Source organism: Furipterus horrens, unplaced genomic scaffold (genome assembly GCF_987537825.1).
Source record: "Furipterus horrens unplaced genomic scaffold, mFurHor1.1.pri manual_scaffold_1, whole genome shotgun sequence".
In the NCBI taxonomy this organism is placed as follows: Eukaryota; Metazoa; Chordata; class Mammalia; order Chiroptera; family Furipteridae; genus Furipterus; species Furipterus horrens.
Window position 1 is genome coordinate 50,472,808 of NW_028327171.1, and position 60,948 is coordinate 50,533,755.

Consider the following 60,948-nt stretch of genomic DNA (forward strand, 5'->3'; position numbering starts at 1 on the left):
AGCTAGAACCTCCAGTGCTATATTGAGAGTGGACATCTTTATCTTGTGTTCAATCTTAGAGGAAAAACTTTCCGTTTTTCACCATTGAGTATGATATTACTTGAGGGTTTGTTACACATGACCTTTATTATGTTAAGGTACTTTCCTTCTATGCCCATTTTGAGTGTTTCAACTACAAATGAACATTGTATCTTGCCCAATAATTTTTCTGCATCTGTTGATATATTCACATAAATTTTATCTTTTATTTTGTTAATGTGGTGTATTACATTGATAGATTTGGGTATGTTGAATCATTATTGTGCCCCTGGAATGGACCCTACTTGGTCATGATCTATTATTATTTTTTTATGTGTTGTCACAATCACTTTGGGAAATTCTCTTCAATTATTTGTTTTAATGTGTTCTCTGTTCCCTTCTCCCTCTTTTCTTCTTCTGGTATAACTATTATTCTTATATTACAGTTTTTGATGGAGTCAGTTCCTATAGAGTTCTTTCACTTTTTTCCTTTTTATTATATTTTATTGATTATGCTATTAAAGTTTTCCCAATTTTTCCTCCTTTACCCCCCACCACCCTTTAACCCCCACCCCCCCAACACACACACATCCCCTCTGGCAATCTCTAAACCGTTGTTCATGTCCATGGGTCATGAGGATAAGTTCTTTGGCTACTCCATTTCCTATACTGTACTTAAAACCCCATGGCTATTCTGTAACTACCTATTTGTACCTCTTAATCCCCTCACCTCTTCCCCCATTCTCCTACATCCCCTTCATACCTGGCAGCCATCAAAATGCTCTCCGTATCCATGATTCTGTCTCTGTTCTTGTTTGCTTAGTTTGTTTGTTAGCTTCAATTGTTACAGGTATGCATTTATTGATCTTTTCTTAAATAAGTCCCTTTAACATTTCATATAATAATGGTTTGGTGATGATGAATTCCTTTAGTTTTTTATTGTCTTGGAAGCTCTTTATCTGCCCCTCAATTCTAAATGATATCTTTGCTGGGTAGAGCAATTTTGGTTGTAAGTCCCTCCTTCACATGACTGATTATTTCTTGCCACTCCTTTCTAGTCTAAAGTTTTTTTTGAGAAATAAGCTGGCAGTCTTATGGGAATTCCTTTTTAGGTAACTCTGTTTTTCTCTTGCTGATTTTAAGATTGTTTCTTTTTCTTTCATCTTTGGCATTTTAATTATAATGTGTCTTGGAGTGGGCCTCTTTGCATCCATCTTGTTTGGGACTCTTTGTGCTTCCTGGACTTGCATGTCTATTTTCTTCACCAAATTAAGGAAGATTTTTTTCATTATGTTTTCAAATAAGTTTCCAATTTCTTGCTCTTTCTCTTCTCCTTTTGGTACCCCTATCATGCAAATCTTGGACCACTTAAAGTTGTCCCAGAGGCTGCTTATATTATCCTTATTTTTTTGGAATCTTTTTTCTTCTTGTTGTTCTGATTGGTTGTTTTAGCTTCTTTATGTTCCAAATCGTTGATTTGGTTCTCAGCTTTATTCACTTTACTGTTGTTTCACTGTAAATTGTTCTTTATCTCAATTAGTGCCCATTGTATCTCTCTGCTCCTGCTGGCTTGAAGGGAGCTCCAACCAGCAGCAACCTGATGTATAACCTCTCTGGACTGAGACCTGCAGTGAGCTCTAGGCTGTGAGCTCTGGGCTGCATCCCTGGCACCACCTCAGTTTTTCTTTCTCCCCACCTCCCTGGTTCACTCCCACTTACCCACTTTCAAATGTTTCAATGGGCAGATCTCTCAGACATGTGTATGCATTTGTGTGTGTGTTGAGCAGGCAATTCTTTGTTGAATTATAGTTGTTCAAATTGTTGAAACTTGAAGGGTAGAGATCAAGGGAACATCTCCTGCTGCCATTCCTCAGTTTCCCTAGCCCCTTTTATAACAAAAGCTGTCTATGTATCCTACAAATTGAGTTCTTACTATTTATTAGATTTTTATATTTAAAAATATATCATGAACATAGTTTTATGCAGAGATAAATATGTTAATTTGTTTATTGAGCTCTATGTCAGAATAATTATTCTATCATTTATTTCTTCCTGTGTATCTTTAGGAAAAACAGTGACTCGGGCTCATTAGAATAAACAAATTTTACAAAAGAGTGACTTTAAAAATGACTAAACTAGCTTTGGCTTTGTTGAAATTTGTTTGTTAGAGGAAACAACTAAATGGTATTTTCCCTTGCTCAAATAAAAGTAAGTGTAGGTAGATGAAACCTGTGAAGATTCTGTGAACTGAGTCAGAATGAGCACGAAGTTTTAAGGCAGATTTTATATCTTGAGAAAAAGCTGAGGCATATAGAGAACATGTCCTTTCATGTTAAAGGACATGATAATATAGTAGCAGTGTGCAGCCCTACCCAGGTTCTCAGGAAATCTAGGTTCCAAATCTAAGACTGCCACTGCTCTTAAATAGCCCTGGGAGGATCTCTTTCCCTCAGAAATACCTTAGAGGTATTTTAACTCTGCTATTTTATGAGTCTTTAAGATCATATTGAAAGATGTATTTTTTTTAATTTTAATTTTTATTTTATTTTTTTAGTATATTTTATTGATTATATTGTTACAATAGTTCCAATTTTTCCCCTTTGCTCCTCTCTGCCCAGCACCCCCCTCCCCCAACAATCCCCGCCCCCCAAGTCCATGCCCATGGGTCGTACATACAAGCTCTCCTGCCTCACCCTTTCATATATTCTTCTTCTTTTTTCTAAATAATTAATTAATTATTTTAACAATAAAAAATAACAATCCCTCCCTCTCAGACTTAAGACCCTTTATAATCTTATAAAGGACAATGGGCGAAGCTCTTGAGCTCCTCTAACTGTTTCAAGCTGGACATGGACGTCGTCCTACCTACCCTTTGGTCCAGAAATCCCTAATAAGAATGGGGATGTAGCGGGGAGGGTGACCTTCCCACATGGGGAAGGATCGTGCAGACTCCAGGTTGCTTGGCTGTCCCTGGACAACGGCATGCTTGATTTAACAGGCTGGCATCCTTGTTGTATTCTGGAGGCAACAGATTTGGCAACAGGGTTAAAGGACATCATTCAATCCATAACCACTTGATGACAAAAGACAGGTATTAATTTTTCAATGTCCCACATTAGGAAAAAGAAGGGCTTCTTTGGAGGAAGATGTGCCAGGTACATCTCACCTGTCCAAAACGCTTTTGCCCATTATACTTAGTTTGGACTGAGGGAAATATTTCAGGTTTCCCCCTTCTCAGGCCTCTGGGCTCTTTCTGTCTAAGCCTTTAGGACTGAAAAGAGAAACCAGTTTTAAAGTGAAGCCCACAGACCACCCCATTCTTCACCAACCCAACCACTTAGTTCAGCCAAACCATTGAGTCTCAGGAGGCAGCAATGCAGACAGGATTAAGTGAGGCCTATACATACAGACAATCACTCAGGTAATGAGATCGTAGGCTTATGCTCTTTGAAAAAAGAAAACACATGTTAATTTATGTAACATAACCCACATACAAGTCTCTAAATCTGTAGGACTGTCTTATTGGAAAGACATCCAGTTGCAAGGCATTTGACATTCTTCTTGCCTTTAAATTAAACATCTTTAATAATGCCACAGACATAGTTTAACTTTCAAATGAAAACAAATTTTAAATGAAAAGAAACTTTAAAGACAGTTAGCTGCACTACTTTATAGTCTACCACTGAGCATTGTGATTTTCCTTGAATCACGATTTTTCTCCCTAAGATCACCCTCCTTGTCATTAAAGGGACTGCATTAAGTCCATTTTAAATTTATCCTGTTCACTTGCATAAACACAACAAGAGCAGCAAATGTTCACTTATGATCTTTAGTTCTGCTTTGCTGGAACTTACGCAAGGAACATTTAGGGTGACCTTCAGTCTGCCCTTCAAGGCACAGAAGCAGAACCACATACCTGGCATTCAGCCTTGCCTATAAACACCTGTCTTTTCCAAGTCCTTCTGGTTTTCCATTGTGCCTTAAGGTCCCTTCTAGCCATCTTTCAGGAAAACAACCTTTATTCTTTCCCTGGAAAGATTGCCATGGACCGTGCATCCATCCAAGGTACCAGGCCTTTTATCTCATGGACTTTTATTACCTTTGGAAGTCAATCCCAGTTCCTCAGGCCTTTTTGGTAACAACCAAAGTCCAAGCATGTCTCCTTTAGGCATGACATTCAAGTCAAAGTCTTAGTTAAAAAAAAACAAAAAAAACCTCTATTAACAACTGGTCTTATTAGTTTTATGCAAAGATACTTATGTCATTACTTACTTGTTTAGAATGCCAAACTCTGGAGGGATCAGATAGGGAGAAAAATATACAGTGTGAAGGAAAATACTTGTCCTTCCAATATTGAATGAATTTGCATTTCCATTCTTTATATTTTTATTTTTCCCCCACTAAAAATTTTTGTTTTTCCATTACAGTTGTCCCACTTTTTTCCCCTTCTTGCTCCCCTGCACCCTGCCCCCCCTTCTCCCACATTCAGTCCCCACCCAGTTGTCCATGTCCATGGGTCATTTATATATGTTCTTTGACTAGACCCTTCCCCTTCTTACCCCATTCTCTCTCTCCTATCTCCCCCTTTGTTACTGTTAGTTTATTCCTTATTTACATACCTCTGGTTCAATTTTGCTCATTTTTTTGTGTTGTTCATTAGTTTCTCATAATAGGTGTTAGCATAAGGCATTTTTCTTTTGTTGCCTGGCTTATTTCGCTAAGCATAATTCTCTCTAGTTCCAACCATGTTGTTGCAAATGGTAAAAGTTCCTTCTTTCTTTCAGTACTTATTCATTGTCATTTTTCCCCCTTTGTAGTCGTGTTCCTCTCTGTCTCTCTCTGTTTCTTCATCTTCTTAAAGCAGACCCTTTAGCATTTCTTGCAATGCCGGTTTGGTGGAGATGTATTCTTTTAGCCTTCTTTTGTCTTGGAAACTCCTTAGTTCACCTTCCATTTTGAATGAGAGTCTTGCTGGGTAGAGTATTCTTGGTTGTAGGCCTTTGTTTTTCATTGCTTGGAATATTTTTTGCCATTCCCTTCTGGCTTTTAGTGTTTCTGCTGAGAAATCTGATGAAAGCCTTATTGGAGTTCTCTTGTATATTATTAGTTGTTTCTCTCTTGCTGCCTTTAGGATTCTCTCTTTGTCTTTGAATGTTGGCATTTTAATTATGATGTGTCTTGAAGTGGGCCTGTTGGGGTTCATCTTCATTGGGACCCTCTGTGCTTTCTGGACTTGTGTGATTCTTTCTCTCCTCATGTTAGGGAAGTTTTCTGTCATTAGTTTTTCAAAGAGGTTTTCTATCCCTTGCTCTTCTTCTTCTCCTTCTGGAATTCCTATGATATAGATATTATTACATTTCATGTTGTCCTGCAGCTGTCTTAGAGCCTCTTCAGTCTTGTTCAGTCTTTTTTCATTTTGTTGCACTGTCTGGGAGTTTTTGTCTACATTGTCTTCCAGCTTGCTGATCCAATCTTCTGCTTCCTCTAGCCTGCTTTTAATTTCTTCTACTGTGTTCTTCAATTCAGAGATCGTATTCTTCATTTCCTCCTGGCTCTTATTGATAGCTTCTATGTCCTTTTTCATGCTGGTGTAATTCTCAGTAAGTTCCTTGTAGTTTTTCTGGAGTTCCTTGTAGTTTCTGCTGAGCTCATTCAGCTTCTCCATAATCCATGCTTTCAATTCCATATCTGATAGTTGGCTCCCCTCTATTTCATTTAGCACTCTTTCTGGGGACTCTACCTTTCCTTTCGATGGGGGGTTGTTTCTCTGTCTCCCCATTTTTGTGACTCCTATTGTTTGTTGGTGCTTCTTAGAATGATCTGCACTTCCTGGATCTGCCCCTTGTGGCGTCAGATCCTGTACCAGTCTGGGCCTAGGCAGCCTGTTGGGGACTTCCAGGGATCTACTGCCTTTGTCTGTCTTCTTTAGTTGTTAATCTATTCAATCTGTGATTAGCAACCAGGCTTAAGGACCGTGGGTGTGACAGGTTAATTCCTGTAGGCTGGTCTTTTGCTTCCCCTCATGCTGACGCCACTTGGAGGGGAATGGTCTGCCTGCAGTGTGGGAATGAGTCAGCATTGGGACCCAGTCGGCTGCTTCGCCAGTTCTCCCCTCAAAGCCACCACACCAAACTCTCCCCAAGCATTTCCAGTCCTCTCTGCCTTCCCTCTGCTTGAGCCCAGGGTAAGTGGGGGCAAAATATTTTTGTATGTGATCTGCTTAAGAGCTCTTTTTCTCCAGCTGTTTCTTTCCGGCTAGCAAGAAACCCTGTGGCTTTTCGCTTTTCTCAGCTGGATACTATTTTACTTTCCATTCTGTTGTTGTAGGCTGGGAAGCTCAGTTGGGGGTTTAGACCCTGCCCTTCTTAGGGGGAACCCTGGGCTGCTGAGCTGTTTCTCAGTCTCTTCAGCTGCCACCCATGTGAGCCCAGCCAGCCCTTCCGTGTCTCCACACTCCCTACCAGTCACGTTGTGATGTAGCGGCCTTTTCTGTCTCTCCTTGGTTATAAGACTTCTCTCCAGCTAGTGTTCAGCTGGTTATTCCAGATGCTTTCTCCAAAATTAAGTTGTAAATCCAGACTAGTTCTGGGAGGAGGTTAGTGTAGCTTCCACTTACTCCTCCGACATCTTGTTTCTCCGAAAGATATATTTTTTTAAGCACATGAAGAGTCAGTCATATGTCTCCCTTCTCAGATACTTTAATTTGAAATTTTTTTTGCTTTGGTCAGAAAAAAGACTAGAGAAATATAAAATTTCCTCAATTTATCCTGTATCTATAGCTACCTACTTTTGAATACATTAGTTAATTTAAATGGGTTTATTTAGCTTAGTATTTTGCAAACTAATTTTAGTGAATGATTTTAGTGTCAAACATCTTGGTCAGCACCACTGCCAAGTTAATGTCAATCATTACAGCTCTTGGTAAAAGTTTAGGGCTGTTGTGACATTGAATGTTCTCATGATGGCTAAACTTCTCATACAAGCAATCAGGAAGCTATGAATAAGTCATATGTATGTGAGGGTTACACTTATCCATGATCATTTTCGATTAATATCTCCTTCAATATCAGTAGGTGACATTCCTGCTGTCCTACCTCCAAGCTGGACACATTACAGCTTCATTGCCACTCTAGGCTTTGAGACTAAATGTATCCCTATTAAAAAGGAACTTTATAAGTTATAGACTGATACTTCAGGCAGAGAGAATTGAGTCAAACCCTCTGATGTTCTCAATTTGCCACTAATGTCGGCTTTTCAAATTATGCTCTTGCCTTGTCCCTTGGTGACTGAATTACTTGTTGGTTTCCTTCTTCTATGGGAAGTACATTCTGTGAAGGTAGGCATTTCTGGCTGACTTGTTCACTGATTTAACCCCAAGCTAGAACAAAGCCTTGAATTCAGTAAGTGCAAAATAAATCATTGTTGATTTGTTAATTAATGAATAGGGCACCACACTATTCTGTCACATTCAGCTGGGATTTCATCTACTCCTGAATGCTAATTTCAAGTCAGGCACCCAGACATCTGCCTGAAAACCTGCCATTCTCCTTGCTTTGGTGTGCTTCCAGTCCCTGGACTTTCTGACACTGGAGCCCCAATGCCTACTGCCTCAGGAGGTTGGACACCTGCCTGCCTAGGTTGCTGCCTGTGCCTGGCCACCATCATCTTTTATTTCTTTGTTCTATTGTCTGAGCTGTTTACCCTCATATCTCAGAGGGCTTACTCTGGCTCTGAGAACCTGTTCTAGTGTGAAATGTGTCTCATCTCTAGGTCCCAGACTTCACCTCTCAGCCCTCCTCAATCTCCACTTAACTCACATCCTGCCAAGTCTTACTATACTTGAAACCTGGTTAATGATAGGTGTTTCATCTGAACAGCATCCAACAATTTTTTTCAACCCTCCAAATTGAAAAGCTTTGTAAAAAGAGGCAGGGCACACTGTCAGCCAAAGGGCTCATTACCAGATACTTTTAATTCTGGACCTTGGGCGAGTTACTAACATTCTCTGAACCTTAGTTTCTTCAAAAGCAAAGTGGAATTAAAGAACTAGTATTTGTGGAAGTTCATAGCATGGCCCTTGGCACCTAACATTTATATGTAAATTAGGTTTCCATCATTATTTTTCTTAAAGAGAAACATAAAGGCTGGGATTTGGCCAAAGCCTGACTTAGATATTAAGGTCTTCCTAACACAGGTGGCTTGTGTCTGATCTGTTTGCCTGGGTCTACCTGTTCAGCTGTATCCTGTTTCCTGATCATTGGCATTAGCCTTTGACAACTCACTTCTGGCATTTCTGCCTGCACCCCAGTCCTTACTGTACATGCTGATATCTGCCTGAACCTCACAATGCAGCCCCTTTGTTTATTCTGCCTTTCAGTCCCTGTCATAACCAGCCCAACTCTTGCTCTCTTTCAGTGTCTTCTCTTTGATGCATGTAGGGTTTAGGAAACCCAATTTAAAATAAGACTTTAAAGAAGCAGAGAACTCTCTTCTCTTACTTACAGTGCTTTTAAAACGAGATTCAAAGGAGTGAAATACTTTTCCTAAGATATTGACTATACGTCTCTGTTGGAGCTAAAACCTCGGTCTTCCAGAGCTTTAGTCCATTGATTCATTCATCTTGCCCTTTGCTTCTCACCCATAATCTGCCTCCATCTCTGTGAGTTGACTGAAACTATTAGCTAGCAAATTCTTACTTCACACTTACAACAATAGAAACATTGTATGAGTCATTTCATAAAGGATACAGGCTAAGAACATGTTATATTTTTAGGAGTGACTCACTTATGAGAAAGAAGTATGTTCCCTGATTCCTAATCTGCTTGACAAGCTTAAGTAGAGAAATTTTGACTTAATTCTGTTCTCTTGATATAAAAGTTCTAAGAGCAATACTCCTTTTCTGAACTTCTTTAGTGTGTGGAGTGGATATGCCTGAAATATAATTATAATACAGGGTATTTAACTAATTTGCACTCGGGATAGATTGTGAACTAGAGAGGCTCTTAGTCATCTTTGATCATCTGATATCTAGTAGAGTAATCAGGCAACATTTTTCTTTATGAATAAATTCTTCAGAACCAATCTATGACATAGAAACAGCATAACTGGCTTTTCAGAACCACTTGATGACAAAGAAAATATAGGACAGTTCAAAATGCACCCATACTTTAAGAAAATATGAGACAGGCATAGTATTGCTTTGGTAGCAGATAAGAGATCTGAGACATCCCATACATTTCTCCTGCAATTAAAAAAAATTCACTTTCCTTATTAGGAAACTCCTGGCTCCAACCTTTTCTTTCCTTTTTTGTAAAAAGAAACTTCTCAAAGTTTCTTTTCAGCTGCTTCTCTTTCCTTAGTGGGGAGAAGGCCAGAGTAGGGATTTGGGGCATCAGATTTTGAGCTTGTTAGGTTATATCTCTTATGATTATAGCCCTCAGATATAGAAATGTTCTAGAGAGATCAAAAAGCAAGAGAAAACTTCAGATACCAAGGTAGACTCTTCTACCTTGTGAGAGGTGGGGCAACAAAGGGGGTCCTCTTTTTTCTCTCCGAAACAGAAAATAGCTCTTTTTTGTTTTTTTTCCATTGGTTTTCCCTGAAGCAGAGTCAGTGGTTCTTAATGTGTACAGGGCCAGATATGTAAGTTTTCAACAAGTTCTGTGAATTGCTTTAAGCCCAGAAAAAGTTCAAGGCTTATGAAGACTGTGATCTTAAGGAGTGGCAAGGTGACTGTTTACTTCCTTCTCCCCCTGCCCTTTCTACTACCATGAAACACTTCATTCTTTATCACCTTGCAGGCCTGGACTCATGAGTGGTTGTCTGTTCAGCAGACAATACTTACATACCCAATACCTGCAGCATATGCAATTCACCATGTACGATTCATGCATTCTCACCCACAACCAAACACCAACACATCTATGTAGATCCAGACACAGAATTTATTAGACTTAACTTTTTAGTTGTTACTCATATATTTAAAAAAGACATAGTGCCAGTTGTTAAAATAAATAGAAATTCTTTTTGGTTGTTGAAAAACTGAAGGTTTAAATTCCTAAAAAGTTTTAAAATTTAATTTTACATACACTGTAAGCTGAGTTTTAAGCAAAGAGTAATTAGGTCAGTTGTTGTTTTTGACATCTTAAAACTAAAGTTAGCAGAGTAGGGAACAGTGAAATAAGTATAAATAGCATTAGATTTACAGGTCTTTGGATTTGGATCTTTTGGAGTGTGAGGCTCCTCCTTGTACATAATTTCTTCTTTGAATTAATATTAACTCTTTGCTACTATTCACATTTTTGAGGGCTTGTTACATGCCATGGACTGAGCTGATTTTGTCCAAAATAGTATCTCTTTATTTGCCCAAGAATCATAAAAGGTAATTACTATTATAAATATACATTTTATGGATGCAGAAACAGATGATTAGGGTGATGTTTTAACTTATCCCAGATTTCACAACTAGCAAAAATGCAGCCAGAATTCCAGATGTGATTGACTCCAGAAAACATGGTCCTAATACTACTAGACCAGTGACTTTCAACCAATGTGCCACTGTTACAGAACCCCTGGGCTGCTCCAATTGAAAACAAAACCACGGGCTCTTTAGTTAGGGGCCCGATTGCCCGCCGCCAGAATTATAACTCTCAATACCGGAGTTTAGTGAAAAGAAAAAGAATTGTTTATTTAATGGTTATATAGATTTAGTTATTTGCGGATTTCTGTTGTTAAGTCTTATATTCTTTAAACACCCATAAACACATATCCTTGCCTCCCCACTACCAAACCACGCTAGTTTTAGAAAAGTTAGAGAAACCATTTTCCTACTTTCCAAAGACAGTTCAGCTTTACCAGCAGCTGCCAATCACTCTTCTGATTGGGGAGGTCCTTTCTGTGCTGTGGTGCCCTCCAGCTCTCAATGTCAGAACCGCCTGGATTCTGAGCCTCCTTGCAAACTGCATGGATCTCCTCTCCTCAAAACTGCATGGCGAGAGCCTGTTAAAGCAGACTGGAGACCCCTTCTACAAGCCACATGGAGAACTTAGCTTCTTTATTCTGCATGGAGAAGGCCCCTTCGCCAAGCCACATGGAGGGGGCGAGAGCCTGAGAGTGAGCGCACAAGAGAGAGGAAGCTAAAATGTCCGCAGCTGCTTATATATCCCTGACTGCATCCTCAGAGGCAGTGGGCATTGCAAACAGTTCTGACCCTCCACAGAACCTTATGTAGGCTCTGTGTGCTTTCTCCATACCATCCCCTGGCCCAAGACCCCTCCCATCTACCTGAGACTTTGGATGCATTAAAGCCATTTTGCATAAGAAAACACCAGCCACCAGCCTCAGGCATGTGGAGGCAACCTAAAAGCTGCTTCATTCTCCCCATCCCCCAGCCACAAACTCTGGGGATTTTTGGACTCCCCTGTTTCTGTAACACCACAATAATTTTTAAAACATGCAATACCTGACTATTTAGTCAGGGCCATTGACCTCTTTCCCTCAGATTGTGAAATAAATTAATGACAATAGCCAATACAACGATAGCTATCAAGTGTGAATAAATCAAAATTATACAATTTTTTTTTATCAGATCAGCAAAAAAACAATATATTCTTTGGTTTGTCACAGAATTTTAGTAGATAGTTTTTGTGTGCCACAAGATGAAAGAGGCTGAAAATTACTGCACTAGACAAGGTAGACTTCTTCCCGGCATTTGTACCACACCTTTCTCTAGAAACTGATGGCTCATGCTGGAAGGCTGCCTTGGAGATAGTGTTATCCAGCTCTCTCATTTTGCATATGAAGAAATGGAGGCTCCGGGAAAATAGCTTACCTAAGATAAAACTGTTACTGAGACAGATATGATCCAAACCTCCTTCACTTTCCACTTTCCTCTCTGCCTATGAGATTCATAAGGGTGTGGAGAGCACTTTCTCATCTTCTTGCCACCCAGAGCATTGCACATACATCTCATTTATAGCCAGTGCTTAAGAATTAAATGTTACTGGATTTTATTTTGTGATCAGAAATCACTAATTAGAACACATAAATATCAATGCATACTGTGATTGTTAATGACATACATAGAATACAAAGTACTAACTATAATTTAATTGCATACCCGAGGACACTTTATTATTTTTTTTTCAGATTTAATGTGTTTTATTGATTAAAATATTACATTTGTGCCAATTTCCCTTCCCTCTGCTCCCCTCCACCCGGTGGCCCCCCTCCCTCCAGTTGTCCCCCCCTTTTAGATTATGTCCATTAGTTGTGCATACAGTTCCTCCCAACCTCTCTCCGTCTATTTCATTCCCTCCTACCATGATCCCCAATTCCTATATCATCTCCCTCCCTCTCCCCACTCCCCCTCCCTGTTGACCTCCCCCCAATATGCTTCCCGTACCCACAGTTCCTTTTCCACTCTTGTTGCCTGTTTCGTTTGCCTTTGTTTCATCTCCCTAGCTTCTGTTTTTTAAACCAGTCCCTTTAACATCTCATATAACAGTGGTTTGGATCTAATGAACTCTTTCAGTTTTATTTTGTCCTGGAAACACTTTCTCTGTCCTTCTATTCTGAATGACAATTTTGCTGGATAGAGTATTCGTGGTTGTAGGTTTTGGATTTTCATTACTTTGAATATTTCTTGCCAGTCCCTTCTTGCCTGTAGGGTTTCCCTTGAGAAGTCTTCTGATAGTCTAATTGGGACCCCTTTGTACATAATTCTTTTCTTCTCTCTTGCTGCTTTTAAGATTCTCTCTTTATCTTTAATTTTTGACATTTTGATTATAATGTGTCTTGGAGTGGTTCTCCCTGGGTCCAGTCTCTTGGGAACTCTCCTTGCTTCCTGGACCTGCAAGTCTATTCCCTTCCCCAAGTCTGGGAAGTTCTCCTTTATTATATTTTCACTCAATTTTTCAAGTTCTAGTTCATCTTCCTCATTCTCTGGCAAACCAATGATTCTTATGTTGGGCCTTTTATAGCTGTCCCAGAGGTTTCTGATCCTTTCATTGTTGCTTCCCATTTCCTCTCGCTGCATTGGTTGACTGCTTGTTCCTTCTCCATATTCCAGTTTGTTGAAATGAACTCTGGATTTTTTTTCCTCACCATCTGTCTCGTATGCGGTTTTGTTCCTTTCATTATGAAAGTTTTTCGCTTCTTTCTTATCTTTTTCCTGCTCTTTTGTGAATTCTGTAAGCCACCTGATAACAATGGCCCAGAACTGAGTATCTGACAGGTTTCTTATCTGTTCATCTGTCAGGTTCTCTATCTGCTGCCTGGTGAGCTGTGTCACCGGGATTTCTATAGTTGTCTGCCACATTTTGACAGATGCGTTTTGTTTTCTTGGGCTGGCTGTCGGGGGCAGTGCCTGTGTACGCGTCACAAGTCAGCGACCGGCGCCTGTCTGCGACCTATTTCGCAGTCCTGTGGTGCTTTCTTTCTTTGGGGGCGGGGGTCCAAGATGGATTCACACAGTTATTCAGCTAGGAGACCGGGATCCGTCCTCCTGCCCCCCTGGGCCTCACTGTTCAAGGCGATGCGGTGGCCGCTCTCCCCAGCGCTGGGGTCGCGCACTGCCAGGGGCTTGACTGCCGCCGGGATTTTTCGCCGCCCCGCCGCTCCGCAAACAGCTTTGCCCTCTTTAACTCTTACCTGCCCAAATAGCACCGCTGGTTTATAACTTCATATGTTGGGCTTCCGTGTAGTTTTATTTTCTGGAATTTCTAGTTATCCTTTGTTTTGAAGTAGTTGTATTCCTCTCTAGTTGTAGAGGGAGACCTAGCGTGTCCGTCTAAGCCTCCATCTTGGCCGGAAGTCCCCCGAGGACACTTTAAACAGAGGATTGTAACACTGTTTTTGTTTTTGTTTCTTAACCAGGGATCAACTAAGTTCCACTAAGCTAAGCTGACCTACAGAGATCAAACTAACTAAAAGTGATAAAGTCCAAAATGAAGTCTGAGTGAAAACTTTTATGATAGAGGAAGACTAATCATGTGACCCCCTCCATTCCAGTGAAATGTTGCAACCACAAAACTTAAACATCTGTAAGAAAACATTCCTTGAGAATCAAATGTATTCGCAGCAACTCGCTTTCCATTTCCCTTTAAGTTATTCCCATTACTATCAGGATAAAATACAAAGTATTTAGTATGGCATGCAGCTATTTCTCAGTTTGACTCTGCATCTCTAGATTCATGTCTTATGACTCCTAACACGCATGCAGCTCCTTTGCACCAATAAACACTCTCTCTGACACCTGAAGAAAACTCTTCCCTCTGCCCGTAAGATTCCTGCCTGAGTCTTTTCCTCTTCACCTTCAAACTCAGGTTTCATTACCTCATAGCTGATTAATTCTATAATCAAACAGTTTGATCATCAGAATCACCTGGGGAACTCTTATGAAAAAGCAGTTACCCACAGAGATTGTGATTTCCAGGCATTGTAATTTCTTAAAATATGTCCAGGAGATTCTGGGAAATCACTGCCTTAGACACTAAGCCTCTAAGCCTTTCCTTCCCTGTTATGTTAGCTATCAACTTGTAATTGTCTGTGTCTCTCCTCCCTACCAGGTTGGATGCACCTTATTGGCAGAGACATGCATTTTCCATTTCTCTAATGCCAGCCAGCATTAGTTCAGTACTGAGGGTTGGTTGAATAAATGAATATATGAAGTTGGCAAATCATCAGCTTTGCTAAAATTGTTTCCTCTACCTATAATATGAGCACATATATCTATTGCTTTATTTCTGGATAACCTTTACAGATCCTCTTGGTTAAAATTAATCTCTCTTTGCTGTATGTTACTAGGATACATATTTTTGTTTATTTTTCTCTTGTAACTTATAGTCTGACTTATATTTATGTATTTGTGCATCTCTCCCACTGAACTCTAAGATCCTGCATTTAGAGACTAAGTCTTTTTTTCCCAATTTTGATATTCTTTCAGCAATCAGCAATATTCCCCCATCATATTTGTTGAATTAAAGCAAATTTTGTATTTCATTAATTTTTGTAATCTTTCATATCACTGAGATTCCCAGAATAAAATCCATATGACTGCACAAAACAAAATGCACCCAATAAAATATCCAATAATCTTGAGTTGATCTCATATGTAAAGGTTTTTGATTTCCAAGCAAATATTTCTCCAACAGAAAGAGAGATGAGATTTCAGAACTTTGGAGTAGGACATAGCACAGGAAACAAGATTCTTACTAAGTACTAAATCTGCAATTGATGGTTTCAGCAAAATTCATTCTAAAGGTAGTGATGTGGATAAGTTTGCAAATTGTGCCTTGGCCACCGAAACATAATGTTTCTTCAGTTTGAAAGTATCCCCATCAGACCTGTCAAAGCAGAGCATGTTGTAACACTTGATAAAATAAAGGTGGTCGTTACTACAATTATTGTTCCAGATGTGAAGATCTGAAGTCAAAATGCTGTACAACAGAGACATAAATTTGGAGCTAGGCTACTAATCGTGGATTTTAGAAGATTACAAATAAAAAAATAAAACAAAACATGATAAAATTGTCAAACAAGGGTGAAGAAATAGGCAAGGATTAGAGAAGGAAGGTGACCAGATGAAGGTCACAACTGAATTGTAGAAGCTGAGTCTACTGTAAACAAAAAACCTAGGGCACTTATTTTGAATTCATCCATAAGTACCTTGCTGTGTAGAGAGAAGACTCTTAAAGGGAATAAACTGGAATCAACTTTAAATGATGAATGGATAAATGCTTTAAAGAATATTTGGTTAAATTTATGTCTATAATTTCAAATAGTACTATCATACTTTGTTATTTAAACCCTCTGCCATTCTCTTTGGACAGAAATGTCTAAATCTCTCAGCTGTAACTGGGCTCCACCACAAAATAAACTGGTTTCTTGTTCGTGAGCCATGTTTATATCTGAAGCACTTCCTCTGACTTCTTTCATGTGGGTCTCCTTTCACCTGGTTTCCTACAAAGGCCAATGCCTTTCTCTGGTGTAACTAAACTCAGATCTATAATGAGGCTATACTCATAACCCACACATTCAACCAGGTCCAGAGGGTGAAGCAAAATTACATACCAAGTCTACAAAACAAAATAAAACAGCCTACATCCCCTTGGTAAGTTAACATTTGCAAAAGTGCTGCCAGTAAGTTATTATGCAAACACTATTTATTGACCTTTAGAAATTATATGTGAAAGAAAAAGATAGGGCTGTTTATCATTTATCCTAAAGTGCACCTCATTATCCTGAGTTTAAACATCTTTCTGAATAAATAAAAATGATAAGAGTTAGGAAGAAGAGAAATTGAAAGATAGTATTTCAAAATAATACAAGGTATCTTTAAAAGTTTTGGAAGAATATGTCCCCTTTTATAAAGAAATATGGTATAGATATAAACCCATTCATGAGAAGATAACATGCAAAAAGTTCCTTGGAGATGAAAGAGAATCTCAGCAGGTATGGTTGGGAGATGAGAGTAGAGGAAAGAGATGCAGGAGAGGGCTTTCTAGAGAAGGTTAGAACTGCACATAATTTCCTCATATGTATAAAACAGGATACAAAGTACAATAAAGCCTTTCACCTCTCATACATGATGTCACTCAATTTTACTGCCTCCCTGAGGGCAGATTGGTTAAAACTATCTCACTGATAAATTCAGACAAGTAACCGGCTTCATAATTTCAGCAGTTTTCCTAATATCGGAATGATAATACAAGGATCTTACATGCTAGGCCCTGATTCTATTCTAGTCAACGGGGGTAAATATCTTACATCTGAATACTGCATTGGAATCTTCAGAAGTCAAGATTTTGGACAGATAAAAGATAGAGCTGAGGCCCATCCCTGGATTTTTAGGTGGACATTTGCCAGGTTTAAGTGGGTTCTCTCTTCTCAAGAGGACCTCCATTTCCTGACTCATCTACATTGGCTTTCCTAACTTCATTGGAATGATATCTACAATGATCAATTTTACTAGACAATTCTTAGCTCTGTATTATATCATATAATATATGATAAGTAAATCTAAAGTGTACCTTGGACTGAAACCATGTATATAGAATTCCAGTTCAGTGTTTTTTATTATTAAAATATCTACCTTTTAAACGTAAAATATGATATATTCCAAATAAGCTATATTATTACTGGGCCACCTTAAAGGGACCTCTTTAGAATGCTCATAGTAAACATATCTTTATCTGACAGAGAGACAGGAAATATTTCTAAAGAGCCTAACTATTACTGAATATTCTTCCCCACTAGCATATTTTGTTCTTTAATGAATTTCTAGTGTCTAGCATGATGGCTGACACATAAAGTTCATTGATTCACTTGTTCATTCTCTCAACATATATTTATGGATACCTAGCATTCAATAAAGCTAGCCAACAGTCTCTATTTCCATGGGGTTTATATTCTTAAACAAATCTACAAACACCCCAGCATATGATCTCTACAATGATGCAATCACTGTGCTTCATGTTGTTGATCAGTTAAAGCACAAGAGGAAAAAAGAAAAAGGATTCATGCTCCCACGCTGTTTATAGGATGCTTGTCATGGACTTATTCCTTAATAATGTGATGTACTTATATATAACTGTGGCTGCCCTGGCGATTCTCCGGTTGACCTCCAAGTCGACTGACAGAGAGCTCGAGATGGTGAACCCGAGGTAAGTGAAGTCGTTGACAACCTCCAGGGTGTATCCGTCGATGGTGATGCATGGGGGAGTCCCCGTGCCTTGAGCCATAACATTCGTCTTCGTCAGGCTGATGGCTAGTCCGAACTCCTTGCATGCGTGGGAAAGGCAAGTGACTAGCTGCTGGAGTCCCTCTTCGGAGTGTGATGTCAAAGCTGCGTCGTCGGCGAAGAGCATCTCACGGATGAGCACCTCTTTGACTTTGGTCTTGGCTCGTAGACGGGCCAGGTTGTAGAGCTTGCCATCGGATCTGGTGTGAATGAAGACACCCTCGCTGCAGTCCTTAAAGGCGTATTGGAGGAGCATGGAGAAGAAGATTCCGAACAGCGTAGGCGCGAGGACGCAGCCCTGCTTTACTCCGCTGCTGACTGGGAAGGCCTCAGAGGTTGCGCCGTTGTAGGACACCGTGCTGTGCATGTTGTCGTGAAAGGACATGACCACAGCAAGCAGATGTGGTGGACAGCCAATCTTCCGTAGCAAGCTGAAGAGTCCGCTTCGACTGACCAGATCAAACGCCTTCGTGAGGTCAATAAAGGCGAGGTAGAGTGGTTTATGCTGCTCGTGACACTTCTCCTGCAGCTGGCGTAGGGAGAAGATCATGTCCACTGTTGATCGGCCAGCTCTGAAGCCACACTGGGACTCTGGGTAGACGCGGGAAGCAAGGGTCTGCAGGCGGGCAAGAGCGACCCGGGCGAATACTTTGCCGACGACGCTGAGGAGAGAGATGCCCCGGTAGTTGTTGCAGTCGCTGCGGTCTCCTTTGTTCTTGTACATGGTGATAATGTTGGCGTCTCTCATATCCTGGGGGATGTAACCCTCCTTCCAGCAGAGACAGAGTAGATGGTGGAGCGGCTGTAGCAGGACTGGTTTCCCGCTCTTTAGGATTTCTGGAGGGATTCCGTCGCTTCCTGGTGCTTTCCCGCAAGCGAGGCGGTCGATGGCTTTGCTGAGCTCTGCCGCAGTAGGTGGGGTGTCTAGCTCCTCCATGACTGGTAGGTCTGGGATGGCGTTAAGAGCAGCGTCTGTTACGGTGTTCTTCGTTGCGTACAGCTCGAGGTAGTGCTCGGTCCACCGCCGCATTTGCTGTTCCTGGTCAGTGATGACCTCACCTATCTTGGACTTAAGGGGGGCGATCTTGGAGGGGATTGGGCCTGTTGCCTTCTTGATACCCTCATACATTCCTCGTGCGTTGCCTATATCGGCGGCTTCCTGAATGCTTCTGCACAGGTTTAGCCAATAGGTGTTGGCACAGTGGCGGGCGGTCTTCTGGACTTTGTTCCTGGCAGCCCGTAGAGCTTGAAGTGTACTGGGAGTGGGCGTGACCTTGTAAGCCAGTAGGGCCTTCCTCTTAGCCTCGATCACGGGTTCCATTTCTTCCCAGTGAGCCTCGTACCAGTCAGCGTTCTTCCGCTCTTTCTTCCCGTAAGCAATAATGGCGGAGTTGTATATGGCGTCGCGGAGACGTGGCCAATTGGATTCGATAATGTCATCTGCCGCCACTCCCTCGCCGAGTGCATCTTCCATCTTGTTGATGAATTGCTGGGTCTTAACTGGGTTGCTGGCACAACTGGTGTTGATGCGTGGGCGACCCTTCATCTTGGAGTGGTGCAACCTCTTCGGCGTTATGCGCACCTTGCTTACCACGAGGGCATGGTCCGTGTCGCAGTCTGCACTGTGGTAGCTGCGGGTGAGGAGGGTGCTGCCAATATCCGTTCTTCTGGTGATGACGAGGTCAAGCTGGTGCCAATGGCGGGAGCGGGGGTGCCTCCATGACACCTGGTGGATCTCTTTGCACTTGAAGAATGTGTTTGTCACGCACAGGCCGTGGTGACACAAGAGCTCAAGCAGTCGCTGACCATTCTCATTGATCTTTCCTCTCCCAAAGTTTCCAAGGCAGGTGGGCCAGGCCATGTGGTCGGCTCCTACTCTTGCGTTGAAGTCTCCAAGGAGATAGAGAGCGTTACTTCTGGGAATCTTGGATAACGCTTCGTCCAGTGCATGGTAGAACTGTTCTTTCTCTTCGGTGGTGGCGCAGAGGGTTGGGGCATACGCGCTAAGAATGCTGACTGGGCCAAAAGTTGTTGACAATCGGAGGGTAAGTAATCTCTCTGTGCCTCCTGTGGGTGGCTCTATGGAGTTAACAAGCGTGTTCTTCACAGCGAACCCAACACCGTGCTGTCTTGGTTGGTCCGGAGACTTCCCTTGCCAGTAGAAGGTGTAGTTGGTTTCTCTGATAGTTCCGTTGTCGGCCAACCGGGTCTCCTGTAAAGCCGCAATGTCAATGTTTAATCGTGCCAGTTCCCTATCGATGACAGCGGTTTTCCTGGCACCCTTGATCCACAGAAGGTCTGCAGTAAGTCCAGGGCACATGGTCCTGATGTTCCAGCTAGCGAGGCGAAGAGCCGGAGGCTTCTTTCTTGTTGTTTGCTTGGAATTAACTGGTGCGGGTGTTTTGTGGCCCACTTTTCGAGAGGCGCCTCTCTGATCCCCACGCACCCAATGGGGCAGGCGAGCCATGGCGAGACGGTAGCTGTCCAGTGAGGTGCGATGACCTCTCCCACCGTCAGAGGAGACCCCTGGCGCTCATTTCCTTCGCCAATCGGATGAGCTGATAACCGGTATCTGTCTCCTCCCGTGTTGAGTCGACATCTTGCGATGACGCTGGAGTGTCCTCTCAAGTGAAACTGAAGCTACAGAGCCTGGGCAGGGTGATATGGAGGGTCTGCTGTTGCCCATGCAGCAGACCCCCCCTCTCTTCGCAGCTGAAGGGTCCAAGGGAAAGACAAAGTCAATACAACTTGGCTTCAGGTGCGCCGCAGGAGTTGCCGGTGTTGACTACAATGTCAAACCGCCTTAGGGACTCCGGCTCCGGATTTTCTGTCGGGGTTTACTCCCTTAGCCTTTCCCCTGAAGAGGTATGCCGCAAGGCAGCGGAGATTTTTTGGAGTCAGAGTTTTCCTTCACTGATTTTAGAGATGTCCTTCCTCTTTCCTCCTTTACAGTCTTGAGGGCAGCATTTACAGGCTAAAATAGAAAACTGGCAGTGTAACCTTCTAAGCAGATACTACCAATACCCTGCTTGGGTATACTCACCCAACAATAAACATCTCTTAAATGTCCTCCAAGTGCCATGCCTCGAATTAGTAAATGGCAGTGCAATGGCAGTCAAACATTTGGATCAGTTTCACTAAGTAAACCACCAACACAAGTAGGTTTTGAAAACAATAGAATAGTGTCTCATTTTATTAAAAATAATAACTATTTTTAAGCAACTTACCAGCAACACTGAATAAAAACCTGGCTGTGTTTCCCACTGTTTCAACTGCTCCTCAGCTGGCTTTAACACAGCAGTATCCTGACTGGTGGCCTGAGTTAAGACTTGAAGAACAACAGTGCTGGCACTATTGAGATCCATGGAAACCAATTGGCTCAGTCCGAATAGCCCGGCTCTCCAGCTTCCACTGTCCAACACGAAATGGCGTCGGTTGGTCCCACGCCCCACGCTTGCAAGTCCACGCGCCGCCGCCCACTGATGCCGAAAGCGGCTTCTAGGAACGCGCCATGTTCTGAGTCGCAGCTCTAAACGATGCGGACGCTAGAATATCGCGTCACAGACATCCACAGCAATAAAAAAGATCAAAATACTGATACACAAAACAACACAAATGAATCTCAAAAAGCATTATGCTAAGTGAAAGAAGCAAAGCATAAAAGTCTACATGAAGTTCTAGAAAATGCAAAATTATAGAGACAGAAAGTAGATCACTGGTTGCCTTGGGCTATGGGGCTAGAGGAAAGGATGATACAACAAGACACAGGATAATTTTTAGGGAGATGGAAATGCTTTAATCTTGATTCAATAGTAGTTATGCTACCGAAAAGCAATTTGGGGTCCTGCTGCCTGCCGCCACCCTCTAGGCAAAATTCCAGAAGCAAAGGTTTGGTGATAAAGAAAGTCTATCCAGTCACAGCTTCAATTACTTAAGCCTATCAATTAAGGCTAAACTCTAACACCTGGGCCCTGCTATCATTTCCCCCTGTTTTAATCACCTTATTTCTATAGGGCTAGTTACAAGCTAAAACAGCATAAAATACAAAAACTACACAACTTTGGAAGAATGACAGGCTTCTGCCTCATAGCCTGTTCCCTCTAGAACACCCAAAGAATAAACCAGAGACCCTCTGCCAGGCCAGCCCAATCCTTTAGAAAAATAGGAAGCCCCACACTTTGTTCTTCCACAGAGACATGAGCTTAACAATATACTGTCTAAAAACGCTTTAAGAGAACTCCAGAAACCAGTTAAAAAGTCATAATATCCCAGGAAAGTGCAAAGCCAAAACCAGCTACATTAAAATGGTTAAAAAAATTATTTCACCCATGAGAGCCCCTCCCCTAAGCCAGCACAGAAACAACCTTAAAGAAATGAAGACCTAATAATTATGAGACAAAAATAAAAACGACCATCTTAAATAAGTTCAATGAACTTCGAGAGAAAACAGACAACTAAGGAAAATCAGGAAAATGATGCATGAACAAAATGAAAATATCTTAAAAAACAGAACTTCAGGAATTGAAGAATATAATAATTCAATTAAAATATTCACTAGGAGGACTTCTGGCCAAGATGGAGGCATAGACAGACATGCGGCGTCTCCCTCCACAACTAAGAAGGAATACAATTACCTCAAAACTAGAAACAACCATAAGTTCCAGAAAATCAAAGTGCATGGAAGTCCAGCAAACAAAGATATAACCTGCAACCAGGACCACCCTATTCAGCTGCATGTTTACATACTACATAAAACACTTTTAACTTTGAACTTTTTTTAACCGGAGAATCGCCAGGGCAGCCACAGTTATGGCCAGACTGAACCGGCGAGCGTGGAACAATTCCAGCCTCACTGAGAAAACCAGACTGCGCATCTACCAAGCCTGCGTACTCAGCACTCTCCTCTATGGCAGCGAGACGTGGACCACCTACGCAAGGCACGAAAGGAAACTCAACAGCTTCCACATGAGGTGCCTGCGACGCGTCCTGCATGTTGCCTGGCAGGATAAGGTCCCCAACACCGAGGTGCTGAAGCGAGCCAATATGAGCAGTTTGCATGCAGTTCTTAGCGAGAGACGCCTCAGGTGGCTCGGCCATGTCAAAAGAATGGATGCAGGCCGTATCCCCAAAGACCTCCTCTACGGCGAGCTAGCAGAAGGCAAGAGGATGACAGGGCGCCCAAAACTGCGGTTCAAAGACATCTGCAAAAAGGATATGACACAATGCTCCATCAATCTCAACACATGGGAAGTTCAAGCAGACGACCGCCTAGCCTGGAGGCTCGCGGTCAGGCAAGGTACGTCACGGGCAGAGGCTGCGCGCAACGAGGAGGCGGTCCAGAAAAGATCGAGGCGGAAGCAGCGTCAACAGCAGCAACAACGGCCATCTGCCTTCACCTGTAACAAGTGCGGCAGGGATTGTCACTCCCGGGGCGGACTGCACAGCCATTCTCGGCGGTGCAGATAGACTCTCAGGAAGCTACGCCATCGTCTCTCAAGATGGACGGCTGCCGCCGCCGCCGCCGACGACTTATATATATGTATAGTGCTCAAGTCAAGTTCCTAGACCTATAGGGGGAATAGGCAAACTGGACACTTGAGGGAACTAGTTCCAAAGTCCAAAGATCTGAGAACCATGAGAGCTGAAGGCTGGCAGTCTCTAGATCACAGAAGAAGAGCAAGTGTTTCATTTCAAGTCTGAAAGAGGGAAAAAAGCTGATGTCTCATTTCAAGGAGAGTCTGGTGGGAAGGATTTTCTCTTCCTTGGGGAGGCTCAGCCTTGTTCTATTCAGGTCTTCAATGCATTGAGTGAAACTCTCCCACAATAGGGAGGACAATCTGCTTTATTTAGTCTACTGATTTAAATGTTAATCTCACTTAAAACTACCCTCATAGGAACACCCAGAGTTATGTTTGACCAGATATCTGGGTACCCTTGGGCTCACTCAAGCTGATACATAAAGTTAACCATTATCAGATATACAAAGAAAATATTAGGAAAGAAAAATTTAATCTAACATTTTTAATAGGAGGCTTTCTGGAATAAAAAAAAAAGGGGCATCCAGAAGGATATATAGATTTGGAATAAGTGGATTTAGGGTTCTAGTGGGGGTCATTCCTGAGGACAAAGCAGCATGAGCAAAGGTATAAATCAGGAAAGGATACAGTATTGGTGGTATCAACAGTTGTCATCCACATGGAGCAGAGCATGGGATATGGAGAGGAAGTGGCAAAATGTCCCCATCATAGCTCCTCTCCCTTCAGCAATCAAGTTCTGTTCTCTTCTCACTTTCTCCTGCTTTTCCAGCTGAAGGCTGATCATGAAAATACTGCTGGATATACAAGGTGTAGATAAGTTATGAAGATTTAAAAAACTAAGCTGATAGATTTATTTCTAATTTAGTAGAATTTTAGGTCACATGCAAAATAATCAGAGGGACAGCCAAGGCGTGAAGTTGTTGATTCTTGATGGGCAAAAGGAAACAGATATTTCAAGTTAACTAACATAAGGTAGAGTCTCAGGAACCAGTGCTGAGTAGGATGGGATGAGATTATTCAGACTGTACAGGAGGGTGACTGACTACAAGATGTGCTCTAGGGAGCACCAAAGGTGAAATCTAGGGAGTCATCAATTTTCAAGTCCAAGGGGTCAGTCGTCGTCGTCGGCAGCCGTCCGTCTCAAGAGACGATGGTGTAGCTTCTTAAGTGTCTATCTGCACCGCCGAGAATGGCTGTGCAGTCCGACTCGGGAGTGACACGGTATCTGTCTCCTCCCGTGTTGAATCGACATCTTGCGATGACGCTGGAGTGTCCTCTCCAGTGAAGCTGAAGCTACAGAGCCTGGGCAGGGTGATATGGAGGGTCTGCTGTTGCCCATGCAGCAGACCCCCCCTCTCTTCGCAGCTGAAGGGTCCAAGGGAAAGACGGAGTCAATACAGCTTGGCTTCAGGTGCGCCGCAGGAGTTGCCGGTGTTGACTACAACGTCAAACCGCCTTAGGGACTCCGGCTTTGGATTTTCTGTCGGGGTTTACTCCCTTAGCCTTTCCCCTGAAGAGGTATGCCGCAAGGCAGCGGAGGTTTTTTGGAATCAGAGTTTTCCTTCTCTGATGTGCCCTGACTGGAAGATCGAACCAGCGACACTTAGCTCGCAGGCCGACGCTCAATCCACTGAGCCAAACCAGCCAGAGACCATACACATATAAACACATACATATACTATATATGTGTATATATATATATGCATACATGCACTTACACATGCATAAATATACAAGAAGAGACCAAAAAAAGCCTGGAATTGATTTACAAAAGATTGTGTAATTATTCTTGCATGTTTAAACTTCAGTCACCTTCAAAGTACTCTCCATTTAATGCAATACACATATTGAGACATTTTTCCACTGCTCAAAATAGTTTTTGAACTTGTCAATTTTGATGCCTTTTAGTGCTTCTGCTATTTTTTGTTTCAATTCTTCCACATCAGCAAAAGGTTTCCCTTTGAAGACTTTTCATGGGGAAACAAAAGAGTTTCTTGGGGTAAGATCTTGGGTGAATAGGAAAGGCGAGGCATGGGGGTCACACCGTTTCTGGTCAAAAACTACTGAATGCTCAGTGTAGTGTGGGCAGGTGTGTTCATAATTCACCCAACATGAAATGGGCAAATGCATTGAAAGAGTCTTTAAAAAAAATTTCATTGAAGCTGAACACAGCCTCTCACAACAATGCCAGCTGGTACAATGATACAGATGGGTTCCTAGAACACTCACCTAGCAGGGGAAGCCTGTACTACAAGGGGCCTGCCCTCCAGAAGATAATTCCATTTTGGGGGGGTCCCTTCTCACACACATGTATGTTTGTATACATACATATGTGTGTGTATATACACACAAACATATATAGTACATATGTAGAACAGCAGGGTTGTAACATAAATATCATAATAGCTATAATTTATTGGTTGTGTATTATTTTCCAGGTACTGTATCAAGACCTTTACAGGTGTTAGTTATTTTTCATAGCCATCTTAGAAAGAATCCATTATTCTCAGTTAATTGAGTAAGCTATTAAGTAGCTTGCCCAAGAGCTTTCATATATTAATGTCTTAGCCTGAACTAGGGTCTACCTGACTCGGAGGTCCAAGCTTTTAACCATCAATTTATTTTGGTTTTAATTAGAGTCAGCACGGCCTTTGACAACAGCAGCTGATTATATTGTTTAGGTTGTTCCAGTGGGCACTTGTGCAATTAAAAAGGAGGGAGAGGACTGTTCATAAGATGTAGTATAAATCAGCATATTCCTTCTATGGAATATAATGTTTAGAGTAGGAACAGTTTGAGGCACTAACAAAAAGAACAGTTAATAGAAAACAGCCTATTTTTCTCATTTGAAAGTACAGTTGCTTCCACCTGCCGGACAAAGGGACAACTGCAGTGTTTTAAGTACAATTAACTTCCTTTCATAGACCCACATCCAGGGTGCCAGGCTGTGGATATTACTCACCTCATCACCAGGTGGCTCTGAAGTTCCAACCAGGAGTAGTGCAGATACTGGATGAGTGCGAATGCAGTTCACATGAATTGACTAAATGTCGTCGGGATTGTGCAGAACAAAGAGCTCTGGCTCTGCAAAGATGATCAAAACACTTCTGCCAACCTAGTATTTATCCTGGGGGCCCCTGAATGGCTCAGAAAGAGCCAGTCCAACATTACTTCCTCTTCTGTAAAATGCAGGGCTGTAAGGACTAAATTAAATTCAACAAATATTTGTTAAGAGCCTACTGTGTGTCTAGCAGAATTATAAACACTTGAGATGTGTTGGTGAAAAACAAAGCTGTCTGTGTCATCATGGAGCTTAGATGAGATAAAGTGTTTGATTATACTTTGTAAATGCTACTGTGTCACAAGCATAGTGCTCATTGTCCTTTGTGTTTAGTCTATATTGGGAAACCCTGCATGTTTCTGCCTGATCTATCTGTGCACTATTACTGGGAGTGGTACTCTAAACTTCAGGCTGTCATCCGAATTACTTGAATAGGGCCCTTCACTTCAGCCCCTGAGCCTGGCTCTGATTCCCTGGTCCCCTGGTCCCCTGACTGCAGCTTCTCAAGGACAGGGAGCAGGTCTTCTACCTTCTGTTTTCTCTGTGTCCCTTGGACCTAGTATACTACTGGAGTCAGTGTAGGCTCTGAATGGAGTGAAACTAAATTAGGCTTGAGTTGACAAAGCTAAATATTGGAAGCTAGAGCATGGGCAGAAAGTGTAAGTGATGTGTCTGTTTAGACTTATGAATGATTTGTGATGCATCTGCACGCTCCATCCTCACAGCTCCCTGCACATTTATCTCTTCTTAGAAGTGCCCTCACATCCCATCCATGAAACCCTTCCTACTGTGTTAGTCTGCATGACTCTCCTTTCTCAGATCTCCTTTCATATTAGAAACTCATTCACAGAAATTAACATTTAAACATTATTGTCTTATGCTATTCTCTAAAAGTAGTAAACATACAATGCCTAGCACAGTGTTGGAAATGAAATAAATCATTTACAGTCTATATCTTCCTTGTGAAAGAATCTCTGATTTTCAGAGATCAGTGTGTACTTTTATGCTTGCATGTAGAATGCGTTCATGTACTCAATGTCTTTTCCTTTCCTTCATCTTTTCCCTTAAGTTCTGATATTTGGAGTTGGGTTGTGCTTTTGGTACTGGATAGGGAAGCTTTTTTACCACAGACGTAATTCTGACATCTCACTTCACATAACTTTGTCTGTAATCTGTAGTATTTGACTCTGAAAAGTAGTATGCTGGTTTTAAGGTAGATTTTTCTTTCCTTCTTTTTCATTTGGCAAAGTATGATCATCTGTTTCAGGATAAAAATTTCATGTAATACATATATAAATGTGAATTCCTGTCCTCCACTCCCAATTTCCTGAGTCCAGATCTCTGAGGGTTGAGCTCCCTGGCACATTATAGCAAATGGCTTTGGAGATTCCAGTGTTCACTCAGGTTTAAGATCCTCTGCCCTGGGGGGCACTGTTAGCAGGAAAAGTACATTGTGAAAGGCCCCTGGGTGGAAAGCTAGCAGCTAAGTCCAGGACTTTTCCTGTAATGGGCATGTGCTTCTGGAATTAGTTTCCTCTCCCAGATCAATAGAGCATGAGCATTTTAGAATTTAGAGCACAGGAAAAGATTTGCTTGTGAGTCACCAAAGCCGTATGTGTGCATTGCAGCTGACTTACACCATAGACAATTACATTATCTGAATGAACACTTTTAAAGATAAGTATTATTTTCACAATCGGTAAGTCAAGTAAATAAAATAAGCAAAATTGAAAGCATCTGAAAACTACTGTTAATGGGTACATCCTTATTTGTGGCAATAATTAGGTTTATATTCTAAATATGACTTTACATCTAGCTTTTAGATTTAATTTTACATTTAAATTTACCTTTTATGTATTTTAACACAAATGAATTAAAATGAGAAAATAATAAGTTTTAGTTGTAAAAGTTGTTATTTTAATATATTTTTGAAGGTTGTTGTATCAATACTGATTTTAACCTTTTACCCTAAATACTATGACCAAATCATTATTAAATAGAAAAAAGTGATTTCTTCATGCACTGTTATGAAAATAACTTAGTGGCTGATTCTTTTCAGAGTACTGACCTATTTTGTTTCTAGTTATTTTCCCTGTTTCTCTTTCTTTCTCGATCTCTCTCTCACACCTTTCTCATTCTCTCTTGCATTGAAAACCATGTAAAGTATTTTTATTATTATCACAGAAATTTATATTTTACTATAGAAAAGTATATTTGATTACAATGAAATAAGGGTATGTGTGCTCTTTTAAGTATTATAAAGACTACTGGTTATGGCATATGTGTACCCAAGAAGGCTACCCATTCAGGTGTAGGTAAAACTATAGTTATCCCCACTATATATACATATATATATATAACTTGGTCATGTTAATAGTTATCATTTAGCTATTTTTTATTGGGCACTATTCTAAATGATTTAGAGTCACAATGTCCATTTAATTTTCACAAACATCTTATGAAGAAAGTATTAAAACTCCCATTTTACAGAAACTGCAGCCCAAGTGCCCTCAGCCTAAAAGCTTCAGAGCAGGGGTTTCCACCCAGAGCTGTCTGGATAAAAATGTGCTTTCTTTCCAGCTCTATGATGCTGAAAGGTTAGGAGCCTCAGATCCACCTGGGGCCCAGGTGCTGGAAACCCTTCATGGAGCTGTTGTGCCCAACACTTTGGAATGCAAACTCCCTTGAGCAAGCACTTGTTTGGCATAGTTTCACCAGTGGCCTGTCTGTCTAAGGTAGTCGGCGAATATTAAAATAGTTCTAATAATAAAATAGCACTCAGTCAACCGTGTAGCCTCCTTAGGGAGGGGGAAGAGAATAGCTCACTTTCCCTGGAGGGCCTGAGAAAGCTCAGTTTACAGGCGTCAGCATAGGGCATGACCCTTCTTCCTTCTCCCTATCTTGGGACTGGCAAATGCCTTGGTGACCATCATCTCACATTAGCCTGTGGTCTGGGCAGAAAGCATAACCAGGCCTCCTTTTCTGTCCGTCCCCCTCACCCCCACAAAACATACACAGTCCTTTCACTGACCTGGCTTCTGATTGGAGGCTGGTTGTTTTGGAAAATGACCTCCAGGACCCCACTGTGGGTTACAGCCTGTTTGTATAACTCTTACCGCAACTCAAGACACCAGCAGTGCGCTGTGAGGAAATGGAAAAGACCAATAGTTTTACATCCCCAGGTACCAGAAGCACGGGTGATTGACAGCATTCCAGCTACCTGAGCAGGCCACGGGCTGGCAGCTCCCCATGAATCCCCTCCAGACCGCCGCTCGCTAAGATGAGGGACCTTCTTCAGTATGTCGCCTGCTTCTTCGCCTTTTTCTCTACTGGGTTCTTGGTTGTAGCCACCTGGACAGACTGTTGGATGGTAAATGCTGATGATTCCCTGGAGGTAAGAAGTCAGCCACTTCTTTTTCTCACCCAAGCCCTTCCAAATTTTCTCGAAGCCCCACTGTCTCACTGTGTTCCCTGGGATTAATGATAATAATAGCCATCATAGACTGATCAATTCTTTATTTACTACTTACTGAGTCTTCACTATTAGCTCACTTAATCCTCACAGCTAATCTCTGCAGTAGGTATTGTTATTATTCCATTTTACAGATGACGTAACTGAATAATCCCTCTTTTTTTCATAAGGATAAATTCATGCAAGGTTAAAGATATAACCCTTGTCACTGAGCCCTCCAGAAATTGACCTCTTCCATTCTGCATATACCAATTTAAATAATGTTCCAGTACACCCTTTCTTAAACATAAATTTGCTAATGTTGATGACAGCATTGAGAGTAGTATAATAGACTTTCTTATGGAATGGTAATCAAAGAAACTGGATTGAATAATCAAACTCAAGGCATATAAAACCTGTTCAATTAGTATGCTTTAGAAAGATGTTATTTTAAGAAGCTTCCAAGTAGGAGAAAACATTCTGAGGGAAAATACATCTTCTAGTGTGTTCCAAGATACAGGGAACAGATATGGATTTAAGAAACCGTCTCTTAAAAATAAGTCGCCCTTGGGAACCAAATGTTATGCAAGAATGAGTGAGTGGCTGACATTTGAAGATTTTATTTTTCTCACTGGAGAAGCTCAGAAAGAAGTAGTTTTGGAGTTTAAACGCCTTTCCTGTGAATCTGAGAGACATAGAACTGAGTAAATAGCAAAATCAGCTACTATTCATTAAGAAGATTTCAGAAAGTATAGGTTAAAAAAAAAAGGAACAATATATTAGCAACTCCAAGAAAGAATATATAGCAACCCAATATGCTCTCTTGTGTACATTCTGAAGGGAAAAATTTGTTCTAACAAGTGCCATAATGTAACCTCTATGAATTTAGGAAAGATACCTGAGAGAAAGTCTATATATTTTTTTTCTAATTTTATTTATTCAACTCTCAAATTGGAATTAAAGATGAAAAGTAATAGTATTTCTATTTTGCTGTGTATTTTTCCTGCCATTTACTTTTTTCTTTCTTTTAATTTGCCTGACTTCTACATGGCATTTCAAGACCAATGGAATTATAAATACTTCTTGAGTGCTAAAAGATTATATTTTTGAAAATTTTGATAGAATTAACTACTGTAAATGATGTCTTCTATACATAAGTCCAATGATGCATTTTATCTGTTCATGCATATAAACAGTGAATGCAAGCAATGGCCTTGAACAATGCTTGGGAAAAAGGGCAGATAAAAAAAGGACTCGTGCCATCAGCTTGCCGGAATCTGAACTATCAATAATAGGTGAATAATACAGAAATATGTTGGACTTGAGCAGACTTACAAGTATGTTTGAAAATATGCAAAATTTCATGTAAAAGCATTGTTAAAATATTTTCTAAAAACAATTTGAAAGTCTTTCTGCTTAAGCTAATGGAACTCCTAACTTCACTTGATAAGAAATGGAGGTTTAGAAAGGGTCAATCCTTTCTGAGAGAGATTGGGAATCCTGGCATTTAAAGTGCCTCTTGCTTTCAATTTACTACATCCAACCAATTTGCCATCTGCTCTGGGCAAGAACACTTCTAGTTAAAATGAATGGAATGAGCAGTCTAGGTTATTCACCTCAAGTAAATCCTTGCTAACCTTGGGCATACATTAGTGAGTATTTCTTAGCTTCTTCTTTATTTCCTATGCTTGAAATATATCATTATAAATATTCCCCAAGAGGCCTCCACATTAAAAGAAGAAATCTGTAACAAATGAGACCACTTCTCTTCCAACAATCTCTTTATTTAGCAATATTTTTAAAGGGACATGAATCTTAATAATTGCTTCTTCAATGGGCCAGCATATGAAATCATACTATTATCCATAAATTGAAGGTTATGACACTCTCTGACTCAATTATACTGCTCTTCTTGTGTCCTTCCTCATATATATATTACCTTTGGTCCATATCAACAGCTCACTTTAAACAACTGTTGAATAAAAGTTGGCACAACGAAAAGCTTTAAAAAAAAGGCATACCTGTGGAATACTTTTAAAATAAGTAGTGTTATGGACTTTTAGTTTTATTAATCTTTTAGGATATTACAGGCTTCAGAGTTGGAAAATGGGTTCTATAGCTCAATTCAACATAAACAACACGTGAAATGCATGTCATATGAAAGGTACTATGCTAGTTTCTACTAGGGGAGATCAAGATAAAGCAAGAATGAGTCTGGCCTGACAGGAGTATACATTTAGAGAGAAAAAAATATATGGCCATGAAACTATAATAGAAAGCATAGGCCAATTCATATTAGAAAAAGAAATGAATGGGCCTGACTGGTGTGGCTCAGTGGGTTGGGTGTCTGTCCCATGGACTGAAGGCTCACTGGTTCAATTCATGGTCAGGGCACATGACAGAAAAAAATAAAGTGCCATTGAAGAAGAGAAGATAGAATGATTATTTCATGTCAGGGACACTAGAGCAGGCTTTGGGCAGGAAAGAGTGTTTAAACAAAGTTTCTGAAAGATGCAAAGGATTTCAAAAGGTGAAGATGGCAGCAGGGGCCTTCCAGACATGAAGATACATGACAAAGTGAAGCATGAGGAAAACCTCTGGGCTTGTTAGAGGACTAAGGTAAGTAACAGAGAGTGCAGAGCAGAAAGAGCCTCGAAATACCTTATCTTGAGTGAATTTCTTTGTTTTAATTAAAACATTGGGAAAAAGAAAAAGCAGTGTGCATAGCCCCAAGTCAGGGACCAAGCACCCTAAGCCACCATACTGCTGCAGTCATTGTTGATTCATCTGTGTTCCTGGGAAGACAGATATGGTGAAGAGAACTTAGGTTTTGAGATGATTCCAGCCTATGTTTGTATCTTATTTGTCTTCTGTTGATTAAGCAAGTCACATCTCCTGCCTTTGGCTCAATTTTAAGGTGAAGTTGCACTCAGTTGCTTTAAGGTCATATTTAGTTTTGACATTCTTTAACATCAGGACTCCTTGATTGTGTCTGCAATCCGAGAGAGCCACCCCAGAAATTTCCACTAGGAGTCTAGTAGGCTAGAATGAATATTCTCTATTTTTCTGTAACTTTATAGGCTCTTCCTCCCTTTTTCTAACTGACTCTCCCTCCTTTCTTTTCTTCTTTCTCTTTTTCTTCCTCCTTCCTTTCTTCCTTCTTTTGCTTCTTCATCCCCATTTCTCCTCCCCTTTGCTCCTTTCCTCCCTTTTTTTAATCTCTTCTGCTCTTCCTCTTTTTCCTCCCCCCTTTCTCCTTAATTGCCGTACTTCTTTTCTCCCTCCCTTTTTTTCTATCTTCCTTCATTTCTCAAATATTCTTTGACACCTGCTGCCTACCTTGTAGTGTGGGGGATACAAGTTTATGGAGGATGAAACCTGAATCTTCCTTAGGTTGCTCCCAGCATATGTGGAAGATAGACAGTGAAGTGATGGTTCTAGAGTGATATCACAAATAACTCTCAGTGGCCACTCAATCAATTTTGGATAACTGGTGAATCTACCTAGAAGAAGAAATACCTGAACTAGAGCTTGAAGGGTAGGTAAGTGAAGAAGGAAAAAAAAGTAGAGAGTGTCCCAAGCACAGGAAATGCTATGGGCAGAGATCCAGGTATGCAAGCACTATATATTTGTGGCTTTGTATATATATCATCATGATAAGAGTTTTCAATGTAGGGAAGAGAAAATAGGGCCTGTATCTCAAAGGTTTTGTGTACCATGTGAACTATAGATAGTACACCATGGAAAAGTGTCTTTCACTGTAAGCAAACACATATATGTATTTTAGGAAGATCAATCATTCTGGCTGCATTTGAAGAATGTTGGGATGGGGTGAAATGAACTATCAGGAGACCAATTAGGAAAATTCTGCCATAGAAGAGGAGGGAAGCAATGGTGGTCTGAGCTATGATGACAGCAAGCATTAGGAGACATTGATGATATGGGAAACTCTAAAGAATTCTGATTGATATGATTGGTAATTGATTGCATGTAGGGAAAAAGGCTGATAAAGAGGGAGAAGTCAAGTTGAAATCCTTCACTGTTTTGGGGCAATTGGAGGACTAGTGGAGTCACTCACCCAGAGCTTAAATAGAGAAAAATCAGCTCTATACAGAAGTCATCCAGCAGCAATGTCACTGAACCATCTCACTTTTTTATCTTGGTTAGATTCTTATACCATGCCTCAAAGTGGGGCAGTAATGTAATGCTTTATAGTGGGGAGGCTTACAGGTTGGATTTGAGATTAGAGGGACCTGAGATTAATCCCAGCTTGCCAGGTAGTAGCTGTGTAATTTTGACAGGCATCTAAGCTGCTATAAACCACAGTTTCTCTTCTGTACAGAGAGAATAAAATATGAACATTATAAGTGTCTTGGAAGAATTAAATGAGCTTGTGTACCTGAAGCATGTACCACAGTACCAGGCAAATACAAACCAGTCAATAAATATTAGATATATTACTTTCTATTTGCAGTTTATTCTTTTGTTTTTGTTCTGGAGGAGGAGATGTCATTCTGTATAATGTTCACTTAAAGGAGAGATATGAGTTTTAAGTTCTATTTCCACTTTTGTTATTGATTCTCTTGGAGAAATTTTGTTTACATCTCTGGGCTGTGGTTTGCTCATTTTTATACTTATTGCTATTTTCTTTTCATCTAACCAGGGGAATTGGCAGACAACAAAGTACCTTGTTATCTATAAATACATTAAAAAATAAGTTATGAATAAATAACATTATTAATATGTTACCTATAAGACATGTAATTATTCATTACACTGAAATAGAAAAGCAATTTCTTCCGAGGATTACTGGTTTCTTAATTATTAGAAGGAAAAAAATGTTTTCATAAGATTATTCCATTTTCAGTTAATCTTTTGTTAATTATTGACTGAGAACTTGCTATACAGCAAGCACTGTTATGGTGAATATTTTATTACCTCAAGTGAACATTTCACACATTTGGATTTATTTTATCCCCATCACCAGGTTTTCCCCTGGGGTTACTATTTGCATTAATGATGCTACAATTATTTCAGACATAAAGTAAATATTAAAATAATTCCACCTGGAATTGTTTATATACTTGTTTTACTTTCCAACTTATTTCAAACTCATTCAGTGGACACCTAAGGCTACAGAAATTATCTTGTTCATCTCATGATCTCCTATACCACCTAAAACAGACTTCCAAATAATAGAAACTGTGATGCATTTGTTAACATGAATTGATTGGGTATCTATTAAGATACTTGGCATACTTATTAAAAGGATAAATAAATGAATGTGAATCAAGTATAATGTAAAGTGATCTTTGGAAACTCACTAAATGAGCTCTAAATGAGAAGTATCTCTGTAGAGAAACCACCACTATTTTTTATCTTACTACAATTTTAATGTTCGCAAGATATGGATTTGGTTTCTCTTTTTAATAAGATGGGAATAAAAATCCAATTCCCTAGGGTGTATAATAAAGTTGGTGAAGAGTGTGATCTGGTCTAGAGAATAAAGCTTTCCTGCCTACCATAACAAAGAGAGAAAGAAATGAAGAGAGAAAAAATTTAGTGTTTTATTATCATTTATTCAACATAAATTATAACTTGTCACTGGGTAATATTCATTGCAAAGTTGTGACACCACATACTTTCATAAGCATTCTTAAATGTGTGACTTAAATTAAACAATAAATGTTAAAATTGAAATATTTAGATCTTTCAGATATGCAAATTAGGCAATTTAACTGTGCAGACTACAAAAATTATATTTTACCTACTTAGTTTGTATTATCCTGTTTTTACTATTTATACTTTTCAGCCAGTGCTCCACAAATAAGCTGGCAGAGCTAAACCAAATATATTTTAGCAGATAAACTCATGGTACATAAATAGAGAAGAAAGAAAAGGTGGAATCTATTATGCTAATTTTAATCCTGCTTCTTCAGCCTGTCTTGAGTTTTTTCAGACTGTGGAAGAATTTTAAAAAATAAAATATTAAAATAAAAAAATTAGAATCAGTATAAAAATTCAAATGTATTTCATGTTAAAATTAAAAATTTTTCAAGTTTTAGTAGTAAAACATTATTTAGTATTATCAAAACACACAATGCAACATACAGCTGTTGCAATATACAGCTTATGTATTATAGAATTGTACACCTCAAACCCATATAATTTATTAACAAATGTTACCTGAATTAACTTGATTAAAAAATTAAAATTAAGAAAAGCTTTTACATATTGATAAATATACTTAAGTAAATACTGAAAACAGGTAAGTTGAATATTAAATATAAAATGTTAGCACAAGGGTAGAAAATTGCTGTTAAAACTATTATTTCCTATAATATGTGATGCAAGATGTTTTTTAAAAAATGTATTTATGTGACATTTTCTTTTTTGGTTTATGCATTCTTATTTTTATGTATGTTATATTTACACACAAATCAATCAAAATACATGTGCATTTATAACCTAATGTATATTGACAAAGAAAAATTGTGTTTCATAATAGTCAACCAAAAATAAATATTTACTAAGCTTACTGTGTATAAATCTCATGTAACTGAACAAGAAATTAATGCCAATTAATTGAAGTATTTTTAAGTTTCTCTAATTCTACATATAATATATTCAGAAGGGAGACAAACACCCCTAAACTACAATAAACAAGACAAGGCAGACAAAATTGTGTCTTGCTGCTTGTGTTTTGAAAGTAATAAGAAAGAAAAATTGGTAAAAACTATGATAGAGAAAACTTAATAGAAAACTGGTAAAGAGATCAGAATGAGAAACCTCAGGATAAAGGAACTAATTTATGTTACTATAAACTCAACTGGGAAGAGTCATCCTCACTATGGTTTCCTAAAGCTTTCTCTGAGTGGTATCCTGTTCATGCTGAGTACTGTGGTAAAGACTTTCCAGAGCCAGTAGAGTAGATGGGATCCAGGCTGACACCAAAAGAGTATAAAATCTCTGTTCTAAATATTAGTTCTTTGACTCTTGGATTCAGCTGTCCTAGTCTATTGCTTTAGGTCAAAAGTACCTATTAAACATCAGTGCATACAGTGTTATCAGTAAACTTTATGTCAAAGTTCAAATAAGAATAAATGTGTGTTTAGTAAATAGAGTGACAGATTTTCTCTCCTCAATAAACATCTATTGAGCATTTATTATGTACCAAGGAGGATCTCTCAGCTCCTTGAAGCAAGGTGTCATACCTGTCTCAGTCATTGCTGGATCTATAGCATTTAGTTAGCCTGTTGACTGAAACATGATAAGACATTCAATGAATATAATTTGAAAGATGATAGCAGACAGGCTTAGGAGACAGATGTGCATAAATGCACATAGAAAAGGATAACTTAATATTGTAAATGCTAGAGAAGTATGAACAATTATTGTGAGATCTGGGAAGAGATTAATTCCAACCTGGGAGAACCTAATGGAAGAAGAGGCATCTTGGAAGTGGGATTTAAATAATATGTAAAAATTTGACGGGTTGAGAGCAAGGAAATTTCATTATTATATACTGTGAGGGGAAAAATTCAGATGCACCTAGGAACAAGAAAGCCAACATCCATGACACGCAGACTGGGTAGGAACAGTGAGGAACATATGAACACAAATCCTGAACAGGAGCAGCTACTCAGCTTATGGTAATTGTTGCTACATTCGACTGGGGTGTCCAGGTGGCCTGACTGGCCAAGTTTCCAAGGGAGGCCAGAGATCTGAACTATTCTGTAAAATCTCTATATTTCACTATTGGCAACTGATTAATATTAAGAGATTTCTACTGACCTTGTGTCTGTGACTGGTACTTTTATTGTTGTATTGTGGTTAAACTTCTCCCTATTTAGTAGATAATACCTTCTTTACTTCAAGATCAATTACTATTTATTGAAATAATATACAAATTCCTTTAGTATGGGTATATATATTATTTATTAATATACAAATTACCCACTAAAAGGAAAGAGCATAAATTTGGAATCCCCTATTTTGGATGACCCTGTGAGATAAAAATTATTAGTTAACATTTTGCAATTTTGCCCTCTAAGAAAGGTTAACCATATATTCTAAGCATTGTTTGGCTTTTTAATAACCTTGTCTTAAAACTTCTAAGAACTTAGATCTGCTTGCCTTTTAGAAATTTTTTAATAATACATCATACAACAGAGAGATAAGTAAAGACTATATATTATAAACAAAGAGGACTTGCTTAAGTATGACAAATAACATAAAATCTTTTAACCTTGTCTTTTGTGTCCAAAGGCACCTTTAAGGGTGTCTCCAGTAAGTGCTATATTAACACAGAAGTTTAGTTAATTACAGCCACTATTCTCACATACCTTAACTGAGTGTGAATACCAAGCAATCTAATAGTGTGCCCCTGAGCATTAATACCTAATGAAATTGGATTCCTTGTTTCTTCTAATGAGCTCATTGCTTTTCTAAATATGGTCATTGTAGGTAAATGATCAATAACCTTGAAAATGATACCACTACTGGGTTATTTTGACAGGAAAGAAATATTCTTTATGTAAAATAAGTATTTTCACATATATATCTCAGGTGACTTTCTAATTTACCTCATGTGTAACAAGAATAGCTATAGTGGATTTGTTGGTTTGTTTTAGTGGCTGAGTTATAAGGAAATTGTGGACAGTCCTTCTTTGATATAGAGAAATAACTTCAAATCAACATAACCTAGATCAGGTTGGAATAAACTGAATCCAGTGTGTTTCTGTTAATTGAGAGACTGATGAGCAGTAGGCTATGAGAAGGCCTGTTTTCCATTATGATATGTACAATAGTTATAGCATATTTCTGTTATAGTATAACAGTTTAGTACAAATAATTTCTACTGTCTTTGTTTCCTACAGCTGTCATAATAAATTACCACAAATTTGATGGCTCATTGTCAATGTTAAAATATCTAAACCTTCAGAGTATTTTTATAAGAGATTATTTGAGCCAAACTGATGACAAATGCTGGGAAGGAAGATCTTAAATGCTCCAGAAACAGTTTACAGTTTCTTTTGTACATTTGGAGTTAAGGAGAGAATGTAAAGAAAATTACCTAGCGGTGGAAGAAAGCAGGTCAGGGGCCGGAATACAGGACAGTTAATAGGATTATGTGCTCTCTTGAGGGTGGTTACACCGCCACAAAAAACAAGGGACAGGGGTTGCTTAAGGCAAAGATAAACCTTTTACTACAGAAGTTATATGCCCTGGGGCGTGACTACCCACCATGACCTGACCAGTTAGGAATTTATGATCAGATCACCCTGTGAGGTTACTTTCAGTTACCGGACTTTTTAGATTTATTACAGAGCCACACCCAACCCTACCCCACTTTTTTGTCCACATTCACAGTGGAGAAATTTATTATCTCACAGTTCTGGAGGTCAGCAGTTTGAAATCTAGGTGCTAGCAGGGCTGCACTGTTTGGAGGCTTGAAGAGAAAATATATTCCTTACCCATTCCAGCTTCTGGTGGCTGTAGGCATTCCTTGGCTTGTGGCTCCAATGCTTAAGCCCATGCCTCCATGGTCCCGTTGCCTCCTTTTCTTCTGTCTGTGTCTCTCTTCTGTCTTTTATAAGAACACGCCATTAGTTTTAGGGTCCACCCTGGTAATCTAAGAGGCTCTTTTTATTTTAAGATCCCTAACATCATTACATATGCAAATCTTTTTTTTTTCAAATAAGGTCACCTCCACAGGTTCCAGGGGTTAAGACATGGACACTTATCAGTTTGGGGACCACAATTTATCCCATTACATCTACCTTTCTCACTGTCATGGTTAGTAAAGCTGAACACAGTCACTACTCAGGTTATTATGATGTTTAACTAATTTATTAATATTATCATTTACTGAGTAACTTATATTGTATATTTGTATTTTTTCATTCTTTTTTATTATATGCTTTATTGACTATGCTGTTACAGTTGTCCCAATTTCTTTCCCCTTTGTTTCCCTCCACCCAGTGACTCCTCTCCTTCAAGTTGTCCCTCCCACTTAGTCCATGTCCATTGGTTGTGCATATAGTTCTTCTCAACATCTTCCTGTCTACTCCACTCCCTCCTACTATGCTTCTTAATTCCTGTACCATCTCCCTCCCTTTCCCCCCTCCCCTCTCCCTGCTGATCTCCCCCCAGAATGTTCCTCATACTTATAATTCTTTTCCCACTCTAGTTGCCTACTTGGTTTGCCTTTGTTTCAGTTCCCTAACTTCTGTTGTTGGTTGTTGTGATGCAGTTTTTCATTTTTATGTTCATAGTTTTGATCCTCTTTCTCCCAAACAAGTCCTTTTAACATTTCATATAACAGTGGTTTGGATCTAATGAACTCCTTCAGTTTTACTTTGTCCTGGAAGCAATTTCTCTGACCTTCTATTTTGAATGACAGGTTCACTGGATAGAGTAATTGTGGTCGTAGGTTTTTGCTTTTAATTACTTTGAATATTTCTTGCCAATCCCTTCTTGCCTGCAGAGTTTCTTTTGAGAAATCAGCTGATAGTCTTATTCGGACCCCTTCGTACATAATTCTCTTCTTCTCTCTTGCTGCTTTTAAGGTTCTCTGTTTATCCTTAATTTTTGACATTTTGATTATAATGTATCTTGGTGTGGTTCTCACTTGGTTCAGTTTTTTTGGAACTCTCTGTGCTTCCTGGACCTGTAAGTCTATTTTCTTTCCCAAGTTAGGGAAGTTCTGCTTCATTATTTTTTCACATGATTTTTCAATTTCTAGTTCTTCTTCACCTTCTGGCAACCCTATGATTTGGATGTTGGCTCGCTTATAGCTGTCTGATAGGTTTCTGAGCCTCTCCTCATTTTCCTCACTTTTCATTTCCTCTTTCTGCACTGGTTGACTGTTCCTTCCCTATGTTCCAATTTGTTGATTTGATCCCTGGTTTTCTTTCCCTCACCACTAGTTTTATATGTGTTTTCATTTTTTCAGCAGGACTAGCCTTCATTCCTTCCCTGTCTTAATTAAGACCTGCTGTTAGGTTTGTAAGTATTCATATAACCAAAGCTCTGAACTGAGCCTCGGAAAGATTTCCTATCTGCTGCTTCGTTAGATTAGATATTTGCTGTCTGGTCAGCTGGTGATTGGGATCTCTATCATGATCCCTGCCATTCTGACAGTTTTGTGTTTACCCTTGCTTCCTGGGCAGGGCTGTCACACCTCATACACTATTGGGAGCAGAGCCCTGTGCACTTGTCACTACTGGGTGACCCTTCTCACCACACTGTGATGCTTTGTGTGGGGACGGGGGTCCAAGATGGATTTCTACCATTTTCTCTTCACTGAGAGACCAGGAGCCTCCTCCTCTGTTCCACTCCCTCCGGGCCTCACACTCCAAGGCAATGGTCTGCCTTCCCTGGCATTGGAATTACAAGCTGACAGGTCTGGTCTGCAGCTGGGGATGCTCCCCAGGCACTTCTCACCTCCCCTTAAATACGGGTGTCTATGCCGCTGGTTGCCACAGCTGCCACCACCAGCACTGCTTGACCTCTCTGCCCAGTTTTGCTCCTCCTACCCATCCAGACAAACACCACTTCTTTATAACTTCATATGTTGGACTTCCATGTAGCTTTATTGTCTGGAACTTCTGGTTATTTTTGGTTTTGCGGTAGTTGTATTCTTTCTTAGTTGTGGAGGGAGATGGAGAATGTCAGTCTAGGCCTCCATCTTGGCCAGAAGTCTGTATTTTTTTCATTCTTATAACCATTCTAGCATTATCTCCTTTACGCAGATAAGAAAATAGAGGCTCAAAAAAGGTAAGATCTTGCCTAAGGCTACAACACAGCTAATAAAAGTGTCAATTTATATTTAACTCCTATGTTTTCAACTATAGCTTACATTTTATTCATATATAACTTTACATGTTCACATTCTTCTTTAGAAATTGGTATGTTAAATTTTACAAGATAAATTTTATTCATTAAATTTTTAGTCTCTGTGATTCCTCAGCTTCCTGAGGTAATACTCCATCAATTTCAGAACATTGCTTTCAGATTTAACCTTAAGAAGAGCAAGCCAAAGTGAGGATTTATAGAATAAGGGCCATAGGGTGAGGATGAATTTCAGGCTTATTGCTTTACCCAAAGCTATCTTTTAATTTCCATTTCTAAAGTAGTTTAACCCATAATAGATTTGGAATTTTAAAAAATGGGTGTTAAATATACTGCAGTGCTTGAAGCCATATGTACAGACTATGGTGTTTGAATATTAACTTCTCCATTTATTAATAATGCTTTCTTAGGGCTAAGCACTTAACTTTCCTGTGCCTCATTTTCCTTATTTACAAAATAGAAAATCATACTGCTATCTAACAGTGTCTTTTAAGGAATAAATGAAATAATAATATACTTAAACAGTAATAGCTTCAAGTATAAAATCAATATAGAAGTATTAATTTTATCAATTGTATACATTTTACATAGAAAATGATAAGTACTACGTTCAAAATTGTGATAGAGTAGCCAGCAGTAGAATTCAGTAGAGTTTTACTTGGCATACAACACAGCTTCTAAACATAACATGGGCAGAGGGTATCATAGCATAGGGCAAATATTACCTATAGGGTTTTCTCTTGCAAATCAAAGTCTTATATGTTCCTTTCTTTCTTCTCACACCACTTATAATCCCCCTGCTGTTGTAGTTCTCTCCCCACTCTGCTTTGTTATGTATTCTTTCTTTACAGAAAAAAAATGTTAAATTTTCATTTTTCAAGCTAATCCTTGTTAAATCTTACCCATTTCCAGATTTCCAAGGTAATGTGAATCCATAATTGCATCAGAAGAAAGAGAAGAAACAATCATATTAGCTCTGTCTCATATGCATGAGCTCTCTCAAGAATACTGGAAACTATTTTCTGTTGGCATGTTTACAATTCTAAGAAATTTATTGTGATATACAATTTAGAGATAAAATATGAAAAGACTCAGGAAACTGGTAGCATTTCTAAATAAAAATGGTTTACAGTTCTCAGATTGTATGAAATTAATGCTGTTTGTTTATATCCATATCATAGCTTAAGCATTTGTAGTCTGTCAGTGGAGCAGGGAGGAAGAAGTCATGAAGTCTTTATATTTCACTTATTTGTGTTTTTATGTATAGCTTTCTGTAGCAATTATTTTAAATTTATGAACCTCATATATAATAACACTTTTCTTCATGGGCTCCACTATTCATGATGAAGACAAATTAATAGACTCGAGATGTCAACAGTTATTATCTATTGTTATATTGATTTTGGAAGGGGAATGTGAGTAAATGTCAGCATAAGAAAGTGAAATGAATTGTCTCCATGTAATACTATGACTGAATGATGGAACGAGCTGTAGGCATTTGCATATATTTAATTTTGATTTTTATCCATCGTAAACATGACTTATCCCTCCCACCCCTATTCAGGAAGTGAATTCATTTCTTGGTAGGGAAAGCCTTTAATTGTCAGTGCTTTAGGGAAAATGCTCTAAAATGCATTGTGTTTGTTATAAATGAAATTCTGATGATGCTTGTCACCACTGTACTTTGCTATCAAACTCACCATAGCCAAGTTCTTCTTTGGATCAAGGGAACTGAAGTGTGTCTTCTCCAACATCTAGGTGAGCACAAAATGCCGAGGCCTCTGGTGGGAGTGTGTCACAAATGCTTTTGATGGAATTCGCACCTGTGATGAGTACGATTCTATATTTGCAGAACACCCCTGTACGTATGTATACCTTATAGGTTCCCCTTGTAAAGATGGGATAGAAAATTGAACTCAGGTTTCCATTCTGTGGTTTTGTTTTCTAGAGTACTGTATTTTCTGTCCAATTTTAAATATTTTAATTAGAAATTTAGTTTCTTTCTGAAATATGCGTTGAAACATTTTAGCATATTTTATCTTTGCCTGTGTATTTGTAAATTCTTTAGGGTAAAAATATTATCTTACTCATCTCCGCTTTTCCCCAAAAGATCTCCTCAGCATAGTGCCTTATACACAGTAGACTTACAGTAAACATTTTTAAATTGAAACAAATTCTTCAGGATGTTTTGATTTTATGATTAGAATTGACAAGTTAGATGAAAAGTATTTCAGAGATGTCTTTTAGCTATGACTTTGTTCCAATAGGAAGTTTACAGTATTTCAGTGGGAGATTTGCCGGGGACAGAGACAGAGAGAGAAAGAGAGAGAGTTGGAGACAGAGGGACAAAGACAGAGAGAAACAGGTGGAAGCAAATTGGTTTTAGTTTCTTTCAAAGTAATTGACACGCGATGGTAACACATGACAACTTCTTTTCTCAAGATAAATGAAAAGTAAACCTTGGAATGTGACCCCACCCCCACCCCCCAGAAAGTAATTTCATCAAGGGAAAAGAGCAGTGGTCTAAAATATCCTCCCCTGACATTTAGGATTTGAGTGTCTGGAGCATTCTTAACATAATTCATAAGGTTCATAGACCTTTATTTCATTTTTTTGAAAAAGACCTCTTCACTCTCTCTTGTGTTTTCCCTTCTGTGCTAACCTAGTTCTACCTACAAAGAAATATGATTTTGTCAATAGGAATGGAAATTCATGCAGACACTAGGCTATTCCAGAAATACAGTGGTATGGTTATATTTGGGGGGGTGGGGTGAAATTGTTCAACCTTTTAAACATTTATGCAAGAAGAAAATAAAATCACTCATAAGTATACTATATAAGAGAAAAATCCGTTTATATTTTAATGTTTCTTTTTTGTCTTTTCCTTCACTAACTCACATTGTCCTTTTGTTAGTCTTATTTATTAGTTGCAAATAATAACTAAAAGATGCATCAATTTTCTTTAAAAATTGTATCGTATACTTAAAAACAATAGAGATGAAAATGTGTTCTAAGAAAATATTATAACTACACCCTCTAAGTTAAGGTGTTACTTATAAGAGGGTAGGATTTTATTTTTAGCCTTTGATATCTTTTACAGAACCATAGTTAACCCTAGATAACATTTTCCATTACCCTGTATACCTGGAATATGCAGACCCAGATAAATACATTTTTAGGGCTTATGTTGAAATAGTTCATTTGAATTCATCCCCCCCCCCTCTGAAAATTAGAATATATTTAATATTATTTTGGCAGCCAAATCTCACACAACCCTCAAAAAGAAATTTCTGGCTAACCAGCATTAGCAACCTGTTTGCAGTGCTGCTTTCTTGGAATTGTCCTAGTCGTGGGGCCCCCATATGACATCATAAGCATGAGTCCTGGAGTTCTGCACAGCATCTGGATAGTGCTCTTGTGGGGTCAAAGGTCAAAGAAAGGAAGACTAAGACCCACAATGATTTCAGGGAACCTCATCCACATAGTGCCCCTGTCACTGGATAGCCTCAGGTCCCAAAAAGGGACTTAGAAAATTTCAAGGGAGGCATTCCAAAGTGTGGGACACCTTGCTGAGTAGGAGTCCCACTTGTATGTATCATTTGACTTGATGGTCAAAAGGATCTGTTGAAATTTCAAAACTGATATTACCAAATGAGTTACATATTATTTTCTCTCCTCTATTCTGAGAAAACTCAGCTGAGATTTTAAATTTTGAATTTGAGCTCATTTTTTAAAATAACATTAAATTTTGAGCTCTTAAACATTTTATTCTAGAAATGAATATATGCTGATTAGTAAAAACCCAATGGTATAATCACCTATTAATAAGGTAGGAGCAAATTTTATGCATTGATTTTTCTCTTACATAGGTCATAAAAATTTTTTTTTACTTCAAAGAAGAAAAATTGGTCACAGTTTTGTAGGCAACCTATTACTAAATAGGCCCTAAATTTGCCTCATCGTTGGGGGAAAATTATTTACAATGCAAGGAAAATCCAAATCACTATGAATATAAAACGTAATCACTGTACCATTAAAGGAATAAATTTTGTTACTGCTTAGTTCCAATTTAGGTAATTAATCTCCATTTGTAACAAAATTTTCCTAATTTAATATAACTGTGACTTAGTTCAGGAGGCTTTCCCAACTGAACATGCTTCCATTGCAAAAGGTGATGGCTACTATTCCACCTCTATTCATCTTCTCTTCTCTTCCCTGGGCCTTCTATCATATATCCTCACTGGCTATAGCTTTAAAATATGCTCAATGACAATGCAATGTAAAAGGATTAATATGAAGTCTTGGCCAAGAAGAGTCATGACTTGAAGGAATGAAAGAAAATATAATCTGTCTTCCAAAAATAGTCTACTTAATGACAAGTTCCTTCACCTTTAACAGTTCTCCCACCAGCCTAAATTGGCAAGAGGCATCTTAAAGTATATCCTACTCACCAACATGAAATTTTAACAAATTATTTTTACAATAAAACTTTAAACAAATATAGAGATTATCATTTATTGAATACTTACTAACTTCTACAGATCAGATATTCTACTTTCAATTGTGTTCAGTTATCATACTTGAGAACAGGACTCATTCCAGAACAAGAGGCAAAAAAAGAAACATTTATTTAGTTCCCAGTATATGCCAGGCATTTTGCTAGGAGGCCAACAAGACTAAGTAATAATCAGTACTTAAATAATAATGCAAATAGTCTCATAATATTTTTGCATTTTATGAAAAAAATTAAGGGTACTCATTTCCAAATTCATGCAAATTTAAATACACAACTCTTTCAGTGGTCTGTGTTAATGTATGAGGTTGTACTTCTGTGAGTTAACATGTTTCCTTCATCTGACCATGCTGTAACCACATGTGCTGATCTTCCAGTGAAGTTGGTGGTAACGCGGGCATTGATGATTACTGCAGATATTCTAGCCGGGTTTGGATTCATCACCCTGCTCCTTGGTCTTGACTGCATAAAATTCCTTCCTGATGAGCCATACGTCAAAGTCCGCATCTGCTGTGTTGCTGGAACCACGTTGCTGATAGCAGGTACTGATCTGGACTAGTGATAGAGGCAGAGAGACACATCGAAGGTCTTGAGGTAAAGGAGAATGACAATGTTCTGAAGCAGTTCATTTAAAAATCATATGTGACTTTCTTTCCTAAACTGAAGGAATAAAGAGCACATTCAACAGCCTTACTTTCTTTAGCTTTGGAATCAGATAATTAATCTTTTTTGTTGTTGTTGTTTTAATATGGCAGATCAAGATTTATCAAAGTCCTCAAAATATTTTTTAACCATCTAAAAACTGTAAAATGCTTTAATTAAAAACATAATTTCTATTGTGATTATTCCTAAATTAAATTCTCAATTAAGACCCAAGCTTAATTAAGCCTCCTTCCTTATACTCACACCCACCGATTCTTTTTGCCTATGAACTAAATTATGCCAAATCCTTTGTTAGACATTTCTCATGTTCCAGCCCTTTTTGCATTAAAAGACATGATAAACAGATCATATTACTATCTTCACTTAAGAAGCAGATGAATAAGTAGAGTACTGAAGACTAATAAATCAAACATGACTAATAAGCCATAAGTCAAGAAACACTTTACGTGGTGTTTTATTAGTGAAACTGCAAAACTCAGGTCTTTTAACCAACTTCAAAACTTAGACTTCCTCTATCAGAACATGATGTCTTCTCTGAATCTTAACAAGTTGGGGGAAGTATCCCATTGAAGAAACCAACAGGAAACACCCTCCAGAGAGAAAACCATCTTATTTTATAGTAGAAGCAAAAAGTTAGCAAAGCAAATGTAAGAGAGACTGACCACGCACTCTAGGTAGTGAATGGATAGATTCTGGAACTGAAAATACTGGGAGATATATATGTGTGATGAGTGACTTTAGATCTGTTACTTAACTTGTCCCCATGTTCTGATCTGCAAAATAGCCTGAAGCCCCAGCAATAATATGCACTCTGAATTGCTATTGTGATGATACAATGTGAGAAGAGCAAGCTCAAAGCAGAGAGCCTAACCCATCACAATTTAAAAACCAGGGTCTCCCTGATTTTTTCACACAAAAATATTGAGTCAAGGCACTGATGACCCTTAGGTTGTATTAAAAATTCACAAGAATTTAGTTATTCTTCCTTTTTTAAGACATGCATTTCCTATCCAGTCTAGTGATAACATAAAGCTTTAATATATAACAATGCATTCTATTTAACAAATTTAAACATCATTGAATGCTATACAGTTTTGTTACAGAATACTTTTTGAGACATCACTAGATACTCCTTTTCTAAAATAAAACAAAAAATGGGTTAAATTTAAAGAATACCAAGTTAATAAAGAAAATTCCTGTAGGAATAGCTGAAGAAAAAAGTGACTAAATTAAATTTCCAGACATGACTGAAACCTTGGAACCACTATTCAATATTATCATACTAATATATACCAGCAGGGGACCCCAAAAAAACTTGGAATTATCTTCTGGAGTGCGAGCCCCTTGCAGTACAGGCTTTCCCTGCTAGGTGAGTGTTCTTGAAACCTATCTGTATCAGTATACCAGCTGGCGTTGTTGTGAGTGGCTGCATTTGACTTTAGTGAATTTCTTTTGAAGCCTCTTTTCAACACTTCTGCCCATTTCAGGATGAGTGATTTAGAAGCACACCTGCCCATGCTGGTGCCCTATGTGTTCGGCAGTTTTTGACCTAAAACTGCATGACCTCCATGCCCGACCTCCCCTATTCACTCCATCTTGCCCCAAGGGACTATTTTTTGTTTTCCCTGGATGAAAACGGTCCTCAAAAGGAAATGTTTTGCCAATGTGGAAGAGGTGAAAGAAAAAATGGCAGAAGCACTAAAAGGCATCAAAACCCACTAGTTCAAACAGTGTTTTGAGCAGTGGAAGAAACATCTTGATGGGTGTATTGCATCACATGGAGAGTTCTTTGAAGGTGACTGGAGTTTAAATATGTAGAAATAAAGACACAAGTTTTTATAAATAAATTCTTTTCGGAGGGATCCCCCCTTGCGTATTCTGTTTCTAAGTTTCAGAAAAAGAATTTCCATTCTAAACTTTTTGATTACAGTATTATAGAAAAGGCACGACAATTTATACCTTGTTATCTAAAGGTTAGATGTTCATGATCTGGTTCTTCTTAAAAATTTCTTGCATTAAACAATTTGGATAAGAATGCAATGAAATGGTAGTTTAAATAGAAATCACTCCCTAGGAAAAAATGTGAAAGTTTTTTTGACATTACAAATTTCAGAAACATTGATTCCTCAACTGCCCATCATTTCTTTTTCTTGCACCTAGTTCCTGACATGCAATTTAGTCATTAAAACAAGAGGAACTTCATGGCATCCCTTCAAGCCAGTTAATGGTCAGATAGACTAATCTATGGGTATTAAATTTTATTGAAAAGGAAATATTTTCTTAGTTTATTCTTATATGTGGAGGTGATAGATAAGGGTTTACTTTAAAACAAAGACAATTTTTACTTCAGTTACTAGTTTTTAACCCCAATACACTAAAATTAATAACCTCAAAAAACATAATTTCCAAGTGAGTGCTGGTTATGCAGCTAACATGGCTTCCATGGTGGGTCTGGGTGGTGGAGCAGGAGAGCAACAGAATGCTATTAAATGCTATTAAAGAAGACATAACTTTCAATGAAAAAATGTAGAAAGAACATATGCTCTTATTATCTGTCTTGGATTTTGTGTTCCTTCCGTTTTTTTGATTTTTCTTTTGTTTTTAATATTATTCCTTCTACAATACTAAATTAACATTGGAAAGATAGAAAAATTAAAGAAAACCATAGAGACCATTTCAGGTTTACAAAAACAGATGAGAACTGCACCATTTTATTTTTGTATTCCTGAGATACAATTTGGAAGAAATACAAGATAAAAGGCCAAAGGAGCACAAAAAAAGTGAACAAAATTTGAGTTGGTCATAAATCCATAGTATCATTATTATTTCTCTAAACGATGCCATGTGTTTTGAGTAGCAGGATTTAAATTTGGAAAAAACCTGCATTTTAATTTTGGATCTTTCCTTTTTTTCAGGTGCCCCAGGAATTATTGGCTCTGTGTGGTATGCTGTTGATGTTTATGTGGAACGTTCTTCTCTCGTTTTGCACAATATATTTCTTGGTATCCAATATAAATTTGGTTGGTCCTGTTGGCTTGGAATGGCTGGGTCTCTGGGCTGTTTTTTGGCTGGGGCTGTCCTCACGTGCTGCTTATACCTCCTCAAAGGTAAGAACAAACTAAAAATAGCATATACTCCCTCACCTCCAGTATCATTTTTCCCATCCCAATAAAAACACATCTCCCCAACCAAAACTAATGTTATTTACTTAATATCTACCTATTGCTATTAAAAATGCCAGTTGTTAAAGGATAACTGATTTCCAATATTCAAATCTGATTACACAGTTTGTGGTATATTTATCAGTAAAAAACCCCAAAGCTACAACTGTGTCTAATGTCCAAATATAGAATGATTATTTTGATGTATCATAATCTTACATGTCTAACTTCATCCAATCTATTAAATTTATATCTAGAGTTAAATAGAGAAGTAGACTGAGAAACAAGCTAAATATTTGTTGTTATATGTAATTTCGTTTCTAAAAAATACCACTTAAAAACAAAAAAGGATTCTTCTCCTTATCAGGAAAGAGTAAAGAGAATACTTGGCTAAATTTTAAATACTTTCAGGATGAAAATCTAGATTGTAATCTAGAGGTCTTCTTAGGTGATTCCTTTTCAAGATATGTATATTCTTTCCTCTTTTGGAGAAGAATATGTAACATGGTATTATTTTATTTCCCAAATTTCACTCAGCCATAGTTATTTTTATTCTCTACAATTACCTCTCCCAAACAGATGTGGGACCTAAAAGGAGCTATCCTTATTCCATGAGGAAGGCCTATTCGAATGCAGCTGTTTCCATGGCCAGATCACATGTGGCCCCTCGGACGGAGACTGCCAAAATGTATGCTGTTGACACAAGAGTGTAGAGTGCTGCATATAAGTCTGTGTTTCTATGTCACTGAACTAATCTATCGATGAGTACAGGTGAATAAAATAGCTGGTAAACCCAGAAAGTTATTTAAACTTCATGTTCAACTAAATTAATTGTGCAGCTTAATCAAAAAGTTTGTGACTTCTTTCTTCCTATTAGTGTCATATTATTCGTCATTTTTTCTACACACACTCTCTCTCTCAAACACACACACACACACACACACACACACACACACACACACACGCACTTTCCCTGTATTTCAAAATGAGGTTGCTAGGATACAAAAATGTTTGCTTGTTAGTTCTTTATTGCTATTAGAGATTGCAACATGGTAATATTAAAATAAAATGACCCTTTATGAATAGGCCAGGAATTCTCATCTTTGATGGGATTGACAAGCTCTTAGCTCTTTCCCTGATTTTTGCTTCACTTTTTGTATTCTTAACTGAATGAGTTACTTGACAACTTTGAAGAAGATGGTTCTTCTAAATTCAAGCTCGTATATCAGCACCTACTATTGCTCTGATTCTGTTAAAATAGAAAAAAGAAAATAGCTTCATGTGTCAGCCACGGGTGGGAGTTAAAGATAATACGTTTTTCCTTCACACTCCAAATGTCAAAAGCAAATGCTACATTAATTCTGGAGTCAGTGGTGACTTTCTTCCTCATTAACAATACAAGAGATCTGTATATTGTTGTCATTACTCCCTGTTTGCCTAGATTTTGCCAAATTATTAGACTACAGCAGTGATAACTAAGCAAGAATTTCACTCATTTATTGATTAGACATCTAAATATATTTTATGAATGCACCATATTAGAATTTACTAACTCAAATTGTCCTCTCAAAACTAGATTCTCAACACCTAGCAAAATATCTGATATATGATAAAATTTAACAAGTATTTGTGAATTGAAAGAAAGAAAGCCTTATAACTCTTAAATAATTTTCTTCATAAAATATGTGCTTTTTTGAAAAATTGAATTATGTAGACATTTAAAAAAGTCAATCAGTGAATGGTTGCTGATGGGATTCATTCATATTCATAATGCAATCATCTTGAATTTTTAAATGATAAACTATTTTAAAAGGTTATGAAGTTTAATCTCAGGCTTTGTGATTCCTTGTAATTCACATGAATAGTATTAATCCCCTTGTAGTATCTTAATGAATTATTGACTAAACTGGAAATTAGTGTTTCGGAAAATGGAAATTTAGTGGTGAATTTCTGAAGACCTCAAAGGAGGGTTTAGAATTTAAAAAAAAAATTAAAATAATGTGAAAATGAGATGATGAAAGCCTAACACATGTATATTACTGTTGTTGAGAATGGTGTTCATGATTTCAAAAGGTATTTCTTTACCAGTGTTCTCAGGTGAAATTCTAATCTAATCTTAAAAGTAAGAGCAATTGATTCATGTTTATTTCATGGATATTATTAACTGTGTAATTGACATTGAAAAATTATTTGTAGATCATGTTTCCTAGTTATATAGGTATTATCCTATGCATTTTAAAACTTATTTTGACTTGTTGTTTTTTCACAACCTTGGTTTTCTAAATTTTATTTTCACTTTTATTTTATGATATATTATAATCTGTTATCTTTTATATATTCCAATATGTCTCTTGAAATCCTTCTGGGGAGAAGGAAGGTAAAAATGATTAAGTAGCTTTTTAAGTTTTAAAGATAAAATTTTTCCTCCTTAAATTTTTTTTTGTACAAGGAAATGTTTCAAAGGATTATTGTGATAATTGACATCTGTGACAGTTCTGAATTTTTTTCTCAATAAAAACATTCTGTATATTTTGGGAGGATTACTAGTATTTTTCCCTTTAATTACCTTGAGAGTGTTTTTTCTAACTTACTATAATTTAATAAAGCATCTCCAAATAAAGCATAGCAGAGAACATATTTGTATAGCAACTAGTGAACAAGAAAGCAAATATTAAATAGTGAAGAAGTAATCATTGACATGTTGATAGCTCAACATGCTTAGAAAGATAAAAATAAGTCCAAAGTGTACACACATGTCATTATTAGGTTGAAACATTAAAATAGCCAACTATAATTTAGTCATGTCCAGGTAATTTGGAGTAAAAAAAAAAGTAGAAATTTGGATAATTTTATTTACCTGTACCTTTGTTAACTATTACTAATAGCACATTTTTAATGAGACTTTTGTTATTATGTAAGTTGTATGTGTGCACTATAGATAGTGGGAAAACACAAACAATCAGAACTGTATCTTATTTAAATGGCATGCCACCACATTCTCTCTACTTAGAACATCATTACCCCTAACCCTTATTGAATATCTTCATTCCCTCCGGACATTATGCAATTATATACATACACACAATGACACACATGCCCATATATTTCTTTTTAAAGAGACTGGTTTACATGTGTTGCTTATAATAAACATTTTCCCTTTAACTATTTCTGCCTTTTCCTAGCAATAATCTTATTTAATAACTGATCCATATTTAAACTTCCCAAAGTTACTTAAAATGCACTAATACAGTTGGTGTGTCCAAACCAGGGTCTGCATTTCCTCTGGTGGTTACACCTCTTAAGTTTCTACCTTGCCTCAAAAGCCCCATGTTTCTCATGCTGTTAGACTTGGAACACCTTCTCCCATTCCCAGTTCTTACCACTAACATTCTTCCTATCCCCAATAAAATATCACTTCCTCAGGGATCCCTCCCTGACTTCCACCACACTAGGTTAGCTATTGTCACATCTCTAAAATCCAAGGGCTCTCCTTTTATTGTCCTCATTGCACTTAATTTACAAGTGTGGTGTCTTGTTTTGTATCTCAATTTACTATGAAGATTATAAACTCTAAAAAGGTAACGCATTTGCTACTGGCACAGTGGCTGATGCGCAGTAGGCCCTCAGTACATATTTTTTAAACAATTAATGGCAGTAATACGCTGGCCAGGAAAAGCAATAAATCCATTGCATGTGATTTATTTGCTCATTACATTATTCATTCTCTTATTTATATGCATACATTTGGGAAAATTTATTGAAAGTCCATCTCTGTGTTTTCAAGCAGCCTAAGGTATAGGGGGGACAGAGACATTAAAAAACGTTTAGAGTACAGTGAAATAATTGCTATAATGTACGTTTATAGAAAATGCCATAAAAAAAAAGCTATCTCTACATCTGCTGGTAGAGTCATGGAAAACTTCACAGAGGAGGAAATTTTTAGTGGAGTAAAGAATGGTGGTAGAAAACAAGTTAGGAGAATAAATTCTATGCCAAGAAAAAAAAAATCATGCACAGAGAAATAGAGAGGGCAACTAATGAGCTAAAAATTACAAGCAGCTCCATGTCCCCAGAGCATAACTGGGAGGAAAAAGGTTTTTATATTCACAAATTACTTTAAAATGAAAACTATGAGAAGGCAGCATTTTTCTTCTTTCCAAGATAGGAAAATTGAGGTGAAGATGCTTGCTACAAGCCCTCAATGCCACCACTAAAAATACAACCCAAGTTCATACAGTGCCAGTTTCATTCTGCCAGGTAACCATCCTGGTTTCCCTCCTGCAGGCAGCCTCTGAGGCAGCACCTAAATAGCAAAGGCCTATCAAGACTGTTCGCCATCACTGAGATCACTCTGATTCCCAGACTAATCCTCTACCATATTATCTTCTTTACTCTTTAATCTTCTTTAAATTCAATTCTTTTGCCTTTTTGGTTTCGTTTCTTTATGTCAACATTCTTACACTGGAGAGAAGATTTCCTATCTCAATTTAAGGGGATGCACTGGCGATTAGAAAAAAATCATTCCTGGCACAGCCTCTGCAGCTTTTGAGCTCAGAAGTAACTGTTCTCAAGTGAAAAACATTGCCCCCTGGGTGTATAGTAATTAATTGGAATACAATATAATGGACAACTCAGTATGAAGTAAGCTGTTTCCACTCAAAATAAGCTGGCAATTTGTCATTTAAAAGTGTTATTAAAATAATCTTTTTTTCTGAAACATAAAAGGATAAGGAGGAAAACATACAAATAAAAAACACCAATTATCTCAGCACCCAGAGAATCTTTGGAGTTAGAAAAAAAAATTATATGCACACACTTTTCAAAAATGTACAGAATTGTAAACATTAAACAACATCTCTCTTACCCATGTCTACAGTCTTCCACCCCTATTCCTCTCCTGAGAGATGTGCCTATCTCATATTTCTTGTAGCCTTTCAAAGAAAATTATTGAAATATATATATAGATCCTTTGAAAATATATATACCACACTGTTACATTATGTTTTTCTTTAAAAATAAAATTAATGATTAAATATATTTATCGGCAGTTTTCTGTGTCACTTCATTCTTTTTGATAGCTGCACAGTTCATTGGTCATATGTACCCTTATTTTCTAACTTGTTCCCTTAACAATCTCCATTATTTCCATTTTTGCTATTTTAGACAACAATGGAATAATTGTCTCTTTTAAAAATATCTTTGCCTTCCTGTAGAATTGTAACTATTGAACTGTTTTCCAACCGTGTCTTAAAGTATAAATAATGAATCTGTGTAAGTACATGTTCACATTTTGATACTGTTAAAGAACAGAAAGAGTTCATCCACCCTGCACTAGCAGAGCCAAACAGTAGACACCAAGAATTACAGTGGAAAAGACTGGCTATTTTATTATGAATGGAGCCACCCAGGAGAACAGGAGGCTAATGTTCAAAAGCCCAAATTCCCCAATGGCATGAAGGTCACAGATTATATAGGGCAAAATCATAAGACACATTGAGTTAGCGTGTTCAGGGTCCTACTGAGAGCTGATTGGTCAGAGGTGAGATAAAGGTAATGAATCATTTCTTCAGATCTTGAGAATAGCTCTTAAGTATTTTCCATTCTCTCTCTGTCTGGTTTCATGGGAAAGTAGCCAGGGGTCTGTCCACCTTAGGACTCAGGAACTGAAACATAATCCTGATAGCATATGTTTGTCATATAGTCTTCCCTATAAACCAGTCTTCGGTCCCTGCTGGGATTTCTGATCTGGGCCTTAAGAACTTAAAGTGCTGAGTCACCTGTATGATTACTAGTTCTATGGGTGACACTGGCACTGAGAAATAACAGGGAGCCAATGCAGGTGACTGTGCTATCCACGAGGATTTTATTAATGCAGGTTCACTCAGCTTTTATTAATGCAAATTTAAACCAAATCTATACAAACCTAATAATAATAGTAATCACTCAGAAACAATTAGTAATAGCATTACAGAAGAGAATTGTGGGATAACCAACCACAGTCCCAGAGTCTCAGTCTACAAGTCCAGGAGAGAGCAGGGTGGGCAAGGGAGTTGCCAGCATCATGCAAGGGAGAATCCCTGGAGCTAGGTGTGCATCAGAGCGAACAAAGTCCTCAGGCAGCAGGGCAGAGCCTCTGGTGGCAGATGTCAAGGGAGATTAGCAAGGCATGGAACAGCACTCTGGTGTGTGGAGCTCAGCTGTCTCATCAGTGGTGTGGACCCTGCCTCAGTTATACCTTGAAAGTGGTGTACTCCACCCTTCTGGGTCTCTGATAAGTGTATTGGCACCCCTGACACCAAATGTAGGATTTCCCCAGGAGCCTATCTATGGGTAGTCCTGCTCTGCAAACATGGCTGTTTTGGTCACATGTGCAGATATCTTGGGTGTGTCTCCCTGACAGATGTGTCTGTTCTGACTTAGTTTCTCTACCAAAGTGTCATGGCTGCCATCTTGGTTGACATGAGTGACACCATTTTGTTTTATATACATTATCCTATCTTGACCAGACAAACACTCCCCACACATAATTTAGGTCAAGATGTTATCTCTAGTCTGCCAGAGGTCAGGACCCTGTGACCATTAGTCAGGTCTAGGAAGCTGTCTTCACCATCAACCGCTGCTGCCTTAGGGGTCACTGATTATCAAGGGTGAAAGGCTAGGTCTCTGAGGAATATATATATATATATACCAGGATTTACAACTAAATTTAATCAAAGTCATAAAATCATAAGGACCCTCAATTTTAATATATATAGCTACTGTGTTGGGCTCCAAAATATGTTGGAGTAATTTTACATTTCCACCAGAAGTTTATAAAAGTATTTGTTTCCCCACATCATTGTCAACACAAGAAATTAGCAATCTTTAATATTGTTACCATCTTATGGATAAAAATTGATATTATATTGGTGTATTGATTAGCATTTAATTAAATTGAGCATAGTTAATCAACTTTTCAAATAATTACTAATTGTTTAAATATTTACTTCTGCAGTTGAAATTTTTTTTTAATTTATTTTTATTTTCATGCTGTTGTGTATCTTCTATTTCAAAGCTTCTCCAAGTGTTTTATACTTACTGTCAATGGTATTTCAAATATTTTTGGTTGTACATTAAATATTTTTATTTAATAGACATCTTTTAATTTTTGTGTGGATTTAAAAAAGCACCAACCTTTCACTTTTGATTCATTTTAAAGCTTCCATTTTAAAAAACAAAACAAAACATTTAAGTCGGACGCTTAATTAATTTAAAAATATTTTAAATAAAAATAAGTAAAAAAATGCTTTTTCCAGTATATCAGAAATGAAAAAACCCATATTTGAGTGAATGGGCTTTGGTATCCAATGGATTGGTCAATGTAGTATTCTTTAAATAAAATATACTGTAGGACTTCCAGCCAAGATGGAGGTCTAGACAGACATGCTGCATCTCCCTCTACAACTAAGAAGAAATACAGCTACCTCAAAACTAGAGACAACCAGGAGTTCCAGAAAATCAAGCTGCATGGAAGTTCAATAAAGAAAGATATTAAGAAGAAATACTCATTGAGACAGGTAGGAGGGGTGGAGCCAGGACAGAGAAGATGCAGTGTGGCAGTGCAGTGGCAGGACAGCAGAAAGCACAGTCAGATGTTTTAAGAAGTAGGGATGGATACCTGGGGAGCACTCCCAGCCCCAGACCAGACCATGCATCTCATGGTTCCAGCCTCAGGGAAAATAAAACCTCGTTGTTTGTGACTGTGAAAACCATTGGGGGTTGGGGTGGTGGAAGAAACTGCCAGTCTCTTAGCAGAGTCTGCTTGTTTAAAACACCCCCATGCTCCTAGAATGTCTGCAGACCTCTCTGGGAACAATGGCCAGGGCGACAACTAGAGAGGCACCAGGCCCATACAGAAGTGGGAGAAGTGCCTGGAAAAGGGGCACGTGCTGAGCAAGCAGAAATGTTCCCTCTCAGGCCCCTCCCTCACATACAGCACCACAATGTGGCAAAGCTATCATTTAGAATGGAAGGGCAGATAAAGTCGTCGTCGTCGGCAGCCGTCCGTCTCGAGAGACGATGGTGTAGCTTCTTAAGAGTCTATCTGCACCGCCGAGAATGGTTGTGCAGTCCGACTTGGGAGTGACACGGTATCTGTCTCCTCCCGTGTTGAATCGACATCTTGCGATGACACTGGAGTGTCCTCTCCAGTGAAGCTGAAGCTACAGAGCCTGGGCAGGGTGATATGGAGGGTCTGTTGTTGCCCATGCAGCAGACCCCCCCTCTCTTCGCAGCTGAAGGGTCCAAGGGAAAGACGGAGTCAATACAGCTTGGCTTCAGGTGCGCTGCAGGAGTTGCCGGTGTTGACTACAACGTCAAACCGCCTTAGGGACTCCGGCTCCGGATTTTCTGTCGGGGTTTACTCCCTTAGCCTTTCCCCTGAAGAGGTATGCCGCAAGGCAGCGGAGGTTTTTTGGAGTCAGAGTTTTCCTTCTCTGATGTGCCCTGACTGGAAGATCGAACCAGCGACACTTAGCTCGCAGGCCGACGCTCAATCCACTAAGCCAAACCAGCCAGGGCTAAGGGCAGATAAAGTACTTCCCAGACAAGGTAAAGCTAAAGGAGTTCATCATCATCAAGCCCTTATTATATGAAATGTTGAAGGGACTTATTTAAGAAAAAGAATATCAAAACTATGAACATTAAAATGACAATAAACTCACAACTATCAACAACTGAATCTAAAAAATAAAAAACCCAACTAAGCAAACAAGAATAGGAACAGAACCATAGGTATGGGGATCATTTGGAGGGTTATCAGCTGGGAGGGGGAGGAGGAAGAAATGGGGAAATGGTGCAGGGATTAATAAGCATAATTAATTGGTACAAAAGAGACAGGGGGGAGTTAAAAAATAATATAGGAAAGGGTGAAGCCAAAGAACTTATATGCACGACCCATGGACATGAACTAAGGAGGGTGGGACTGCTGGAGGGAAGGGTGGTACTAGGTGGAGGAGAGCAAAGAAAAAAATTGGGACTACTGTTACAACATAAGCAATAAAATATACTTTAAAAATATAAAATATACTCTAAGCAAAATTTACAACAGTTTGTTAAATTTTATTTCTCATTAACAGCAAAGCCAGATATAGTAGTAGTAATAGTAGTAGTAGAAGAAGAAGAAGAAGAAGAAAGAAGAAGAAGAAGAAGAAGAAGAAGAAGAAGAAGAAGAAGAAGAACCATAAACTAGATTAGAGTTAGCAAGTAAAAAATAAAAATGGACTTATGCTCAAGTTCAACATATAGGCTTTCTTCAGAGTCCAAAAATAACAAAATGAGACTATTTATTTATTTATTTGACTACATAAAGCAGATCTCAGAAAATACATCATTTCACTCATAAATACTTCATTGTGTATGTCTAACAGATAAGATTTTAACATAAGTATTATCACAGTTAACATTAACAGTAAACAATTTCTTAATATAAATTTTTCCAGTCTCTATTTTGTTCCAATTATCTGAAAAATGTCCTTTTCAATTGAAAATCCAAAATTATCTACAGTTCCAGTTGATAAACTCTTGAATAAAATACTGTAAGTTTAATTTTTGTAATCTCTATTTGAATTAGGATATAGGAGACTTTTGAAAAATGTAAAGTAGTATAAGATTTCCTTAGCAAAACACTCAAGTGCTTCCACAAAAATGACAGGTTAAATGTTTGTTGAAAATACATAAGGGGATGGGAAGAAAAAAACTGAAATTGAAAAGGAAAGTGAAAGTTTAAAAGAAAGAAAAAAAGAAGATGCTTTTGTGGAATAGCTGTTGTACAGGTAAAGGGCAATGAAGCCAAGAAAATGAGGCTCTTTCATGGTCTTTCTGAATTTGTTGGAGGAAAGACTGAATATAGGTGAAAAACTGAGAAGGGTTGTTGAAATCATCAAACTTTTCTGTTATTTTCCAAATTAAGTTTTTGTGTGCAAATTGTAGCCCAAAGAATTGAGGGAAGGAGTTGAGAGTTGCTCTAGTTGCAAATCATAGTTTTCCTTTTACTAAATCAAAACAAGATTTACACAGACTGAAAGTAAAGGGATATAAAAAAATATTCCAAGCAAACGGACCGGAATAAAAAGCCGGGGTAGCAGTCCTCATATCAGACAAAATGGACGTCAAAGCAAGGGCAATAAAAAGAGACAAAGAAGGACATTTCATAATACTTAAAGGAACAACCCATCAACAAGATATGACTTTGATAAACATATATGCACCCAACATAGGAGCACCCAAATACATAAAGCAAATACTAGAAGACCACAAAAAGGATATCAACAACAACACACTCATAGTAGGGGACTTCAACACTCCATTATCAACAATAGACAGATCATCAAAGCAAAGAAACACCAAGAATATACAGGCATTGAACAACACACTAAACCACATGGATCTAACTGATATATATAGAACTTTTCACCCCAAAGAAGCAAAATATACATTCTTTTCAAGTGCACATGGGACATTTTCAAAGATAGACCACATGATAGGTCACAAAACAAGCCTCAACAAATTCAAGAAAATTGAAATCATATCAAGCATCTTTTCAGACCACAATGCCTTGAAACTAGAAATCAACCTCAGAGAAAAAAATCAAAGACACCCAAACTCATGGAGATTGAATAACATGCTATTAAATAATGAATGGGTTAACAATGACATCAAAGAAGAAATCAAAAAATTTCTAGAAACTAATGATAATGAGCACACAACAGCCCAAAACCTGTGGGACACGGCAAAAGCAGTCCTGAGAGGGAAGTTCATAGCAATACAGGCATATCTGAAAAGGATAGAAGAATCTCAAATAAAAAACCTAACCATAATGCTACAAGAACTAGAACAACAACAACAAACAAAGCCTAGGGCAAGAAAAAGGAACGAAATCATCAAGATCAGAGCAGAACTAAATGACATA

At 38.4% G+C, this 60,948-nt stretch overlaps 1 protein-coding gene across 2 annotated transcripts; it reads left to right on the forward strand.

The window, feature by feature from the left end:
• The first annotated feature begins 29,482 nt into the window (after window positions 1-29,482).
• CLDN16 (claudin 16) lies at window positions 29,483-50,831 on the forward strand. 2 transcript variants are annotated; one of them, XM_090280856.1, is made up of 5 exons: window positions 29,483-29,750; window positions 43,422-43,524; window positions 46,554-46,718; window positions 49,755-49,946; window positions 50,580-50,831. In XM_090280856.1, exons 1-5 carry the CDS (start codon window positions 29,637-29,639, stop codon window positions 50,711-50,713), a joined length of 708 nt encoding a protein of 235 aa, XP_090136982.1. In that variant the 5' UTR covers window positions 29,483-29,636; the 3' UTR covers window positions 50,714-50,831. The 2 variants fall into 2 exon arrangements, with proteins under 2 accessions (XP_090136982.1, XP_090137065.1); XM_090280939.1 differs by having other exon boundaries at window positions 46,593-46,718.
• The last annotated feature ends 10,117 nt before the right edge of the window (window positions 50,832-60,948 follow it).

Coding starts and splice junctions, on each gene's coding strand:
- CLDN16 (XM_090280856.1), top strand. CDS start 29,637: ATGAGGGACCTTCTTCAGTATGTCGCCTGCTTCTTCGCCTTTTTCTCT. Junction 46,719..49,754: donor AACCACGTTGCTGATAGCAG/GTACTGATCTGG, acceptor CCTTTTTTTCAG/GTGCCCCAGGAATTATTGGC. Junction 49,947..50,579: donor CTGCTTATACCTCCTCAAAG/GTAAGAACAAAC, acceptor TCTCCCAAACAG/ATGTGGGACCTAAAAGGAGC.